General features: G+C 45.9%; 5 protein-coding genes across 16 annotated transcripts in view; 1 reads left to right on the top strand and 4 right to left on the bottom strand.

The window, feature by feature from the left end:
- Positions 1 to 1,786: 1,786 nt before the first annotated feature.
- slc52a3-2a (solute carrier family 52 member 3-2a) lies at positions 1,787 to 3,799 on the bottom strand (the record flags this gene model as incomplete). The annotated part of the gene is made up of 3 exons (XM_079749106.1): positions 1,787 to 1,996; positions 2,580 to 2,703; positions 2,784 to 3,799. 3 exons carry the CDS (start codon positions 3,797 to 3,799, stop codon positions 1,787 to 1,789), a joined length of 1,350 nt encoding a protein of 449 aa, XP_079605232.1.
- Positions 3,800 to 6,101: 2,302 nt separating this feature from the next.
- slc52a2 (solute carrier family 52 member 2) lies at positions 6,102 to 10,981 on the bottom strand. The gene is made up of 4 exons (XM_079749000.1): positions 10,755 to 10,981; positions 9,088 to 10,003; positions 8,614 to 8,737; positions 6,102 to 8,004 (listed from the first exon to the last, which is right to left on the bottom strand). The coding sequence occupies exons 1-4, from the start codon at positions 10,882 to 10,884 to the stop codon at positions 7,768 to 7,770; spliced, it is 1,407 nt and encodes a 468-aa protein (XP_079605126.1). The 5' UTR covers positions 10,885 to 10,981; the 3' UTR covers positions 6,102 to 7,767.
- Positions 10,982 to 14,770: 3,789 nt separating this feature from the next.
- Positions 14,771 to 22,386, top strand: fbxl6 (F-box and leucine-rich repeat protein 6). Of its 4 annotated transcripts, none has more exons than XM_079748851.1 (10): positions 14,771 to 14,829; positions 15,840 to 16,488; positions 16,784 to 16,942; positions 17,054 to 17,117; positions 17,380 to 17,511; positions 19,195 to 19,302; positions 19,651 to 19,767; positions 19,962 to 20,193; positions 20,886 to 21,135; positions 21,757 to 22,386. In XM_079748851.1, exons 2-10 carry the CDS (start codon positions 15,866 to 15,868, stop codon positions 21,884 to 21,886), a joined length of 1,815 nt encoding a protein of 604 aa, XP_079604977.1. In that variant the 5' UTR covers positions 14,771 to 14,829; positions 15,840 to 15,865; the 3' UTR covers positions 21,887 to 22,386. The 4 variants fall into 4 exon arrangements, with proteins under 4 accessions (XP_079604977.1, XP_079604975.1, XP_079604978.1 ...); XM_079748849.1 differs by lacking the exon at positions 14,771 to 14,829 and adding an exon at positions 15,175 to 15,261; XM_079748850.1 differs by lacking the exon at positions 14,771 to 14,829 and adding an exon at positions 15,185 to 15,261 and having other exon boundaries at positions 15,765 to 16,488.
- Positions 22,387 to 22,751: 365 nt separating this feature from the next.
- On the bottom strand, positions 22,752 to 41,973 carry eppk1 (epiplakin 1). Its single transcript, XM_079749053.1, has 2 exons — positions 41,844 to 41,973; positions 22,752 to 36,865 (listed from the first exon to the last, which is right to left on the bottom strand). The coding sequence occupies exon 2, from the start codon at positions 36,855 to 36,857 to the stop codon at positions 22,968 to 22,970; it is 13,890 nt and encodes a 4,629-aa protein (XP_079605179.1). The 5' UTR covers positions 36,858 to 36,865; positions 41,844 to 41,973; the 3' UTR covers positions 22,752 to 22,967.
- Positions 41,974 to 57,113: 15,140 nt separating this feature from the next.
- Positions 57,114 to 70,608, bottom strand: part of pleca (plectin a) — a 92,481-nt gene continuing 78,986 nt past the window's right edge. For all 9 annotated transcript variants that reach the window (XM_079749059.1, XM_079749060.1, XM_079749061.1 and 6 more), the window contains 3 exons: positions 65,444 to 68,794; positions 58,241 to 65,171; positions 57,114 to 58,118 (listed from right to left, as the gene is read on the bottom strand). In XM_079749059.1, coding sequence (XP_079605185.1) covers positions 58,959 to 65,171; positions 65,444 to 68,794 — 9,564 coding nt within the window. In that variant the 3' untranslated portion in view covers positions 57,114 to 58,118; positions 58,241 to 58,958. The remainder of the gene's footprint in view (positions 58,119 to 58,240; positions 65,172 to 65,443; positions 68,795 to 70,608) is intronic.

Here is a 70,608-nt window from a genome sequence, read left to right on the forward strand (position 1 = left end):
TAAATGAGCTGTGATCCACTTGCTATAAAATCATAGGACTCACTGGAACCTTCAGGAAACTTAGTCCCAACCACCGTGACCTGGTAAGCAAAACAGTATTTTATCAATATAGTCATTATGTTAGTTATGACCATGAATCGTCTCTCAACTGTTTTGGCCTATCCCTAACTTGTGTGTGGTTTCTAATATGTTTTAGCCCTACAATCTCGAGTTTGGAGGATATGGAAGACTTATTTTACAACAACACAATTAAAAATAATGAAACTGACCTTTGTAAGAGCTACCACTTCACGATTGTTATCACAACGCTTGACATTTCTACTGTTCTCATTGGACTACCGGTGATTGCAAAGCTGCTGTGGAAGACCTTCCACTCAAAGAAGACCGATGTCCTCAATATCAATTTGGCATGTTTTCACACCCTTCAAAACCTGCTTTACCTGTTACAAATTCTTTTAATTTTGATTAACATCGATGAACATACCAAAATTACTAGGTTTTTATTTGTGTATGTTCTCATAGGAGGGCCAATGATTCTATCCTTCATCTGTTTGGAGCGGTACATTGCTGTGATCCATCCCACCTTCTACCCACTGTTGAAGAAGTACAGATGCAGGGAGGGTTGTTCGGTGTTGGTGTGGCTTTTGGCTGTGCCTCCTGGCCTAATGAAAGCCCTTTCTGAGGACCTGCATACTTCAATGGAACAGGGGTCAATTGACATTGCAGCATACACCATTTTGTGCCTTGTGATGATTATAATGTTATGGTCCAACATCGCCATACTCAACGCTCTCAAAAACTCGCTGTCCTCCACTGATAAACTACATCCTGTCAAAAAGAGAGCTTTTCAAACAGTCCGAGCGATATTCATCGCGTCGTTTCTGTGTTACATCCCAGCGGGTATAATGGTAAAGTATAAGACTGTAGCAAGAAGCTCCTCTTGTATAATTGCTCCTTTCTGTATATTCCTCGTCTCTGTCGCTAGTGTGGTCCATCCCATGTTTTACCTGTCAGCTACAGGCCAGCTGTTACCATGTTTAACACCGACAAAGTGAGATAGGCCTATTTATCTTTATATCTGAAATGGAGGTTATTCCTCCTCCATCCTTTTTAGTTTTAGTCAATCTTTTATTTTATCTTTTCAGAATACATTGTGTTGTTTATTCACGTTTTCTTGCCAACATCGCCCGGTTCCTCCTTTGAGGGTGATTGATCGCCCACTGTAACCATCCAGTTGAAACAGTTTAGATTTGATTTACTTTGATTTGCCCGTTGTAGGAGTAAGCCAAATGTCAGATATTCCCTTTAATATATTATTTTTCCTCCCAATTCCTTCTGCGAGGACATGTATAACGAAGGCCATGTGAGGGTTATTTTCACCCAAAATTAGCGCATTATAAAAAATACACAAAAGAGTATGTTGTGTACACAATATTTATACATGTTCGATGCCTTTGGAATAAAGTCTATGGTGTTCAAAAGTTTAAAGTCATTTATTTACATTCACTTACATTTCTATTTACAAATTTCTTGTCAATTGACATTGACACTGACAGGTAAACCTTTTGGAAGCTGACTTTTTTGCTAGTAGGCTCGTACTCTCCTGTGCAACCAGAGCCTATGATCAATTGTACTGTTTCATTTAGCCACTGATATGCCCCTCTCTTCCTGTGGTCAAATATTAGTCTGCTAACCAGACCGAAGCTTAGTAGGCCAATGGCCATTCATTCCAACATGTGTGGTTTCCATTGCTGTTGGCTGGGTTTTCCACAATAAATACCTTTATTCACGGGCATTTTGAATTGCATGGGTCCCCAGAAGAAAATAAGCTATACACGCTGACTAAAGGAAACATTGTGACGGCCCCTAACAAGGAGCCCAGCTGCACTACAGCGCCGCACCACACCAGGGCGCTGTGTCCTTCGTCGCGCAGGATCACCCCAATGATCACTTTTACATAAGACAGAGTGAGAACAAAAACAATCCAGGCAGACACCTGTTGAGCAGAAGATAAGATGGGTGAGTCTCATTGCATGCCTTCATTCAAATGAGATGGAAATAATGGCTCTCAATTGAAATGCTGTAATAGCAGGTTATGCCATATTTTCCATCAACAATATACGGTAACGTGAAGGTAATTAAATACTGGTGATTCTGGTTAACCGGCATATTTGATTAAAGAAAACGGCACAGAAATCACAGCTTTACACTGCTAAAGCATTAATCAGAAAATAATTAACTTCTCCTTAACTTTGAAATAAAAAATATATAAAACCCTTGTACAGAATTTGTGACCCCTATTTCACTATTTCACCACCAGGTATGAGGTTGATTAGGTATTAGATAAAGCCTCTCCTATCTGGGAGCGTCCACCCAGATGTAGGATGAAGCGATTCAGCCTCCCAGTTGGTACAGTCCATCAGGGAGGTCATCTATCCATCCTACACCTGAGTGGACACTCCCACTTATGATGTCCCCAGGTGATAGCTGACCCATCAGCCTCACACCTGGTGGTAACGTAGTGGCGCTTTATAGCAGAGCAACAGAGTACGAGAGGCCTGAAACAAAGTTAGACTCACGATGAGGACCACTCCCGAGGTGTCGTGGACTAACAGCGGACAGGGACTCAGTGCAGCCATGCCCACGATGTACGCTGCAACACCGGTGCCCACACACGTTAGCACTCCCATCAACAGCAGCGACCTACGCGTGCAGAAACAAACATCTCATTTGCTGTTTGCGTTCTCTTGGATTGATTCATTACACACGGTAATCTACTCTACCTTATCGAGATGAAAACGGCGATGAAACAGGCCAGCGGGTTGGCCACGGCGGCCATGGTGGCGGACAGGTGATAGGCTTTGTTCCCGTAGGGCAGGCACGAGTAGGACTGCACGGACGGTACCACCACGTTGGTCAGGGCGTTGACCCACGCAAGGATGCCAAAGATGTACAGCACCTCCCTCGTGCTGTAGGCCCCCGTGCCGAAGCCGCTCCTGGGCTTAGCGTTGACCGCTCGGAACGGATCTGTCCTCAAGGCGCCCTTCTCGGAAGCCTGTGACTTGCCTCCGCGGCTGTGGGTTGCCTTGACGCCATTTGTGTACTCGCTGTTGCGGCGCTCCCGTGCCACGGCCGGGTGGTGGTTGAGGAGCAGGAACGCCGTCAGGCACACCAGCATCATGGCGCTCAGGAAGTAGAAGAAAACCTCCGGCGAGAAGTTGGCCGGCTGATACCGGGCCTCCAGCTCGTAGGCGGCGGCGGCGGTCCGGTTGGGCGCCCACGCGGCCCCGGTGACGTTGACGCAGTCCACAATCCCGACCCCCTGCACCAGGGCCACCAGTGCCGGCAGCAAGCCGCTCAGGCCCTCCCCGATGTAGTACGTGGTGAGATACTGCGGCTTGAGGCGCATCATGAAGGGCAGGAAGGTGACGGAGGAGGTGCAGTCCACGGTGGACAGGAAGAAGGTGAGCACCAGCAGAGCCACGCTGCGCGGGGCGCCCGCCACCACCGTGGTCTCCTTCCAGAAGAAGGCCAGCAGGAGGGAGGCCACGGTGCCCAGGCCGGTGATGAAGTAGATGACGGCCGTCTCGTTGAGCTTCCCCGGCTGGAAGCGGTGCATGAGGGTGACGAAGAGGGGCCCGACGTTGGCCATCTGGATGAGCACCGACAGGTAGGAGGGCAGGTACCAGCCCTCGGGGATCTGGGGCACCAGCAGGGGCAGCTCCACCCACAGACCGTTGATGGACACCCAGGAGCCCATGCCCAGCAGGCAGGCCAGTAGGTGGGTGAACAGGGACATGCTGAAGGAAAAGGTCACTTCGAGTGAAGTACAACTTTCCTAAAAGATGGGAGGAAAGACATTTTGTTTGTTGGAGGTGAGGGCATCTTGCCAAAGGATGCATAAGGGTACACCTGCGGACACTGGGGATTGAATCTAGTACCTCTTTGCTGGGAGTAGGGGACCGGAACCATCAGGCGTTTCCTGCATAATACAATGCATGTGTCCATGTTACCACAGGCTGCACAAGGATTGTGTTGAGGAAAGGCCGGTTCTCAGTAGTGTGTCTACTTGCGGATTTGCCAGCTTACAGGTCTTATTCTCCAAAGGCCGAACTCCCAAGATTGGACTTTGTATTCAGAAACGGCTTTCATGTTCTTTCATTGACCTGCTGTTACATTAGCCTAAAAGTGGAACTGCTTATTTTCAGTAATTGGCAATTATTGTTATAAGCTTGAGTAAAAAAACAGTGGTTGGGGCGCCCTGGTGGCTAACCGGCTAGAGAATTACCCGGATTAATGGTATGCATTAAGCGCACGTCTAACTCACTTTATCTTGAATGATTAAAGCGTGAAGAAATGCAAAAAGAGAAAGAGAAAATGACTAATGAATACCCTGACTTGAAAGTGCTTAATAAACAATATACACATGTCTGATAACCTAAAGGAAAGTAAAGTAAACATTATCAAAATGTGACCCATCGCCAAACTGAAGTTAATATGTAAGCCAACAATTGTATAAAAGGGTGTATCCTCTTTCTTTAAATGATTAATTTGCATGAGCAGTTGAATTAAGATGTCCTACAGCACGTGAATGAGGCTTTACAGAAGAGGCGGAGACGTCATGATCCAACAACTCTTCTAACTGAATAATACCATAGGGATTCGTGTTGGTTTATGTGTGATGCTAAGTCCGAAAAGTCTTGGCAAATGGCAAACCATATATTTGAACAGAGGACTTGAAAACTTTTGAAAAGTTTATAGCCATCTGCTATGCCGGGGTAATGTTCAGCAGTGTTATACAACCTAAGAACACATCTGAGAAGGCATTGTTTGTGGAAAATGAAGGAAATCATGCTGTGAGAGCCTTTGAAAACACTATTATGTCACAGCTCGGAAATCATAGCATGCACATCTGGCAATGGAACGTGAAAAATATATAAAATCTTATAGAAAGGGTTTTTAAAAAGGTGCACAAAATCGTCCGTTTAAAATTTTCTATTTAAAGCTTACATTTATGTCTCACTAAGAATAGTATCGTGAATTTCTAAAAATCTTCTTCTTGTCAAAGGATTAGCAGGTTGTAACACAGCATCTATCAACTTCCATATTAACATTTATAGCATGTAATAGCTGGGGTGCGCTTCTGTGACGTTATAATCACAGAAACGTCAAGTTAAAAAAACCAAGACAGTATCTCATCGGGCAAACACTCACCGTGGCTCGACAGAAGGAAGCTCAGTAAACCGGCATCTAAAATCACCGTCCCCTGGACTCTGAGCCAAGGGTTTATAACGGCAAGGGAGGGGGGGGGGGACTATGATCAACCAACCATGACACAGGTCTGCAATATGACCCCCCCCCCCCCCTCTGTTGACAAACAGAGAGACACACATCACATGTTGTGATTCGTAACCAGCTTCTTTGTTTTGATTAGTCAGACCCATCTTTGACTAGTCAAAGGGTTTATAAGATCTGGAGGTTTTCTTGACCACCCCCAGGCCGGTCATGGGAGCAGAGGCTTAAAGTTTTCAGTTTCCCTTTCCTATTACGTACTTATCGGATATAAACAAAACTAGTTGTTTCTGTTATTGTGGTGTGGGCTTTTGGAAAGAGTATACATTTGTATTATTTATGTGATTCCTGCAAGAGGGATATATGGCCTCCATCTTTTATGTAGCATTTCTTTCTTTATTTTATTAAAAACTAGAATGTAGTTAACAGAGTGGATTAATACTGAAATTCTTTTTCTGTCCATTCTCAGAAGAAAATGACAAATTTATAAGAAGCCAAGAGTTTAATGTGGGCTAATGACAAGAAACCAAAATGGGGAGGTGGATACCCGTCGATTGGATTTAGCCTAAACGTCATGAAAATATTCATAATCAAATCACATTGGAAAATAGTTAACAGAAATGGACTTGGATTGGTATCAATAAAAAAGTCACAGTTTCATCTTTGAAAGTTACTTGGTTTAATCAGTTGCACTATTTAGATTTAGTGAACAGAATCTTAAACAAACCACATGATGGCAGTAGCATACATCAGTCAGGACATAAAATACAAATTGTAATGGCCATCCATGATTGGTTTAATTTCGACAGCAAAGGAGACGGAGGGGGCTAGAGACATTTGAAAGACATGACAATGTATTCTTCCTGATACATCGTTATCCTAAGTTCCCTGCCAGGGGCTCTCAAGAATGTAAAAACATTGTACAGTTTAATACATTTGCCATATTGTTGCAATAAATCAACCCTAATTGTATACTAGAAGATGAGGCGTGCCATTTGTTCTCAAATAACATTTTCTTTCTTTTAAAAAATTAGCCTTTCCTCAGATGACTAGCAATGGAAGGAGTGTTGATAGCTATGTAGTAGCTAACCAATACCTTTAGGCACATTGAGATTCTTATCTTCACAAACATGGGCTAGGTAAAGGTTCATTATTTACTCAGGGAAATCATGATCCCTTCAAAACTCATTAGGACTTTCATGATGGTGTCAATGTTGAACTGAATTTTTTACAACCAACTTAACTTTTTTGCAGATGATTTCACTTATGACAACAATAATAATAATCCGCTACAGTTCATAAAAAATATTCCAACTAAGAACAAAATAAATGGCTGACAATTTCATCTACAATCAATGGGTTACATGGTAAATCAAACAATCAAGCCTTTACCAAACAAAACATGAACATTCCTTGTAGTAAAGTAACCATGACAATCTGTTCAGGTTTATCAACGGTAGCAGCATATTGATGATAATCAGAAAAGTACAATTTGAATATCAAAATATATAGCCTTGGTGGTGGTCCGCTATTAACTAAAACATTTCCTCGTTTACCATAGTTGGTTATTCACACTACATTTGGTAGGCCTTGAATTTACCAGTAAATACATTCTTCAAAATATTACAATAATGTATTAACTATTTGCCACTGATCAATTACTGTCCTTTGGCTGGTAATAAACCCGTGTTGTCACTTTGTTATGTAGAAAGAACTGATGTACAATAATAACAACATTTTATTACACACATAGTAATTAGCTTATCCCAGTTCATCCTAGGGTAAAGTTGAACTTTAAAATAGGTTGTTACATTTATTGTCAATTGTCAATTACATTTTAATAATAATTACCAAGTGACTACTAGCAAGTTAAAAAAGGTATTAAAAGGCTAAAGAATCTCCCTGTATTGTTTGAAAGACCTGGACGCATAGGGATTGCAATGAACAGAAAATATGGTCTGTGCATGGAATGGTTGCTTAGTGTAGAGGTAGGAAACTCCTTCAATGTAGTTATCGATAACCCTTTCCATTGCATTTCTTTCCCCTCGCATAAGAAAAGGAAGAATGTTTTTCTTTCTCTCGGTGTGAATAAGTAGCTGATTGTGTTCCTGAGGTCATCAACTGTTTCACATGATCCTTCCAAAGCTTAGGACAGCTGTAAAAAGTATTCATAAAACACACCACACATAGCCTCTTGCGGTATCATCTCCTTCAAAGGCCCCTTTCTCTCTCCCAACCCCTTGGTCGACAGTAACTCAATGCTCCCATTATCCAGGAAACTTGCCGCTTCCAGCGACCTCCATGTTCCCCAAAACAACAACAGAGCATCTCATCACGAGCGGCACTTATCAGCGGGAATCAAAAAGGCTTGTGGCATTTTAATTGTAGAGCTTGCACCAAAAAAACCACGATCCCCTCGGAGAGAATACGGAGAACGACGTCTCGAAAATCCTGAAAATCAAAACGGTTCCGACGTTAGCTCGGAGGGGACGCCGTGGGGCGCAGGCTGCAGTTGTCCACACACTCCCGGGCTCTGGAGAAGACGTGGTAGACGCTCACCAGGGGGAACATGGAGAGCGCCCCCACCAGGGAGCCGGCCTGGATGGAGATGCCGCACCACAGCAGGGCGGAGTGGCCGGCCTCGTGGAGCAGGGTGCCGATGGCCACCTTCAGGTAGGAGAAGAGCCCCGTGAAGACGATCCAGGACGTGACCTGCATGGTGGAGGCGCCACAGACAGAGAGACACACACACACACACACACACGTTTCAACACATGATGGCCAGAACGCTAGAACTTTATAACGCCACTGGATTCAGGGGTAGGTTAGTGTAGAGGGCGAGGGTACGAGTCCCAGCTGCCCAAAGGTACCCGGGTTTGATCCCCTCTAGGGTCCATGTGCTATGACCATTGGCAGTCACACAGGGCCTGTAGGCATCCCAGAGCAAGAGAGGGGAACAGCCCACCTGTTCCTGAAGTCACTTTAGGTGACATGGATAAAAGGAGCCAAAATCTAAAAATAGTATAAAAAGATTATATGTGCCTGTTAATTCTTATTTTCCTCAATTCGTTAAATACAATGTAAACAACATCTGGATAAAGATGGTTTTGTCCGTTTATAATTTGCCATTTCAGCCCACGTTGGACCAATCGCTGTAAACACCCATGAAATCCATGACGTTTACTACTAGAGTATAACCTTTTTGTTTTGGTTTCTCTTGAAGCCCCTCGTGTTGATATGACTTACAGGCGATGCCTAGAACCAGCCTTAACACTGGTGGGTGTGTCTCATGGTTATACGTTTCGGGCCCGAGGGACTCACCACTAGTCCCACGCCCACCGGGTGCCCCAGGAGAGGGGGGCACGGGCTGAGGGCCGCCAACGCCATGAGGTACGCTGCAAACACCCCTCCTGCCAAGGACATGACGCCCAGACACGAAGAGGACCTGGGAGGGGAGAGCACGGAACAAACTGGAGTTTGAGTATTGTCTTTCAAACAGAATATACAGTATTATAAAATGACAAAAGCGGTACGTTATTTTCTCTTACGTATGTACTTTATTTTATTACTTTATTTCATTGTGCACTTTCTACAATGCAAACTTTCTACTTTGCCTTTGTTTTCTTTTACTTATCTATTTTCTTTATTTCATGAAAATGTTTCTATGTGAAGCACTTTGAGCCTCCCTCGTGTATGAAAAGCGACATAAATAAAGTGACCATGTCTTGCCTACCATCAGACAACCTCTACACGGGAAGCACTGACTCAGACCCTCAGAGCGCCCCCAGCCCTCACCTGAAGAGGACGAACATGGCCACGAAGCACGCCAGCGGGTTGGCGATGTTGCCCAGGACGACCGACAGGTGATAGGTCATGGTGCCGTAGGGCAGGCAGGAGTAGCTCTGGACGGACGGCAGCACGCCGTTGGTGAGCGCGTTGGACACGGCCAGCAGCGCCAGCAGGTACACATTGCGCAGCGTCCAGAAGGTGTGCGCCGCCAGCTGCTCCTCCATCGCCGGCCGCTCGTCCGTCACCAGCGGCCCGCCGTTGTGGAGCGGGTGTGTCTCCTCCCCGTCGCCCTTCTCCCCCGGCCCCTTCCCCGCCGCCGCCGACGACCCTGCCTCCGCCTCCGCCTCGTCGGCGGCGGCGACCGGCTCGTTGCGCGGTTGCCACGACGACGAGGCCTTCTGCCGCTGCACCAGCGCCAAGAAGGCAAGCGCCGACACACAGAGCATGGCGCACAGGAACCAGAAGAAGCTCCGCGCGGGGAAGCTCTCGGGCTGGTAGACGGCGTGCCCTGCCGTGCCGTTGACGGACTCGGTGCACTCCATCTTGCCGATGCCCTGTGCCAGGGCAACCACGCAGGGGAAGAGTGCGCTCAGGCCCTGGCCGATGAAAAAGGTGCGGATGTACTGCGGCGGGTAGCTGTAGGTGAAGGGCAGGAAGGTGACGTTGGACGTGCAGCACACCAGCGCCAGGAGGAAGGTGAGCAGCAGGAAGGCCAGCGAGCGCTCCTGGCCGCCCACGCTGGCCGTGTGCGACCAGAACATGGCCAGGAAGGCGGAGGCGGCCACCGCCAGCACCTGGATGCCGTGGATGACCAGCCGCTCGTTCAAGCGGCCCGGGGCGCAGTGGTGGGTCACGGTGACCGCGATGGGCCCCAGGTTACCCAGAGCTATCAGCACGGAGAGGTAGGCGGGAAGGTTCCATCCTACGAGCAGAGGGGGCGGTGGGAGGGGATCAAACCATTTTACAACTGCCAGCTGAATTGCACAATTACGAGTTGACCGCATTCCATGCAATGTTTCATACAATGACTACAGCGGTCAGTACTGTGCAGAGCCATAAAGTAGGACTTGTCTAACACGTCGTTGTGTATGTGGGAGCGGTATATATATATATCTTGGATGGACACACACGGCCCAGCTGCTTGAGCCCTGAGCCCCATTCAAACCTCTTCATGACTAACCAAGGAACTTGGCAGTTAACTAAACAACCCATTTCCAAGGTAAATAGTACTTGGAAAAGTGTTTAATATATAAAGAAAAACATGCCTTGCCGTTGGTCAAACAAAGAAACAAAATAGACATCCTCTTGTAACTACTAGAATAAGAAGTAATAGCGCCGTTATTACATTATGTATAGTATATTAGTAAGTAAAGGGGTAGCAATACAAAGCATATATTTATTCGCTTTTTGGGGGGCGGATTTTACCATAGACTTCCTATTTCCCATTACCAGGACGTATGCCTATATACGGACAATGGCTAAATTGAACATGCTTCCGTAGAGTCGCTTGGGCAAAAGGCGCCAGTCTCCACGGAGACGCGCGAAGGAAACAATTCTTTCACTGAAATATGCTGAGTGGAAAACAATCCTCCATCGCCCCTAATTATTCTACAACAATAATTTGTTTTGCGTAATAGACGTTGTAAAATACGAGTTAACTCTGGCACACTGACCTTCGGGCAATACTTGGACAATCACCGGCAGCTCGACCCAGAGACCGTTTACGGAAATCCAGGAGCCCATGGCAAAGAGCGCCATCAAAACGTGTGTCACCGCGGCACTGTGCCACCATGTGCCGGACATTGCACCGAAAAATAGGTTTGGTTGGCCACTGGTAAATGAAGTGTAGGTTGAGTTAACAAAGACTCCTATGTTACGGTTACCAAACGACCTAGAGGTTGCCAAAGCGGAAGGCTGGATGGAACATAGACGCATGATGTTGAGCTACGCAAAACTACCACACGCCCCCTTGAGAAAATGAGCCAATCAGACAGCAAAGGGGAGAAAGGGGTGCGTTGGTTCGTTATATAATAATAGACCTATATATATATATATATATATATATGTTTATATATATATATATATATATGTTTATACATATACATATGTTTATACATATATATATGTTTATATATATATGTTTATATATATATATATATGTTTATATATATATATATATATATATATATATATATATATATATATATATGTTTGTACATATATATGCATATGTATATATAGATTTATATAAGCATATATACACTTACAAAAATCGAAACTATCTGTTTTTCTGCACTTTTCGAAATTTCCAAATATGTTCAAACAAGGTATTTATTTTGCCTGGGCCTTTTGCCAACAATAGGCTATTAAAGGAGTTCAGAAGCAACACATTTTTGAGGTTTTAATGACATTTGCATATGATATTGCACAGTAATTTCACAGGCGTACAAATTGACACACATACAAAGTCAATACATTGAAAATTGAAGTTAGAAAATGGTAACAGTAATGGTTTGATTTGATTTGATTTGATTTATTTGGAATAAAGACATATCCAAGGGATATAAGAAAAAACATGACAAAGTGCAAGCACTTATTTCCATCATGGTCACTCTATGCTAGCTCAATGATTGCTATCTTTTAGGGGGACCGCCTCATTTCAATGCAGTTGAAACATGATTGACTAACATGCCAAGTCACTGTAAGTAACATGATTTTCCTAATTATGTGGACATTCCCCACATAAAACCAAACATTTTTCTTTTTAAACACAAAATACTGAACATATTATTTTCCCATTATTGTTTAACATCGAATAAGTTCCCTTTGCTCTTCAGCACTCAAATTCCAACTGTTAGCCATTGACCCTGCGTTCGTCTGGGAACGTCAGTTGGCCTGGCTGGGGGGGCTCAAGACAAAACTGTAACCAGGTTTCACCCGAGGTAGAGCCAGTTTGAGTTTTGGAGATATGCTCGAGGCGTACACAGAACCGTCAAAAGAGATATCCAAGTTGGGGTCGTTATTGTCCAGAACCATCTTCTGGTACAGAACTTCACAGCGCAGGGCCTCAACTTTCTCGGCGCCAGACTTAGACTCGAAGCGCAAGAGCAGCTTGTCGACGTCCTGCTGGGTCTTGCACGGCCCCCCGTTTCTATTCACCACGGCCATTACGTATTTTCTATTCGTATTCAAGGGTCGTCTTGGTTCAGCGATCTCAGGGTCGGGTTTGGGCGTCACCCCTCCGACCTTCTCCTCCCAATTGGTTTTCTTCAGAACACGGGCCCGTTTAGCACCAGGCGAGCCGTTCCGAATCGGCTCGTTATCCTCCTCCACCCCGGACGAATCCGAGGAATCGTCGTCCTCCGAAGAGCTTTCCGACGACAATGGAGCGGTCAGCTGTTGCCTTCTGGGGCTCTTTTTTTGGTACGGATTGCTAAAGGGGTATTCCCTACACAAGGCCGAAAACGGGCAGCCGGTGATCTGAATGCCCACATCGTCCTGTGGGGGTGGAGAGTACTTCCCCCCGGGCAGGAAATCCAACAAGTGTTCATCCAAAACCATGGCGAGCCGCTTCAAGATGTTCTTCAGACAGTTCCTGATTAGGTCTTGGTTTGCATGCCACCTGCCGCAGTATTGGAAAACCCGGTGGAAGGTTCTCTCTTGCAGCGGATCCTGCAGAAACATGTTCACTTCCACCTCCGGCTCCATGAGCATCGAGGGTTTCTTGGTCCACTCAAGGAGCTTCTGGTAGAGGCAGAGTATGTAGTGGCAGAAGAGGCCGTACTCACCGCCACTCCTTAGTAGTTGGTAGTAAGGGCCAAGTATTTTGCAGTGGACGACCGCCAGCACACACACAAGACTCTGTATGACGTCGTCGGTGGCGTCGCTGTTGACACTCTCCAGGACGACGTTGGGACAGTCGTCGTCGTTCAACAGAAGCAGATCTGAGAAGAAGAAGGGGATTTCCTCGTGGTGGTGGACAAGGCCTGCGGCGGCTTCAAAGTAGCTGTGGGAGTCGAGTATCTCCCATGGGTTACCTTTGAGTTTCGAAGGATTCCCCTTCTCCTCGCAGAACGCAACCCAGTGGTTCATGTAGCAGCTCTGACCGGAATCATCCGGGCTCAATACTTCGCAGGCCATGTGGACGTAACGTGAAGTGGCACTTTCAGGGAAGTCCACAAATCTCTCGAACTTGGGGTTACCGTCTCTGCCCAACTTTTTCCCACTGGTCTTTGCCGTTGCGTCCTCCACCCTCATCAGCTCCTGTTCGATCACCTCGTGAAAGTCCACAAGAAAATGTGCGTTGTGATGTAGAAACTCCAGAGGGGACGCCAAAGGGATGGCTTTCGCAAGCACAGTGACTTTGCTCTCAAACTCTTTCAGGTCTGGGAGTTCTTTGCATAAGCTGTATTGGTTTTTTAAAAGATCCAGCGAGAGCTGCTTGAAAGCATTGGTTTCCCCACGATACACAGATGCCAGTTTTTGAATATCTAACATAGCAATGTCCAGCAGAGTTATTGTTTTTTGCTCATCATCTGTAGGATTACGATCGATACTGAGAGGTATCTCCTCGACTTTAACTTGTAGGTGTCCTACGTCGGAATTGAGGCCAAAGAAAGATCTCTCTTCGTCTTGCGTTTTTGAAAATGTTTCACAATTAACATGCTCTTTCTTGATTCTGGGTTTTTCCATAACCAGTGAAATATCCTTTTTGACCCGTTTCTTTGTGTTGAGTTTGCGCACTTCACGCACCAGCTCAAACGGACTTTGAATCAGTGTCTCCATTGCTGTATTTCTCCTATAACTCCTTGTCTTGTAATTGCGGTAATTCAGCCTCAACTGTCTTATTTTAGGCCTCAGGACTTTGTATGCCTTCTGAATATCTCCATCCTTGCAAAACAGTGGATGGAAGTTTCTAAGCCAGAATGTTAAATTCCTCAGCTCAAGTTTTTCCCTGGCAGCAAAATTGCACAGCTCAAGAATCAACCCGTTAGTGACTTCAATAGACTGGGCCTGCTCCGAAAAATCTGCCTTCTCCAAAAGAGCCGTTCTTTCAACACCGATGATATCACACAGTGGGCCAACAAAGTTAAAGTTGACCTCTGATTCCAGGAAGGTGCGTCGCGCGTCAGTTCCTAAACTCAAGGTAGTGGCGATGCCTGTTTCAATCAGGCCTTGAAAGAAGGCGGATTGGTGTTCCGGAAAGATCTTCTTCAGCCACTCCACCACCGCATCCCAGGTCAGATGGTTGTCCTCTCGCATGAGTCCCACTTGAACCAAAAGTCTGTTTTTGCAGCGCTGCGTGTAGAGGTCCAACTCCAAGCCAGCTTGGGAGCCATAGAAGTCAGCCACAAGCTTCCAGAAAGTTTCATCTCCTGAAAATAAAATAAAAACACATACATATTGCAAATAATTTTATCCAGACACACAAATGCTTTCTTGTGGAACTACATGCCCAAGTTGTGTTTTTATGAATAAAAGCCTCAGAGTCGACTTAACAAAAGCCCCTACAGTGAGAGCCAGCGTGGCCCTCCCACCGACACACACTTACGTAGGTTCGCCTGAGATATGACCGTTTTTCCAGATATCGAAAAGTTGAGGTCTTCTTCCATCGCTGATGGAAAACTGATGAATGGGTTAATCTGGGGAAGAAAGAGTAAACATTCGTCAGCAAAACATTTAAGGTCAAAGAGCATTTGCGTTGGATCATGGAAAATGTTTACCATTAATTACAGCGACCCAAGGAAGGTAAATACATGCACGCTATTGTTGAGGCTTATACCTAAGCCCTGTAGAATTGTTATAAACTATATATTGTATACGCATTTGAGTGCTACCTGTATTATTATGGTCTTAATGTTTACTTGCAGTGTTTCACATATATTTAGGGTTAGATTCTTACCGAAGATGTGATCTTTTACATCTAAAGCGTGAATGGGTAAAGCTTTCCCGTCCGGGGCCCCTAGTTCTATTCTGGCATCTGATTGGCTGTGTTTAGAAGAGGCGGTGCGTATGTTGGCCCCTCTGCCAATGAGCTTAAGACGGAAAGTGCGTCATGGACATTGACCACGGAAGCTGCGCCATTCCAATGCGCGGGGAGAATCAGGGACCATAGTAAACAATGCACGCCTGAAATCAGAAGAAATTAAGAGAAAGTCCCATTCACGGACTCGTTCAGTGGTGGGTTAAATCTGTTGGTTGATTTTAGTACTAGGCATAGTTACACGGTTATAATAGAAGCATAGGAATGTATCTTGGCATGGCAGTCATGTATCAATATAGCAAGGCAGCAATCTTAATTTAGGCTAAACATTAAGTTTAACGCTTACGTTACATCAGGACCCTTCTTTGTTTGTTTGTTTTCCAGTATTTGTAGAAATGTAAATGAGTAACTTATTTGTGCACATTATACACTGGATTTGATGTTAACATGGCCTTTATGAGTGACAATATATTTATAATATAAGGACACGATAGCAAAATGGCGGAGAGCAATATTCTACCTGCTCCCCATGATTTTATAGATAAAGTGTTTTTAGTCTTTCTTGAAACGGTACGGTAAAAGTTTGCATTGTACAACACAGTTTTATGCACTACATTCACAAAAATGTATGGGGGTGTTTCTAGTATTTTTTTGTGGTTGCAGACTCTTTTTGATCTCCCTTTCCTGTTTCTCTCAAAAGACTCAACCGTTATTGTCAGATAGCCTTGGCATGTTCTCTGTCTGAAGTAGTGCGTGGCTATTCCATCTGTCCAAGGTGAAAGACGACGGACCACACCCAAGATGGATCAGGTGGTCTTTGGCGGAGATGACAGTAAACCCATGGAGGAGGGTGTCCGCAGCGCTACATCCAGCGCTACATCCGGCGCTACATCCAGCACATCGGGGCCGTCAAGGGGTGGGAAAGGTGGACTGACGAAGCCGGCGGCGGCGAAAAGAAAGTCAAGCACGGGGGTGAAAAGGAAGTCAGGCACACCGGCGGCCGCCAAGCCAAAGAAGGCCAGGAAGAAGGCCAGGTTCGGAGCAGGGCCTGGTTACACCGTCCAGGAGGGAGAGGACATGCTACTGTTGATCTCCAACACAGGCAGTCAGGATCACCTGGACTGGCGGCCCTTGAAGAAGAAGAAGAAGAAGACTGCGGCCAAGAAGAAGACGATCTCCTCCGGCAAGGGGAACTTGAAAAACAATGCCCAGAGCAAGAAGAAAAAGCCAGCGGTCGCCAAACCCAGAGTAAACCTAGGAGCGGCGACCCTCCGAGAACATTACAACGGAGAGGCAGAGGAGAATCCTCTTCGCACACCAAAGGACTTGGACCACAGATGGGGTCAGAGTCTGCCCGAGGAGGTGCTGGTCAGCATCTTTCAGATGATCGTGGTCCAGGACGGTGCAATACCATTTCTGTGCAGGTAATAGGACGTCATCCGCATCTCACTACAGGCATGAATCTAAACCGACGTTAGATTGAAATCCACAACGTGGTAAAAAAGAAAAGTGTGTGTGTGTGTGTGTGTGTGTGTGTGTGTGTGTGTGTGTGTGTGTGTGTGTGTGTGTCCCTCTGTCGGCACCTCAACCTTCATGTGTACATGTGCTAATGAATCTTGTTTTCACAAATATGCTTCACATTGTGATAGCAACTCATTCTGAGAGGCAGTGTGCAATCATAACAGGTGTGTGTGTTTGTGTGTGTTCCTCTGTCTCCAGGGTGTCCAGAGTGTGTCGGCTCTGGAACACGGCGGCCGCCAGCCCCGGCCTGTGGCGCAGTGTGTCCGTGGGGTTCTGTTGGATGACGCCCAGCAAGACGCAGACGCCCAGAACAGAGGAAAAGATCCAGAATACCATCGGATGGCTGGCCTCAGAGAGGTCAGGATGAACAGCTTGAGCGGCTGTTCTGTTTGTATTTAACATTGGGGAGTTTCCCGGATACAATCACGATGGAGATCAAAACAATGAAGTGTGTCTGTGGTTTTCTAGATTCACCCAACTTAGAGAATTCACTCTTAACCACTGGAAGAAGAATGTTGACTACGCTGTAAAAGTAAGTGCTTTTCAAACTACGTCTTAAAGCATACAAGCATCCAAACACACCCCACACACAGACGTATAGGCGTACTGGTCTTCATAATACAGTGAGCCCTTTACTCTCATAGTTTGATTTCCTATTGATTTTTACTTTATTTTTTAATATATGCTTTATCTTTTTAAATGTATGCATTCAATATTGAAATGTGTGCAGTCTTTTGAAATTTACTTTGAAATTTGTGATTCAATCCCATCTTTTGAATGTTCCACCCCTGCAGGTTGTGTCCCAGTCGTGCCCTCAGCTGGCCTCCCTCAATCTGTCCTACTGCACGGGCGTGACTGGAAAGGCCTTCCTGAGCCTGGCAGAGAACAGCCCCTCTCTACAGAGCATCAACATGCAGTACTCTGAGGTAGCAAAAGCCGAAAGAAACGTTGTGTGTTAACAGAGCTAACCCTGTGCATAACAGAGTGATTCATCTCCTTGACCTCTGCAAAACTTTTTGCGACAAATGTGGTGCAAAACTTGCACTTGTAGCCGTGGGAATGAGAGAGCAGGTGTGGTAAAGCTCAGCCCCTTTGGCTCTGTAGTGAGCACCCTTTGGAAAGGCGAGACAGCAGTGCGAAAAGAGCACTTTGTCTTCTGATTTCTCATTGGTACTGTGGTGGGAATTTCCGGGCCCACGTCAATCATAACTGTCTAAACTGACCAAACTGGGTAGAATAAAGAATCATCCGAACTTATAACATCTATTGTTAGGGCTGGGTATCGTGGCCAATTTCCTAAATCGATTCGATTTTGATTCATAAGGTTCTGAATCGATTAATCACGATTAGATTCGATTTAGATTCGATTCGATCTGCTCTTAAATAATGAAAATGGCTCAACTGTGTGTTTTCTCTTCATCTTTAACAACAGGTTTTAAGTGCAAACTTGTAAATTGGACAGTTGGGCTGTAAACTTGAGCTGTAAACAAAACGGTCTCAAGTCACAAAAGTGCAATTTTGAAATGAGAAAGGAATTGCAAGTGAAAGTGTACTTGAACTTTATTAAAGTGCAAAAATAATAATAATGGTAACAAAACAAAACAAAACAAATCAAAAAAAAATATCGACCTCATGCCCTATGAATCGATATTACAAAATTTTAATGAAATCGATCATTTTTTTTACCCAGCCCTAGTTATTGTCATATATTTGGGTAATAATGGTACAATAAAATACAGCAATCATACAACAAACAATAAAACATACCATACAATGATCCAATGGATGGGAAATCAGCCTGCATCACTACTGAGAGGTCCACTAGCTGAAGTCTGACGCAGTGTCTAATGCGAGGACTTCTTATACCGTGGCACAGGTCTCAGAAATGCTGAGATCAACTCTGCTCCACGTATGATGTGTGATGGTAAAATTGATCATGTTGATTCCCCTTCATCCTGTAAGCTCTGTCTCCTATTCCTTGCATTGTCTAGCCACTCTACTTGTTCCTAGCGTTATCTATAGCGTTATCTAAGTTACCTTTGCGCCTGCGGTATACCGGTCACGAGGGAGCAGAGATCCCCTTACGCATTCATCTCCTTGATGAGAATACAGGAAACTCTGTCCGTAACATCCCCTAAACATTATTTGATTTGATCATTGGTAATGGTAATGTGGGGTCTCATAGAGGTGACTCCTCAGTTGGACCCTTTGACCCCTGAGCACCCCAAGGGTGTCAGCGAAAAGGCCAACCAACAAATGGCAGTTACAGAAACAGAATGTGAAGATATAATTTTCCCATAACAGCACCCCCCACTCCCTCCCTGCCCTGCTCTCTCACTCCAATTGCTACAAGTCCAAATGTTGCAACACATGCATCACAAAATGTTGCAAAAGTCAAGGGCCTGCAGATTCCGTGCAAGGGGGGGGCACACACATTTGTCAATATTTTCTCTCTGACCTCACATCCAGGAACCCGAGTTTGTAAATGGGTAGAATGCAGATTGTAATTTCTATGAGTGAAAAATATAGACCCTTGAGTTATTTTCCCTTCATACAGGTCCTGGAGGTTTTAACACCCATTTGACCTGCTGTGCTCTGCTTGTTTCCAGTACCAGGTGGAGGGTCTCGCTCAGCTGCTGAAGACCAACGGCGGCAAGTTCAGGAAGTTCCTCTTCACGCACGGGTCCAGGAACGAAATGCTGCTGGCCGCTCTCTCCGTGTGTACTAATCACACTGTGTGTGTGTGTGTGTGTGTGTGTGTGTGTGTGTGTGTGTGTGTGTGTGTGTGTGTGTGTGTGTAGTGTTCCAACTTTGCGGTAGCCTAAAAAAAAGTCTTCCCTTCAGTCCCCTCAAGAGGTTTTTCCCCATTGTATGCTAATCTCTCTTCACCTATCACTAATGGACACATTGGCAGACTGATGGCATCATGGAAATGCAGCCTTTTCACACATTGGCCAAATACTATATAATACTATAATAGCCGAATACCGGATATTCGGTGCGTCCCTATTTTAAAGACATGTGCAGTAGCACACGCTCTACGTATTGTATATTATTTTTCATAGAGAGGATGCTGCCCAGATCTAGAGTTCCTGGAGATCAACTGGAACGTCCTGGAAGGCGGGTTTTGCAAGCTTCCTATCCACATCCAAGCATTGCAACATGGCTGCCCCAAGCTGAAGGTGAGCTTACGTTGACCTAACCCTGCCATGTTTCGGCAACATGACAACTCAAACACAATCAATCCATGGATTGTGTGTTCACCTTCCTGCCCCATGGGCCTATTTGCTTATAGACTGAATCTTCAACCCATCCACCGAACATAGACTTAGACTTATAGACCCATCACTCCCATTTTCCCCGGCGAACCCACCAGACTTTCCGGTTGCTGAACGTCGTCCTGGGGCGTAAGACGTTCAGGAACGCAGACGTCTCTGCGCTGGGCTTCCCCCTGCTGGAGGAGCTGTGCATGCCCACTTCCTCCAGCTGCCCGACTAGCGACCGCGACCTGTGGGACCTGCTGCTGGCCTCCCCAAAGCTGCGTGTGCTGGACCTGCGAGGCTGCTTTAATATCAGTGCACCCGGGCTGGCGGCCCTGCCCTGTGAAGGTAGGCCGTAGACCGCTTTAAAGGTGACATATCACACCACCAGGTGTGAGTGTGATTAGCCCTTACAAGCCGTTTGGAAAATCTGCCTCTCCTGACATCACACGTGGGCGTGTCCACCTAGATGGGCGCTGGATGGATTAGTGTACCAACAAAACGTAACAAAAACGTATCCGTCATACATCTAGGTGGACACGCCCACTTGTGATGTCAGAAGAGGCCGATTTACAAACGGCTTGTAACGCTTGTCATTCTCATACCGTGTGCTATAATATGGGACATTTTAAACAGACATTTTAAAGCCAATTAAACAAAGGGTCTTTCAGTACAGCGATAGATGTTGTGTAGCAGTCAAACTTCCATGCTCTTCCCAACTAACACAAGTGCACTTGTTTTCAATCAAACATTTGACTTGAGTGTGCACCAATGTCTCCCCCTTGTGAGACAAATAGGGTGTTTTAAAGAAGAGAGGATCAACGTGTGCTAAGCCCATTGCTGAATGTAAATAGTTGAACACTGAGACAGGCAAATCAGAGTATAATCGTCAATAGCCCTAAAATTTAATCCCTTAAATCTCACCCACAGCACCATTTAAATAACCTAATATGAAGTTTTATATTATGTATTGTGTCCTAATACTTCCAGTCCCTTGTTGTGTTTGTTCCCTGCCCCCTGCCCCCCCCCCCCCCCCCCAGAGTTGGAGTGTCTGTTCTGGGGTCAGTACTTTAACTCTACGTGTAACTCCTGGCCCCCCCCGGCCAGGAAGGACCTCCACAAGCTGATGGAGAAGTGGAGCCGCAGCATGAGGGAGCTAGACCTGGCCAACCAGCTGTTCAGCCAGGAGGACCTGGAGCTGGCCCTGGGACACCTGGCGCGGGCCCCGGACCCCAGCACCCTGCGTTCCCTCAACCTCAGTGGGACCCGGATCAGCCCCCCCGCCCTCAGGTCTGGTACTCGGGGCTCTTGGAACAGATGATTGGCTATGATAATTATAATTATTAGGATTAACATTATTGCGTTGATGAATATTATTATTAATTATGTTATTATTAAGCATTATCAATCATCATTACTATTATTGTGAAAATATTGTCGTCGTTATTATTGTTGTTATTATTAAATGAATGTTGTTATGAATATCAATATGTGTATGATTATTATTAAGATTATAATTATCATGAATTATGAACTATTATATCTGTAGCTCAACCGTTAGAGCATGGCATTATGGGTTAGTGGTTCATTTCCGACCAGAGCCACTTAGGCTAAGTATATACTATTTAGTGCTGTAAGAAGTGTTGGTCCAACATAATTAAAATGTCATGGTATTGAGTTTGGATTTAGCCCACAAGCTATTTGTTAGCCATTCTTTACACAAATGTTGTATCAAATGTTTCATTTAATGCCAATGATCTGACGCACACTTTCATTCAGTGTTTAATACATGGGTTCATCAAGGAAAACCAAATACTAAGAGAAAAAACATACACTGGTGTGTTTAAACAATTGTGTGTTTAACTTACAGAATCACTAATGTGTGTCTTTCCTTATCATTTTTTTTTACAGGTTGATAATTCGGCATTCGACAGCGCTCAACTACCTCAATGTAACGTCGTGTCGCAATCTTCCTCGTGGCCAGAAGAGGGTGCACCGCGGCCGTGAGGAAATCACTCAGCTGCTGGTGGCGCTGCAGTAGCTCAGGGCCTGACACATGGACACCTTCTGAGACATGATCTTTGATGGATTGTTTGCATACCAGGTTGCAGGCCCGCCGGCGAGAGACATCTACATTCCGATTGGCTGACGGTCAATTACAGCCTAAACACTACTAGCTCATTTGCATAGAATTGAGCTGTTTTCAACTCTCATGTACAGCTGTACAGCTTTAAAGCTATCGCTTAAGCGTTTTATCGCTCATGTATAATAGAAAGTGAATGTGCGTTTATCGCTCAAAACGCTTTACAGCTTTTGGTGTGAACACAGACTCGGTGCATCCCTACTTGAAATGTTTACCATTGTTACCCTTTTAATTATAATTGTTTTGATATTCATAAAGCCTATCTTTGTATATAAATGTGTCAGGTCTCTTTTAATATTAAAACATTTGAATCTGTTTAAAGTGATCAGTATCCATTATTTTATAATTTCTTTCTTGCATGCATGTGTAAGCACAAGATTAAAATACTGTGTATATTAGAGCTTGTCTAAGGCGCTTGTCTTAGACGTCTACAAAGAGGATAAGTTCTGTTTGCTTATGGCAAGTATTTTAAAAGACATAGTAAGACACACATGGGAGAATTTGAAAGTTGTTTAATTAGCTACTATTTAAATTGTAATTATATTTTTATTTTATGGCTAATTTTGAACCCCTAACAACAATCTGCTATTGAAAGTTCTTGAAAGTATTGGACTTAAACATGTGTGCAAACTTAACATGACTAAAAAAAATCTAGAAGTTCTGGGATTTAGTTAATAAAACCCATTAGATCTGACATAAAGGTTTCTTAAAGTGTTGCATCTAGGCAACATACCATACCACATGAATAGACAAACAAAAAGGGTCTTACAACAAAAAGGGTTTTATTTTCAACATAATTGTGTTGATAAAGGTTTACATTTATTTCCCAGAATGCATTTTATAAAATACACCAAGCATTATCAATGTAGGATAAAATATATATATATATATATGTTTGCCAGAAATCATTTGCATATTTAATTAATATTAATCATCAAAAGCAAGATTGAAAAGAAGGTCAAAGGGGATGATTAGGTCATTACTTGTTCAAGGGCAGCAGACTCAACCCTGTTCTTGGATCTCTGATGCATCTTTCCACCAGCTGGAGATAGGTGAGGTTCTCATGTGTGTTTGGGTCGAAAAAGCCCTTGGTGTCATCGTCAGGATCAGACAGGATCTGGTTCATTTCCACATCAAAGTACCCTCTTTGGTAGGCAACCTCTACTGGCACTCTGTGGCTGTACACTGGGTCGATGATGCCCCCTGTAGCAATTTGTGCTTCAAGGAGACGAATTCCATGGTCCTTTACAATGAGGTCCTTCTGCAAGGCCTGGAACAAAGAAATGGTCTTATCAGTGTGAGGATCTGTGTATCCAGTCACTGCTCTTTCAGCTGAAAGCAGTTTCTTTTTCCAGTCATGGCCAATAACACCTTGAGCTGCAGCTTCTTCCACTGAGAGTTTCTTGTTATTCACTGGGTCTATGATGAAGCCAGTGGCTGCCTGCGCCTCAAGCAGGACCAGGGAGGTTCCATGGGTGAGCAGACCCTTGGACTTGGCCTGGTGGATGCTCATGGTTTCCTGGGTGGACTGAAGGTACACTCCTGCAATACTGTTGGTTCCCACCAAGTACTGGCGCACAGAGTCCATCTCGCTGACCTCTGCCACAGTGACCTTTCCTGTGTTGAGATCTTCAAAGAGCTTCTTGTCAATGATTTTAGATTCCAGGAGCTCAGTGGCACTGACGTCTTTTCTGATTCCATGGAAGGTGTTACTGTGAGTGGTATTGGTAGCTGTGGTTGTGGTGATGGTGGTTTTGGTGATGCTGGCATTTGAGTCAATTTCTGGAAGTGTGGAATACACCATTGAGGATGTTGTGGTTGTTGTGGTCTGCTGCTGAATGGTGGTGAGAATGATCTCCATGAAGCGTTCAATGTTGATGGCTCCAGACTTGTACTGCTGGACCAGGTCTCTCCTTTCCTCTTCAGTAATGTATTTGGAGTAAAGAAGGTCCCACAGAGAAACTGTCTTTCTTTGGTATTTTCCTCCAGCTCGGGTCGTTGTCGTCGATTTCAGAATGAGTTTTGTAGCCTCATCAACAAAAAAGTAAAACTCTCCCTTCTTTGCAATGACCAGCAGACTCAACCCTGTTTTTGGATCTCTGATGCATCTTTCCACCAGCTGGAGATAGGTGAGGTTCTCATGTGTGTTTGGGTCGAAAAAGCCCTTGGTGTCATCATCAGGATCAGACAGGATCTGGTTCATTTCCACATCAAAGTACCCTCTTTGGTAGGCAACCTCTACTGGCACTCTGTGGCTGTACACTGGGTCGATGATGCCCCCTGTAGCAATTTGTGCTTCAAGGAGACGAATTCCATGGTCCTTTACAATGAGGTCCTTCTGCAAGGCCTGGAACAAAGAAATGGTCTTATCAGTGTGAGGATCTGTGTATCCAGTCACTGCTCTTTCAGCTGAAAGCAGTTTCTTTTTCCAGTCATGGCCAATAACACCTTGAGCTGCAGCTTCTTCCACTGAGAGTTTCTTGTTATTCACTGGGTCTATGATGAAGCCAGTGGCTGCCTGCGCCTCAAGCAGGACCAGGGAGGTTCCATGGGTGAGCAGACCCTTGGACTTGGCCTGGTGGATGCTCATGGTTTCCTGGGTGGACTGAAGGTACACTCCTGCAATACTGTTGGTTCCCACCAAATACTGGCGCACAGAGTCCATCTCGCTGACCTCTGTCACAGTGACCTTTCCAGTGTTGAGATCTTCAAAGAGCTTCTTGTCAATGATTTTAGATTCCAGGAGCTCAGTGGCACTGACGTCCTTTCTGATTCCATGGAAGGTGTTACTGTGAGTGGTATTGGTAGCTGTGGTTGTGGTGATGGTGGTTTTGGTGATGCTGGCATTTGAGTCAATTTCTGGAGGTGTGGAATACACCATTGAGGATGTTGTGGTTGTTGTGGTCTGCTGCTGAATGGTGGTGAGAATGATCTCTAGGAAGCGTTCAATGTTGATGGCTCCAGACTTGTACTGCTGGACCAGGTCTCTCCTTTCCTCTTCAGTAATGTATTTGGAGTAAAGAAGGTCCCACAGAGAAACTGTCTTTCCTTGGTATTTTCCTCCAGCTCGGGTCGTTGTCGTCGATTTCAGAATGAGTTTTGTAGCCTCATCAACAAAAAAGTAAAACTCTCCCTTCTTTGCAATGACCAGCAGACTCAACCCTGTTTTTGGATCTCTGATGCATCTTTCCACCAGCTGGAGATAGGTGAGGTTCTCATGTGTGTTTGGGTCGAAAAAGCCCTTGGTGTCATCATCAGGATCAGACAGGATCTGGTTCATTTCCACATCAAAGTACCCTCTTTGGTAGGCAACCTCTACTGGCACTCTGTGGCTGTACACTGGGTCGATGATGCCCCCTGTAGCAATTTGTGCTTCAAGGAGACGAATTCCATGGTCCTTTAAAATGAGGTCCTTCTGCAAGGCCTGGAACAAAGAAATGGTCTTATCAGTGTGAGGATTTGTGTATCCAGTCACTGCTCTTTCAGCTGAAAGCAGTTTCCTTTTCCAGTCATGGCCAATAACACCTTGAGCTGCAGCTTCTTCCACTGAGAGTTTCTTATTATTCACTGGGTCTATGATGAAGCCAGTGGCTGCCTGCGCCTCAAGCAGGACCAGGGAGGTTCCAGGGGTGAGCAGACCCTTGGACTTGGCCTGGTGGATGCTCATGGTTTCCTGGGTGGACTGAAGGTACACTCCTGCAATACTGTTGGTTCCCACCAAGTACTGGCGCACAGAGTCCATCTCGCTGACCTCTGTCACAGTGACCTTTCCTGTGTTGAGATCTTCAAAGAGCTTCTTGTCAATGATTTTAGATTCCAGGAGCTCAGTGGCACTGACGTCTTTTCTGATTCCATGGAAGGTGTTACTGTGAGTGGTATTGGTAGCTGTGGTTGTGGTGATGGTGGTTTTGGTGATGCTGGCATTTGAGTCAATTTCTGGAAGTGTGGAATACACCATTGAGGATGTTGTGGTTGTTGTGGTCTGCTGCTGAATGGTGGTGAGAATGATCTCCATGAAGCGTTCAATGTTGATGGCTCCAGACTTGTACTGCTGGACCAGGTCTCTCCTTTCCTCTTCAGTAATGAATTTGGAGTAAAGAAGGTCCCACAGAGAAACAGTCTTTCCTTGGTATTTTCCTCCAGCTCGGGTTGTTGTTGTCGATTTCAGAATGAGTTTTGTAGCCTCATCAACAAAAAAGTAAAACTCTCCCTTCTTTGCAATGACCAGCAGACTCAACCCTGTTCTTGGATCTCTGATGCATCTTTCCACCAGCTGGAGATAGGTGAGGTTCTCATGTGTGTTTGGGTCGAAAAAGCCCTTGGTGTCATCGTCAGGATCAGACAGGATCTGGTTCATTTCCACATCAAAGTACCCTCTTTGGTAGGCAACCTCTACTGGCACTCTGTGGCTGTACACTGGGTCGATGATGCCCCCTGTAGCAATTTGTGCTTCAAGGAGACGAATTCCATGGTCCTTTACAATGAGGTCCTTCTGCAAGGCCTGGAACAAAGAAATGGTCTTATCAGTGTGAGGATCTGTGTATCCAGTCACTGCTCTTTCAGCTGAAAGCAGTTTCTTTTTCCAGTCATGGCCAATAACACCTTGAGCTGCAGCTTCTTCCACTGAGAGTTTCTTGTTATTCACTGGGTCAATGATGAAGCCAGTGGCTGCCTGCGCCTCAAGCAGGACCAGGGAGGTTCCAGGGGTGAGCAGACCCTTGGACTTGGCCTGGTGGATGCTCATGGTTTCCTGGGTGGACTGAAGGTACACTCCTGCAATACTGTTGGTTCCCACCAAGTACTGGCGCACAGAGTCCATCTCGCTGACCTCTGTCACAGTGACCTTTCCTGTGTTGAGATCTTCAAAGAGCTTCTTGTCAATGATTTTAGATTCCAGGAGCTCAGTGGCACTGACGTCTTTTCTGATTCCATGGAAGGTGTTACTGTGAGTGGTATTGGTAGCTGTGGTTGTGGTGATGGTGGTTTTGGTGATGCTGGCATTTGAGTCAATTTCTGGAAGTGTGGAATACACCATTGAGGATGTTGTGGTTGTTGTGGTCTGCTGCTGAATGGTGGTGAGAATGATCTCCATGAAGCGTTCAATGTTGATGGCTCCAGACTTGTACTGCTGGACCAGGTCTCTCCTTTCCTCTTCAGTAATGAATTTGGAGTAAAGAAGGTCCCACAGAGAAACTGTCTTTCCTTGGTATTTTCCTCCAGCTCGGGTTGTTGTTGTCGATTTCAGAATGAGTTTTGTAGCCTCATCAACAAAAAAGTAAAACTCTCCCTTCTTTGCAATGACCAGCAGACTCAACCCTGTTTTTGGATCTCTGATGCATCTTTCCACCAGCTGGAGATAGGTGAGGTTCTCATGTGTGTTTGGGTCGAAAAAGCCCTTGGTGTCATCGTCAGGATCAGACAGGATCTGGTTCATTTCCACATCAAAGTACCCTCTTTGGTAGGCAACCTCTACTGGCACTCTGTGGCTGTACACTGGGTCAATGATGCCCCCTGTAGCAATTTGTGCTTCAAGGAGACGAATTCCATGGTCCTTTACAATGAGGTCCTTCTGCAAGGCCTGGAACAAAGAAATGGTCTTATCAGTGTGAGGATCTGTGTATCCAGTCACTGCTCTTTCAGCTGAAAGCAGTTTCTTTTTCCAGTCATGGCCAATAACACCTTGAGCTGCAGCTTCTTCCACTGAGAGTTTCTTGTTATTCACTGGGTCTATGATGAAGCCAGTGGCTGCCTGCGCCTCAAGCAGGACCAGGGAGGTTCCAAGGGTGAGCAGACCCTTGGACTTGGCCTGGTGGATGCTCATGGTTTCCTGGGTGGACTGAAGGTACACTCCTGCAATACTGTTGGTTCCCACCAAATACTGGCGCACAGAGTCCATCTCACTGACCTCTGTCACAGTGACCTTTCCAGTGTTGAGATCTTCAAAGAGCTTCTTGTCAATGATTTTAGATTCCAGGAGCTCAGTGGCACTGACGTCCTTTCTGATTCCATGGAAGGCGTTACTGTGAGTGGTATTGGTAGTTGTGGTTGTGGTGATGGTGGTTTTGGTGATGCTGGCATTTGAGTCAATTTCTGGAGGTGTGGAATACACCATTGAGGATGTTGTGGTTGTTGTGGTCTGCTGCTGAATGGTGGTGAGAATGATCTCTAGGAAGCGTTCAATGTTGATGGCTCCAGACTTGTACTGCTGGACCAGGTTCCTCCTTTCCTCTTCAGTAATGTATTTGGAGTAAAGAAGGTCCCACAGAGAAACTGTCTTTCCTTGGTATTTTCCTCCAGCGCGGGTCGTCGTCGTCGATTTCAGAATGAGTTTTGTAGCCTCATCAACAAAAAAGTAAAACTCTCCCTTCTTTGCAATGACCAGCAGACTCAACCCTGTTTTTGGATCTCTGATGCATCTTTCCACCAGCTGGAGATAGGTGAGGTTCTCATGTGTGTTTGGGTCGAAAAATCCCTTGGTGTCATCGTCAGGATCAGACAGGATCTGGTTCATTTCCACATCAAAGTACCCTCTTTGGTAGGCAACCTCTACTGGCACTCTGTGGCTGTACACTGGGTCGATGATGCCCCCTGTAGCAATTTGTGCTTCAAGGAGACGAATTCCATGGTCCTTTACAATGAGGTCCTTCTGCAAGGCCTGGAACAAAGAAATGATTTTATCAGTGTGAGGATCTATATATCCAGTCACCGCTCTTTCAGCTGAAAGCAGTTTCTCTTTCCAGTCATGGCCAATCACACTTTGAGCTGCAGCTTCTTCTACTGAGAGTTTCTTGTTATTCACTGGGTCTATGATGAAGCCAGTGGCTGCCTGCGCCTCAAGCAGCACCAGCGAGGTTCCAGGGGTGAGCAGACCCTTGGATTTGGCCTGGTGGATGCTCATGGTTTCCTGGGTGGACTGAAGGTACACTCCTGCAATACTGTTGGTTCCCACCAAGTACTGGTACACAGAGTCCATCTCGCAGACCTCTGTCACAGTGACCTTTCCTGTGTTGAGATCTTCAAAGAGCTTCTTGTCAATGATTTTAGATTCCAGGAGCTCAGTGGCACTGACGTCCTTTCTGATTCCATGGAAGGTGTTACTGTGAGTGGTATTGGTAGCTGTGGTTGTGGTGATGGTGGTTTTGGTGATGCTGGCATTTGAGTCAATTTCTGGAGGTGTGGAATACACCATTGAGGATGTTGTGGTTGTTGTGGTCTGCTGCTGAATGGTGGTGAGAATGATCTCTAGGAAGCGTTCAATGTTGATGGCTCCAGACTTGTACTGCTGGACCAGGTCCCTCCTTTCCTCTTCAGTTATGTCTTTGGAGTAAAGAAGGTCCCACAGAGAAACTGTCTTTCCTTGGTATTTTCCTCCAGCTCGGGTCGTTGTCGTCGATTTCAGAATGAGTTTTGTAGCCTCATCAACGAAAAAGTAAAACTCTCCCTTCTTTGCAATGACCAGCAGACTCAACCCTGTTTTTGGATCTTTGATGCATCTTTCCACCAGCTGGAGATAGGTGAGGTTCTCATGTGTGTTTGGGTCGAAAAAGCCCTTGGTGTCATCATCAGGATCAGACAGGATCTGGTTCATTTCCACATCAAAGTACCCTCTTTGGTAGGCAACCTCTACTGGCACTCTGTGGCTGTACACTGGGTCGATGATGCCCCCTGTAGCAATTTGTGCTTCAAGGAGACGAATTCCATGGTCCTTTACAATGAGGTCCTTCTGCAAGGCCTGGAACAAAGAAATGGTCTTATCAGTGTGAGGATCTGTGTATCCAGTCACTGCTCTTTCAGCTGAAAGCAGTTTCCTTTTCCAGTCATGGCCAATAACACCTTGAGCTGCAGCTTCTTCCACTGAGAGTTTCTTGTTATTCACTGGGTCTATGATGAAGCCAGTGGCTGCCTGCGCCTCAAGCAGGACCAGGGAGGTTCCAGGGGTGAGCAGACCCTTGGACTTGGCCTGGTGGATGCTCATGGTTTCCTGGGTGGACTGAAGGTACACTCCTGCAATACTGTTGGTTCCCACCAAGTACTGGCGCACAGAGTCCATCTCGCTGACCTCTGTCACAGTGACCTTTCCAGTGTTGAGATCTTCAAAGAGCTTCTTGTCAATGATTTTAGATTCCAGGAGCTCAGTGGCACTGACGTCTTTTCTGATTCCATGGAAGGTGTTACTGTGAGTGGTATTGGTAGCTGTGGTTGTGGTGATGGTGGTTTTGGTGATGCTGGCATTTGAGTCAATTTCTGGAAGTGTGGAATACACCATTGAGGATGTTGTGGTTGTTGTGGTCTGCTGCTGAATGGTGGTGAGAATGATCTCAATGAAGCGTTCAATGTTGATGGCTCCAGACTTGTACTGCTGGACCAGGTCTCTCCTTTCCTCTTCAGTAATGAATTTGGAGTAAAGAAGGTCCCACAGAGAAACTGTCTTTCCTTGGTATTTTCCTCCAGCTCGGGTTGTTGTTGTCGATTTCAGAATGAGTTTTGTAGCCTCATCAACAAAAAAGTAAAACTCTCCCTTCTTTGCAATGACCAGCAGACTCAACCCTGTTTTTGGATCTCTGATGCATCTTTCCACCAGCTGGAGATAGGTGAGGTTCTCATGTGTGTTTGGGTCGAAAAAGCCCTTGGTGTCATCGTCAGGATCAGACAGGATCTGGTTCATTTCCACATCAAAGTACCCTCTTTGGTAGGCAACCTCTACTGGCACTCTGTGGCTGTACACTGGGTCAATGATGCCCCCTGTAGCAATTTGTGCTTCAAGGAGACGAATTCCATGGTCCTTTACAATGAGGTCCTTCTGCAAGGCCTGGAACAAAGAAATGGTCTTATCAGTGTGAGGATCTGTGTATCCAGTCACTGCTCTTTCAGCTGAAAGCAGTTTCTTTTTCCAGTCATGGCCAATAACACCTTGAGCTGCAGCTTCTTCCACTGAGAGTTTCTTGTTATTCACTGGGTCTATGATGAAGCCAGTGGCTGCCTGCGCCTCAAGCAGGACCAGGGAGGTTCCAGGGGTGAGCAGACCCTTGGACTTGGCCTGGTGGATGCTCATGGTTTCCTGGGTGGACTGAAGGTACACTCCTGCAATACTGTTGGTTCCCACCAAATACTGGCGCACAGAGTCCATCTCGCTGACCTCTGTCACAGTGACCTTTCCTGTGTTGAGCTCTTCAAAGAGCTTCTTGTCAATGATTTTAGATTCTAGGAGCTCAGTGGCACTGACGTCCTTTCTGATTCCATGGAAGGTGTTACTGTAAGTGGTATTGGTAGCTGTGGTTGTGGTGATGGTGGTTTTGGTGATGCTGACATTTGAGTCCATTTCTGGAGGGTTGCAATATACCATTGACGTTGTTGTGGTTGTTGTGGTCTGCTGCTGAATGGTGGTGAGAATGATCTCCATGAAGCGTTCAATGTTGATGGCTCCAGACTTGTACTGCTGGACCAGCTCCCTCCTTTCCTCTTCAGTGATGTACTTGGAGTAAAGAAGGTCCCACAGAGAAACAGTCTGTCCTTGGTATTTTCCTCCAACCGGGGTCGTTGTGGTCGATTTCAGAATGAGTTTTGTAGCCTCATCAACAAAAAAGTAAAACTGTCCCTTCTTTGTAATGACCAGCAGACTCAAATCTGTGCTGGGGTCTCTGAAGCATCTCTCGAGCAGCTGAAGATAGGTGAGGTTCTCATGTGTGTTTGGGTCAAAGAAGCCTTTGGTGTCATCGTCAGAATCCGACAGGATCTGGTTCATTTCCACATCAAAGTACCCTCTTTGGTAGGCAACCTCTACTGGCACTCTGTGGCTGTGCACTGGGTCGATGATGCCCCCTGTAGCGATTTGTGCTTCAAGGAGACGAATTCCATGGTCCTTTACAATGAGGTCCTTCTGCAAGGCCTGGAACAAAGAAATTATGTTTCCAGTGTAGGGGTCCTTGTATCCAGTCACTGCCCTTTCAGCTGAAAGCAGTTTCCTTTTCCATTCAGAGCCAACCACACCTTGAGCTACAGCTTCATCTACTGACATTTTCTTGTTGTTTAATGGGTCGATGACGAAGCCAGTGGCCGCTTGCGCTTCAAGGAGTACAAGAGATGTTCCCGGGGTCAGCAGTCCTTTAGACTTGGCCTCATATATGCTCATTACCTTTTTGGTTGATTCAACCCTGACACCAGCTATACAGTTGGTGGCCCCAAGGTACTTCTGAATGGATTCCATTTTATTGATTGTCTCTTCAGTGAGTTCTCCTTGTACAATTTGCGTGAAGAGGTCTTTTGAGATAATTTTTGATTCATAAAGTTCACTGGCAGAGACCCTCTTCCTTAGACCTTTGAACTTCTTTTCCTTGGACGTCACCTCAATTATGATTGTGGTGACAATTTCAATGATCTGCTCCATCTTCATGGCTCCTGACCTGTATTGCTGAAGTAACTGCTCCCTCTTTTGTTTCGAAATGTATTCCGAGTTCAACACCTCCCACAAAGTAGTACTCTTGCCTTGAAACTTTCCTGCATCTACGGTCATTGTACAGTTCTGGAATGCCAGCTCGGTCTGGTGGTCTGTTTGAAAATCACGGGACCCTTCTTCATGGATGGGTAGAAGAAGGAGCCCAGTCTCATGGTCTTTCTCACAGCGCTCTTTCAATTCGAGATAAGTGACCGCTGTCTTGGTGTTTGGGTCAAAGAAGGTCTTTGTGTTATCATTGAGGGCAGACAGCATTTGATTCATTTCCTCACTAAAGAATCCCTTTTTCATTGCAACATGAAGAGGTATCCGGTGACTTTGAATCGGGTCGATAATCCCGCCGGTTCCTATTTGCGCGTCCAGAAGTCGAATTCCCTGGCTTTTCGTGACCAGGTCTTTGCCCATTGCTTCAAAGAGAGAGATTTTAGCACCTGTGAAAGGGTCCGCATAGCCTGTCACAGCCCGCTCGGCTGAGAGCAATTGCTCATGTAGATCTGCACCAATACATTTCTCCCTTGCTGCTTCCTTAACAGTATAGCATTTAGCTTTGACCGGGTCAATGATGAACCCTGTTGCAGCCTGGGCTTCCAGCAAAATAAGGGCAGCAGCTGGTGTCAACAGCCCTTGTTCTCTTGCTTCATAGATGCTCAAGGTCTTCTTGGATGGGTGACTCACAATCCCAGCAATGTTTCCAGTTCCTTTCAGGTATTTCTGCACCAAATCACGGTTAGAGACCTCTTCGAAAGTAAGTGTGCCTTCCTCCAAACAACTAAATGTCTTTACATCAATGATGTCACATTCCAGAAGCTGTTTGGCAAATACCGGTTTTCTGAGGCCCATTACGGTCTTGTGAGTTTCGGCCTGTTCCAGTTTTGTAATGGTGCTAATCACTGTGGTGGTTATGCTCTGTGTGGTTGTTTTCTTTGTCCTATATTTTGCTATTAATTCCCGCCGCTGATCCTCTGTGAAATATCCAGAATGGATCAACTCCCAAAGCGAAATGTTTCTTCCTGAGTAAAGGCCCACTGATATGGTTACAAGGGTTTTTTCAAACACTTTCCTGATTTCTTCATCAGTATATGTTTCCACATTTGTTCCTGTAGAAGTGCCTTTTTCATTTAATGGCAGTAGAAACAGGCCTGTTTCTGTATCTTTGACACATTTGCCTAACATCTCCATGTATGTCAGATTTGCTTTGGTGTTCGGGTCAAAAAAGCCTTTAGTGTCATCAGTAGGGTCTGTCAGGATCTGGTTAAGTTCTGCATCGAAGTATCCCTCCCTGTAGGCAATGTTGAGGGGTAAGTGAAGGCACCTTATGGGATCAATGATGCCGCCTGTGGCTATCTGGGCCTCAAGCAAACGGATGCCATGTTCTTTCACAATCAGATCCTTTTTCAATGCCTGGAAAAGGGAGATTTTTTTGTCGGTGTATGGATCTTTGTACCCTGTCACAGCTCTTTCAGCAGATAGGAGCTTTTCATACATGTGTGGACTTATGAGCTTGTCTTGTAAAGCCTGCGCCACTGTACATTTCTGGTTATTTGTGGGATCTACTATGAATCCTGTGGCAGCTTGGGCCTCGAGAAGACACAGGGCAGTGCTGGGTGTTATGAAGCCCTTCTTTTGAGCTTCATAGATGCTTAGCTTCTGGTTAGATGGCTGTAGTATCATGCCAGCTACACAGCTTTTTCCTTGAAGGTAAGTTCTGACACTTTCCATCTTCCTTACGTCACTTCCTGTTAGTGTCCCCTCTAGCAGACCATTGTAAGTTGAATTATCCACAATATCTAATCCCAAGAGATCCAAAACAGAGACCTTTCCCCTGAGACAGTCAAAATTCAGATCTGCTTGCTGTTTCAATTCCCTGATCTCGACAATCTCCAAAATGGTGACAGTGATCTGTTCCAAAGTCATCTTTCGTGACTTGTAGAGTTTGAAAAGTTCCTGTCTTTTTTCCTCTGAGAGATATTCTGAATTGATGAGAACCCACAGTGTTGTTTGCTTGCCACGGAATCTGCCGTACTTTACAGTGACCATTGTGCTTCTGAAGACCTCCCGAAGGGTATCATCAATGTTGATCTTATGAACTTTTCCTTTGAGGGGCAGAAGGCACAATCCTGTGCTTGGATCGGTAACACATCTGTCCATGAGCTGAAGGTAGGTCAGATTTTCGTGGGTGTTTGGGTCAAAGAATCCTTTGGTGTCATCACTGGGGTCGTCTAGGACCTGGTTCATCACCTCGTCGAACAGACCTCTCTTATAGGCCACCTGGACAGGAATGCGATGACTGTTTATCGGGTCAATAATTCCACCTGTTGCAATCTGTGCCTCGAGCAGACGAATTCCGTGATCGCGGATGATGAGGTCCTTCTGCATTGCTTGAAACAAGGAGATTATTTTGCCATCAGAGGGATCTTTGTACCCTGTGACAGCCCTCTCAGCTGAGCATAACTTTTGGTAAACGTCTGCTCCGATAATTCCGGCCTTCACAGACTTCTCCACTGAGAACTTCCTGTTAGCAATGGGGTCGATGACAAACCCGGTTGCTGCCTGGGCCTCAAGCAGAATCAGAGCTGTGCCCGGCATAAGCAATGCCTTCTGTCGGGCTTGGTAGATGGTCATGATCTGAGAATTTGGAAGAAGGACACCGGCAATGCTACTTTTCCCTTGCAAATACATGCTGACGGTCTCATCTTCTTTAAGCTTGTTCACTGAGATCTTTCCCATTTCCAGCTCCTCTAGGTCCTTATCAGTGATGATATCTGCCTCGAGTAACTGCTTTCCGGTGACAGTTTCTCGGATTCCCTCAAAGATGACAGTAGTTGTTTTCACCGATTTCTCTATGATTTCCAGGACTGTCGTAGTGACCGTCTTGATCGTGAGTTTTCCCTGTTTGTACTTGTTGATGATTTCCTGCCTCTGGTTTTCATCAAAGTATTCTGACATCAGCAATTCCCACAGTGACACCGTCATTCCCATGTATTTTCCACATGTCACTTTCACCATTGTTTGCTTCAGTTCCATTTTAGTGTGATAGTCGATGAAGCTGATGTTCAACTTGTCTGATTTCCCAAAAAGAGGAAGCAGGCAGAGCCCCGTGGCTGGATCAATGACGCATCTCTCCATCAGCTGAAGATAGGTGAGATTGTCTTTGGTGTTTGGGTCAAAGAAGCCTTTGGTGTCATCTCCGGAGTCTTCCAGGATGGCATTCATGTCTTCCGTTAAAAAGCCCCTCTTGTAGGCCACTTCTACTGGAAGTCTGTGGCTGTTGACGGGGTCTATTATACCACCGGTGGCAATCTGAGCCTCAAGTAAGCGTATCCCGTGCTCCTTCACCATGAGATCCTTTGATAGTGCTTCGAACAGAGATATTATCTCACCAGTGTAAGGGTCTTTGTAACCCGTTACCGCCCGCTCGGCAGAGAGAAGCTTGGCATGGATTTCGGGGCCAACAACTTTGTTTTTGATGGCCTCATCCACGCTGTATTTTCTGTTCTTCACAGGGTCAAACATGAATCCAGTGGCGGCTTGGGCTTCCAAGAGGACCAGCGCGGTTCCAGGCATCAAGATGCCTTGCTTCATGGCTTTATAGATGCTCATCCGCTCATTGGTGGAGAACACTGCTACTCCAGAGATGCTCCCTTTCCCCTGCAGGAATTCCTTCACTGTCTCCATGAGCATGACGTCCTGAGTTGTGGTCCTGCCCATCTGCAAGTCATCATAGGTTTCTTTGTTGATGATGTTGGATGCCAGCAGCTCAGAGGAGGACACACCCCGACGCAGGCCTTTGAAGGTGATGAAGATCGGCAGAAGCACCATGTCGGTCTCAGGCTCGACAGTGCATTTCTTGAGGAGATGGCTGTAGTTGAGGTTTTCTTGTGAATTTGGATTGTAGAAAACTTTGAGTTCTTCCATCTTGTTATTGAGCAGACCTTTCTCATAGTAGCCCTTTTCAATGGCAGATTCCACCGCAATGCATTTCTTCTCAATCGGGTCGAAGAGACCATGTGTAGACATCTGTGCTTCCAGCAGCCTTAATCCATACTCCTTTGGTAGTAAATCCTTTTGTATCGCTTGGTATAAAGAGATTGTTTCATTGGTGTAAGAGTCAACATAACCATCGACGGCTCTCCCTGCTGCCAGCAGTTTCTCTTTCATCTCAGGTCCAACTATTTGAGCTTTGATGGCCTCCTCCACAGTAAGTGTGCGATTGTTGACTGGGTCAAGAATCCCGCCAGTAGCAGCTTGAGCCTCGAGCAGGGCTAGTGCAGTTCCAGGCTTGAGAAGACGTTTCTTCATGGCCTCATAGATAGTCTTCTTCTCCTTTGTCTTCTCCAGGAATATTCCCGCCACAGGGCGGTATTTGTGTTCTCCAGAACCATTTTGCTTCCCATTAGTAGCTTCACTTATGGGCGCCATTTTGACACCTGAGACAATAAAATCAAAAGAGAAAGAAAGAAGTTAGAGATGTATGGCCAAACCAACACACATTTACATGTACCTTACCCTAAATGATCAGCTAATTCTACTACGAATACAACTACAAAATAATTTATTTGTAATATCTCTATACATATAAATACGTTTAAACCAACCCAACACATTTTACTTTGCATATCCTCAACAATGTAGCGCAAAAAGATATGGGAGGAATTAAAAAAATAGTCTGTTGAAAGTAAATTAGGGGATGCATACAGTAATCTAAATGAACTATCTAGTAATGAACTAAATTCATGAAATAAGGTACTCGCAATGAGCATTCAAATTGTTTAGAAATGTTTATACAAACATAGGTCAAAGATTCAAACTAGTGCTGTCAGTTTAACGCGTTATTAACGGCGTTAACGCAAACCAATTTTTTTTTTTTTTAATCACGCGATTAACGCTCTTTTGGTTTGGCAAACATTGTAGTTTTTTTACTTGCTGTCTAGCAACAACTAGTCACATTAGAAAAACTACAACACCATACCGGATCTAGCTACACCGAAAACAAAACAACAAGCACGCCGCAAAAACTTGTTTGGGCAAGCAAGGATACGGAGCGGGTGAAAAACTCCTTAAAAGTGTGTGTGTGTTTGTGTGTCACTCTGTTCGAGCCTGCACGAGAGTTCAATGTTGTCATTAGCTGTTATGCCTTCTGACCAATCGCAGTTCAAGGCCCACCTGGGCTGTACCACTTCGGGAGGGGCCGCTCAGTTACTCCCCTCTAGACCAAATCGACTTGGTTGCAACGTGGACAGTTTTTGAGTGTTGCGGCTGTTGAGTGAGTGAGAGGTTGCGGGCACACAGCTCAGGCTGCCGGATGGTGCTGCAAGGAACTTTTATAAACGCAATATTGTCATCCCGCAGTATTCAGCCTGACAGCCCCGAAACGTTAACGGCCCACTGGGAATTCTCCCGACTACCACTCAGCCACCGTGTGTGTGTGTGTGTGTGTGTGTGTGTGTGTGTGTGTATGTGTGTGTGTGTGTGTGTGTGTGTGTGTGTGTGTGTGTGTGTTTGTGTAGGCCATATTCGATAGCCTGGTAATGTGTATAGGCCTTCGTACGGTAGGAATGTTCATACTGGTGTAAATAATAAATGTTATAGTATTTCCCATCTTTGCTGAGCAAGAGTTTTGTTCGAAAGTTCAGTGATTGAAACAAATAAAAGCCTGGGCTATTGAAGTTTTACGGTAGGCCTACCACTGTCATGCACCTACCCGATGTCAAGTGGACCGGGTTGAATTCACTGCGGGTCTCTCTTCTTATATCCATCTTACCAAATATATTTTATTACTGTCCTTCTCAACACTCTCTGATCTCACTAAAAGACTAGCAGCACGAAATCAAGGGATATTTAGAATAGAAAGAAATGTGTGATTAATCGCGATTAATCGCAAGTTAACTATGATATTGATGCGATTAATCGCGATTAAATATTTGAATCGCTTGACAGCACTAATTCAAACATTAATAAAAAGTTGTGTGTGTGTGTGTGTGTGTGTGTGTGTGTGTGTGTGTGTGTGTGTGTGTGTGTGTGTGTGTGTGTGTGTGTGTGTGTGTGTGTGTGTGTGTGTGTGTGTGTTGTGGCATCCCGCCCCTTAAACCTCGGCCCGGGTGGGTCCGAGGATCAGTGGTGGACGGGGTATGCCGCCGCCACCCACCAGCCTTGTGACAGAGAGCACCACGTCTCTCCCCCCAATCAGCGAGATGGGGAACACCTGGCCGCAGGGAGGAGAAAGCCCCGGAGCCGGCTTAAAAAGGACCACAGAGCGGGGGACGGGAGGAGAGCGACACAAAGGGATTACCCGACACGCCCGCGGACTAGAGGCTCACGGAGACCCTAGATCGAGTACCTGTATTTGTGACTCTTGTTGAATAAATGCAGAGTGCGGCTTAACCCTTGTTCAACGCGTGATTCGTTCCTGAAACCTGGCACATTGGGAAGCAGGCTACCACAGTGTGTGTTGTGTGATGTAGGTACATGTTCAGTGTACTGCAATTAAGAATTGGCACATAGCTGTGAATAAATATTAATTTAGCACGCGCCAATAGCTCCTGGCAAATTAAATATAGGCCTTCAGCCTTTTACTTGTGCTATCATAACATAACAGGGATTGTGTGAATTAATTAATTAACAAAATTGCTTCTGCTATGACATGAGCAGACTACACAGGAGCGATTTTGAAGATTAAACATGCAGAAACCCTGACATGCAATATCTGCCAGGTTTTGTACTTTCACCTTGTCTACTAAGCTTCATGGATTAATCCACAACTTAATCTTAGCCAAGTGTTTTCAGTTTTTCTCCGCTGTTCAATGTCTGCTGCTGAATGTGCGTGATTCCCCTTTCGATCAGAACAAATGACTGAGTAATCATATTTGCAGTGAAGAAGCATCATTCCAATGAATCAAATTCCAACAAACTAGTAACTAATACAAACATCCTTTCCCCCGACAAGGCTTTTTCTGAATAAACTAAATGTGTTTATCTCAATGTTATAACATCCAACCACTGATCTATCTGATCACACATGAAGCAGATAAACGTCGGTCGATTTCACCAAGTAGCCTCTTAAGCAGGACCTGTCTTGTTTTCTAAATAGGGCTTATGGAAGAAATTAATGACTATATTCTAAGGCAAACCTTGATTATAATTAGGCCTATATATCTAATGGTAGAAAGCATCTAAAAACGTCTCCGGACTCTTATCTAGGACTTGGCACATTGTCAGGGAGTCTGGGGTCAGAGTGTGAGTTAGAAGCCAACACGTCACCAGAGGCTATGGGGTCAATGCGTGCTGACGTCAGCCCGGTGTTTTAGATTAGTGTTGCCAGCCACTCGCTTAAAGAAATTTATGACTGATCGGCCATGGGTGACCTTGGGCGGACACCTCAAACAAGAAACAACCTTGTATGTGAGGATAAAAAAGAGGCCGGGATCGGTTGACCGGCAGTGCTTTGCAAACTACTCGGCTTTGTTGTTGTCTTTGTAACGATAAAGTATTTTTGTCATACTTGCTCCGGACCCCTTTCTTTTGCTCTCTTAATTAGTTGAAGTGATAGAATGCAGTTATTTTCTACCACAGGCTCTGTTGAGTTCAGTCGGGCATACATCAGCATTATTTATATACCGCAGGAAATAAGTATTTGTAACCACATGTTGTGCATGAGTGCAAATTAAATGAATTGGTACTGCAATGAGGAGTGCCACACCGGGAAGGAGGGCTTCCATCGTTGCAGGGAAGCATGAATGTCAACAACCCGTATTCTCTCCCCCTCCTCCCCCCCTCCTCCCCTCACCACCCCCGGCCCCTCCCCACCGATACCACCGACCTGACCGGATCACCCACCCAACCGGGACGTGGGAGTTGGAGCGAAACTATCCACCTGGACATGAGAAGGGGTGCGACATCAGCCATCATCTCTCTGAACATACCATTGGGAGAGAGTTTTGTTTGCGTTGGAGAGACTTTGTTTTGTTTAGTCGTTCCCTCATGTCGAATCCAATCTCGTCAACTCTTCAACCAGGTTTTCGTGTTTTGCAAAATCGTGTTGTTTGCCGCAGGCTAAGATCACATTGGACCGACGTATCTTTTGAGATCTGCCGATGACCTCTTTCTAATGAGGTGTTAAGGAAGGGAGGTATGTTGTTTTGATGAAAGATTTACATCCGGAAGAACAGACAGATAATTACAGTCATTAACAGAACATCACCATCACATCAGAACATCAAAGAACATTCCAAAATGAAAAAGATTTCATCAGAATAATCAGTTGCGGTGTAAGCGCATACTGTCATTTCGTCAAAGTTGTGCAATAGCATTCTTTGCTTAGTTTCACATTAAATACCAGCCTGGTAGTAGACAGTGCAGTGTGTTACCTGTTATTTACTCCTATTTACACTCGCATGTTCACATTGTGGTTCATTCAGTAATGGTAGTTATTAAGAAGTCGACGAGAGAAGTTTCACAAGAACTGCATAAGCATGCACACAATGCACTATTTTAAACCAACCCTGGTGTTTACTGAACAACAAACAAACAGGAGCAAACGACAGGAACGGTTTCAAACTTTTTTTGTGTGATATTGATGTTTTAGAGTCCGGGTTGTGATCAATATGAAAACATAAAAATGCCAGTTGGGTGATGGACATGCACAGTTGGTTTCTGAACATGCACAAGCATCATAAAGCGTTATCCTGCCAAGGCTGAGCTCATTGTCGGTGAGCAGGCAAATAGGAAAGCATATCGTGTTATGGTGGACCATAACCCATGTGTCTATCTCTCAAAGAGGACGTCGTAAATGTAACATATTTTACGCCTGCTCTCCCAGTAAAGCCCCAGGTTCAAGAGTTACTCAGCAGTGCAAAAAAAAAACTAGTTTGAGGCGGAACGCAACCTCCCGTTATAAAGTGAAACTATCCAATAAATTAATGTGGGAGTCAAGTTACACAGGAAAGTTACATAAATCAGGTCCCGGTATTCGTTCCTTGTTTCTTAATTCAACAAAAGCCCCATGTTATTTGAGATCTGTTGTTAGTAGTGACAGAGAACTTGCTAGTGGACTTATTGCGTCCTCCCCGCCCGAGCGTTCACTCCTCGTGCAGGACACTATCAAGACCTGAGCGCTACCACGACCTAATCGCACAGAAATGTTTACTTTCCCTTTTTTATGGCAAGGGAGTTGGCACTCTAGGATTTAATCTAGGATACACACAATACCTACTACACATGCTGGGCTTTTCTCCCTCGTGGAGTTCATTTCGAGATCTCTATCCAACCTAATCTTGCCATTAAAACCAATCAAAAAAGAATAAAATACATTTAAAATGATGACATTTCATGAGATAACACAATAATGTGTTTCACCACAGAGAAAAATAAAGTTGGTTAGAAACCACAGTCACTGAATGACACACTTACGTGTAGGTGGGAAGATGCAGAAACCGGTGCGTAAAGGAGATGGCTGAAGTGGTGGTGGTGGTGGTGGTGGTGGTGGTGGTGGTGGTGTTAAATGCCAGGGAGCAGTGGCGTCTCTCGGAGCTGGGCTGACAGACAGCTCTTATAGAAAGTGTCAGAGGGGCTGTCCACCACTGGATCGAGTCAAACTGCTTTCCACGGAAACCGCGCCCACCTTCCAAATGCAGTAAAGACACAAGACAAGGTGGAGAGAAATCCTGTCAGCCTATTGGTCGCAGATTGCCAGGAATTCCGTTGGATCTCAGTACATCCCCTCGCCATTGTTTTGCCCAAGAATAACATTTTGTGCTGCAGAGTCATGTCCTTACTCTGAGTTAACATATAAAGTCATGAGTGGTGGGATTTTTGCTTGTTTTATACATTTTTGTGTTTTTCCTGTTACGCTGAAACACTTTTTCACTTGTACTGAAAAGTGGTATATCAATAAAGGTATTGGTTTTCTTCTTTGTATAATTCAAATAATAAAGTTAAAGGTCTCACAGGAAGAAGTTCTTATTAAGTGTGTGGCGGTTAATCATATTAAACCTCATGAATCCCTGAATCTCTTCTACACCTCTGTAGTCAAGAGCCCTGCGAATGGCACTATGTGTGTTTATGTATGTGCTTCTGCTCACACATGTCGACGGCTCCCTAGTTGTCATTTACTCTGTTTAAGAGGCTCTTGGTGTGACCCCTTATCTCTCCTCACAGAGTAAGCCAAGCACTGACATGAATACCTTTATCGAATTCAGAGAGAAAGGGTGAGGCTGTTAAACAAGCTTGTCCCGTGGCCGACGGGTTCTCAGGGGATAGTCAGACATTCCAAGAGAGAAGGGCGGGCGGGGGGGGGGGGGGGTGACATCATAAATGTGGGACGATCGGCGTGTCACAACTGTGACACCCGTCTGTTAGGACGGTAAGGTCGTAACAGACTCAAGCAGATGCCGAGATATGATTCAGCCAATGGAGTAGACTAAAAACAGATGCAGAGAGATTAATCACCCAACAAAGTGCATTAAGAGACATGACACCTCACACTGTTCTGTGACCAACCCCTGGAGCTAAATCTGGAGTTCTGCAGTATTTCACACCAGTAGACCTTATCACTGATGTCCTAAACAGACAGCCTTATTCAAATAGTTCATTGATTACTGTCTATGACAATCCCATTAAATAACATTCAATAATTGCTTTATTGGATCACAACTAACAGGCTTATATAGAACAAGTAAACATTTATGATCAGGCAACTGAAGTTTGGCCCCCATCCAGTCAGAAGATAATCAGTCAGCCAGTACAAATTCTGTGAAGTTCCCGAATCAGTGAGCTACTAGAATCAGTCAGCTACCAGAATCGGTGAGACTGCACCAGTCAGTCAGCTAACAGAATCAGTAATCAAGCCCCAGAATCAGTCCGCCAGTACCTGAAACAGTCTTAAGAAATCAGTCAAACTGTTCCAAAATCAGTCACCCAGAATTTGTCAACTGGAATTAATTCAGCCAGCCCCTAAATCAGTCAGCTACCAGAATTATTCTGCTTACAGGATCCATCAGCCAGCACCAGATTCAGTCCAATAGAATCAAGATGCTTTGTTTGATCTTCACAGAACTGGCACATTTTTTACCTCAGCTTTAACCCCTTCCATTCTTCCCTGGTTATATAAAAGGCTTGGATACATCTGCTGTTTACCCCTGGGCCAAATCCAACACAAACCCATAGGAAAAAACCTATTGGGAGACGTATTTCTGTGTTGGGTGTGGAAAATTGCATTAGTAGGCACCAGGTGAGGTAATGTCATGATGAATTGAATAAACAGGTGTGGATTGATTGATAGATGGGTGCAGGGAACAGAACACAATTGGAGATTGAGCAATCACATACACGAACGAACGCACTGAAAGATGACATCATCCACAGTTACTTTAATAATTTTCTTGTATGTCCATGTTTCATGCCAAAAACTGGCAAAAGAAAAAGGTAAGCATTGTGCACACACAATGTAATGCTTATAACTTATGTTCTGCTGTACTAATATGAGCTTCCATAACAATATTAAACAATCTACAAACCTGTGTTCTGAAACCTATACTGAACAAGCTCTCTCTTTGTAAGAAAGTTGGTGTATTCATTTTTTTTGTGTTATCTTCTTCTTGTGTTGTTTCACTTATTAACCAGTAAGCACACACAAGCACACACACACACACACACACACACACACACACACACACATTGTTGCTTTGCACGAAACTGCTGTATAAATAAAGTTTGTGTTGAATGTAGACTGAATGCTTCGATTGTTCACAGTAAATCTACTTGAAATGATTAGGCATAAATGTAATTATTGTAGGTGTTCATAATATAAAATGAAATTAAAATGTTGTGTAGAGAGTCGTGCAAATGTAGTGCAAATACAGCGCTTGCCAAGACCTTTAAATCTATAAACTCTTCTTATACTTGGTTGCAAGGGCGTAGGAACCGGGGGGGACGGCGGGGACATGTCCCCTCCAATATTGGAGACAGGCGCATTTGTCCCACCTAAAAATTATACCGGGGGGAGAAAAATATTTTATTTTATTTTGAAAGCGCAACACAGCGTCTTGTCACCGCTTCTTATTCTAAAAAACTGGATGATTGAGCAATTAAAGAATTTATTTGATATTTATCAGTTCATTACTGCCATTCAAAATGTGTTTTCCTTAAATTTACAAATGTATCTTTTTAGTAGAATCAAATATATTTGTGAATTTTTTCAGTGTAGTTAATTTATGACATATTTCTGTTCAAACCATTAACGGATCTGTCAGGTTTCCGATATGTGTCCCCCCCAATGTTAAACTCATTCCTACGCCCCTGCTTGGTTGCCTCTGGAAGTGCAGAGTTTCAGAGACAGGCATGGGGCCTTTGGGCATTTTAACTTTTCAGATCACAGCAGTAATTATTAGTAATTAAGTAATAATAGTTGAGCTATTCCCAATTTTACCTCCAGGCCTTGATCACCTTCACTGTAGTCATAGACCTATTTTCCCTGTAAAGCACAACACCAAAATCATCTTCGGTGGAATGTGCAATATAGTATAAAACAGGAACAAAAAGCATTGAAGTCATTATAAGTCATTGAACTTAAGTTGTATTTTAGCCATTCTTCTTCTTCGCTAAGAAGTGTGTTAAAGGGCTGACCAGTGCTCTAAATATCATTCTATTGGATTGTGAACTTAAGATCTGTCTCACATATGGAACGATCTGCACCGTTTTCCAGCAGAAGGATGTAGTATTTCAGAAAGTATTACAAAGGAACCATTGACGTATAAATACTACACCAATAGAGAGGTACTCGAGAAGGCCTCACTTTTTCCACTTTAAAAATAAAACCTGGTGGAAATATAATTGCAAACCACATCCACTCAGCCTGCCCTCATTGCTTCCCTCCCTCTCTCTCTCTCTCTCTCTCTCTCTCTCTCTCTCTCTCTCTCTCTCTCTCTCTCTCTTCTTTCTGGTCGCTATGTTCAGACCCTGGAATGTTCTCCTATTGTCCAGCCAGACAATCCCCCTCCACACCCACACTCTGACCTGTGGAGACAGGGGGAGGACCCTCCCGCTCAGGCAAGCATCTGGAGCTCTGATTAAAGCAAGACGGATGTGTGTGTCCGTCACCTGCGGGAAAACAACAGCAGCTGCAGCAACTTCCGTGGAAATAAAGAAGGGTAGAAGGGTACATTGATTCTGTTTGAATTGACATTTTGATATTTTCATCATGCATTCTAGTAGTCCCTTACCCAACTATGTTTTTTTAAATATGAACGTGATTTAAACATGCGCGCACACACGCACGCACACGCAAACACGCGCGCGCTTGCGCACACACACACACGCACGCACGCACGCACGCACACACACACACTCACTCACTCACTCACTCATTCACTCACTCACACACACACACACACGCACACACACACACACACACACACACACACACACACACACACACACACACACACACAGCTCCCTGGTTTCACATTGACATGTCATTAAACACACAGCAATATTTCAAATCTTGGCAGTTCCTCTCTTGTAAAATATCGAACTCACACCTTTATTCATTTATTCATCATGGTTAACCCTTCACTGAAGTCAGTTGCGTAATCAGGTTTATGTAGCTACACGCATCAATCCGATTAACGCTCTTCCCACCATACGGGCTCGTGTCCGCCGTGCCGCAGGTTCCTCTTTATCAGCCCGTGTTATCTCGGCCACTCCCGCCCGTCGACGGGGAATAGTTTGTACAGGCATACCTTTGAGGGCGGCTGAGCCTGCTCGTTGCTGTTAATCGAGCAGGGTTACTACATGTTTGTGACACGATTAGGCTTGATCACCCTGTTCCAATTCCGAGGAATAATGCTTTGTCACGAGTGTCATTTTTTGGTCTCGGGTGTGACTGATAATGGCAAGTCATTCAAAACAACCACAATTAAACAATTATTTATGGACAACAATGCAGAGCCGCATCAGTGGGATGGCAGCCAATCTTACTCTAATTTATAAATGCTGATATTATCTGAGAAGATGGTTTGAAATCTATAGGATTTCCTGTCCTCTGGGAAGAATGCTGAGAGGCATATGTGAGATACAATTCTGTCTCTTCTTTAGTCAGGCTTTTTTTGTGTGTGTTGAGTAACTATGCACAATATTTACCTACTGATGTTCAATATTGACTGTACAGACATTTACACAACCTTATTACAGATGCAGGGCGAATTGTGCCACGGAAAGAAATAACAAACATTAAATAATGTTTTCTTTTAAAGTATAATATTTATGAGACATACTTTCTTATTAGTCAGGTTCACTATGTAATGTCACCAGATTTTTGATGGCATCGATAGCATCTATACTGCAAGCATATAGCAGAAAGTGATCAGCTACCTCCTACCCTTGGAGCTCTGAGACAACATGTCCTGAGAGTCCATATCCAAGCCAGGGTGTGGGGACAGGCCAGCATTGCTCTGCAAGATTCTCAGATGGATCCCCTGCAGAATGTCTACCACAAGGAGTCTGATAGCCAGCTGAAACCAACCATGACAGATGCCAGCTCCAAAGGCCATCATTGAGATGGTTAGCTGTCAATGCAAAAGAGACTGTTCTTCTGCCAGATGTTCTTGCAGAAAAAATAACTTATCCTGCATCGATCTTTGTTAGTGCGGCAGTGCGTGTCAGAATGATGAGGACACACAGAACAAGTATGAAAGTGATGATGACGATGATATGTAAAGACTCCTTGATTGCCTTAAACATTAAACACATTTCTGTCATAAGGAGCATGTTGGCTCTTACAGTTTTTGCCAATTAATTGAACACTATAGACACATGCTTGGACCAAAGTAGCACAACTTGAAGTGTTTGTTACTATACCTTAAACACATGTAACCATACCTTAAACAAAAGCGCTGCTTTGCACTTTAGTTGCAATTGTGCAACACACTTGCTCCTTTCTGCAACACACTTGCTCCTGCACACTACACACTATTTCATGCATAAGACACTTAATTCAAAAATTAAATCTCATTTGACCATTGGGAAAACACATCTATTTAAAATACAAAACACATTAGTTAATTGAAAATAAAATACACACCTGAAAACACTTCCTCACAAAACTGAACACCTATCAGTCAGCTACAAAAAGCCCAAAGGGCAATTGTGCACGTCCCGGGGCAGCGCGGGGGAAACATTTCATTGTTTGCCGCCATAAGCCTTTGAGGGTAACTGCACCATCATGCAAAAATAGGTCCTTACAATACCCAACATATCATCACATTTCTAGATGCACTTCATCATGCTACTGAACAGGACAGATCAGAGCAGCCCAGGTTTGTTGTTGTCTGGGATAATGTTTGTTTCCATCGGGCTGTTTTGGTCCGGAAGTGGTACACCAACCATGAACTATTTGAAGTCGTATACTCGCCATTTCTAAATCATATAGAATTTCTTTTTTCGGCTTGAAGATGGCTTGTATATGCCACCGCCAACCACATGCCCTCATTCCTCTTCTGCAGGCAATGGAACAGGCCTACGGAGACATTGAGGTAAGGTCAATCCATGGATGGATTCGGCACACAAGTCGAGGAACCATAAGCCAACCCATGCACAATTGCCGTGTTTTTCTGTGTTTACAGTACAGTTGTGTATTTTTGGTTTATTTTTGATTAAACTGAATTTACTGCACTGTAAAGTACTGCAATGTACAGTATTGAGTATTTGATTTTTTTGGTTGTTGTGAAAACGTGCCTTCTGTGGAACTGAATAAAAACAGTGAATATGGAAGACTGCAGGGTTTTATATAAAGTAGACTAGTGTGTTGCTGCTGATCTGAAAGTGTATTCATATGATACAAGTGTGTATCATTTTGGCATCAGAGTGACATTTTGACAAGGGATTATTAGGTTTCGTAAGAAGAGTTTCAATTTGACATTGATGTAAATGGTATATTTCTCAGTGTTGTGTCTTATTTGCTTGTGTGTTGAGTTTTGACACAGTGAGCCAAGTTTTGCAAAATGTGTTCAAGCGATTGAAAATAACTGTAATGGACATTAACTTAGTGGAACGTTCATGATTGATCACTTGTAAAACATTCAATTATAACTAGAAATTTCAGTCAATTAAGGCTACGTTTACATGATGACGGTCTGAACAGAAGACGCAAAAGTGGCGTCGCGTCTTCACTTTTTATTTCGCTTTTAGACAAGCATTTTCGGGAGGTCATCTGCGTGCATACGGTGACGCAAAAGTGTGGAATTCGATTGGGTATGCATGTCAGGTGGCTAGGTGGTGCTGTCACACAACACCGCCATGTCTGAGCGCATGCGTAGAATCTTCCTTCTTCTCTTATCTGCGCCGCGAAAACCAAAACATAATTACAGGTCCTTCTCTGTCCAGTAATACTATCTGTACATATCCTGTACATTTCGTGTAAAGACTCCTGTAAGTTTGTTAGAGCTGCCAGAGCAGCTTGACGGTCCGATGCATGGAAATAATCCAACATGTTTGTTTATTTCCCTGTACTGGGGCATGTATGTGACGTAAACACGTACGCGACGTGAGCAGATCTGAGCAGAGTTTTGCGTCTTGGCAATGTAGACGGAAACGCTACGGCGGAGCATATTCAAGTTTTCCACTCTGGAGGGTGGTTCAGATTTTTGCCCCAAAAACGCTGTCACCGTCCAAACGAAAGGCACTTCCGATAAAATATTTTGTTGTTTTTACCCGCAAGCGTCCTCGTGTTAACGGGGACTAAGTTTTAGGTTGAATCTAGCTTATTTATTTTGTTACCATTGGATTCATTGGCCCTGAAAATGGTAGTTTAGCTGTAAAAATAAAAGCTCTGGGTTATTTAGAAGATCTACGAATTTCTTTTCACGGCAGCCATTTTGTAAAATCCACGATGGCGGCCATATAGGACTCGAGGCAAATGGAAACATTGTTTTTCTGATTGCTTATACTCTAAGGTTTCCAAAAATGTATAGTTTTCATACTCTCCACAAAAAGCCAACGGAAGTTCAAATCCAACCATAATGAACCTGACTATATGGAGCCTTAACTAAAACAGTTGAGGGAAAAAAATATAAATCGACAATCAAAGGACTTGTTCAAATTTAGGGTTGGATTTACAAAAACATTATTAAATTGCTTTTAAGAGACATTTTAAAAATGGTTAACAAAATTTAATGACAATTAAATGAGTCCATTCCGAATGGCGTTTTAAATAATTATGTGACATACTTAATTATGTCTCATAAGTTGTTTTCCGCATTAATCTCCTTATTGCTTTTTCATAATATAATTCAGTTCCCACGCTACTGAAACAATGACAAGCCTTTTATGTAAAGTTCAACAAACAAACCGCCACTGCAAAGGGATATCCGATCTAGCGAGATGTAGCAGGAGCTCTCATTGGCTGTAGGTTGGCGTCAACGTGGTGTTCAGCCAGGGGATGGCGATATGGTTTTCTTTCAATATTCGCTCGGTATCTCACTATGGGACACGCCCCTCGCGCTTGTCCCCCAGAAGCAATTTTACATTACACCAGTCGTGACTGGCCAACAGATGTGACGTCTGCCTGCAGGGGAGGGACTCCCTCCTACTACATAAGTCCCGTCGTCACGTCATCTCTTCAGTCTTTAACCTCTTCTCGCTCCTAGAAGCACCTCTCGGACAGAAGTTGTGGACGGCTTAACATACTGTTCCCAGAGCGAGCTAACCCCTCGGTCACCGAACACTAGCCTACATCGCTGCAACTGACCTCTGTGAGGCAAAACAAAGCTAGACTGTCACCAAACAGTAGCTGCTACTATCCGTACTAGCTGCTAGTACCCACACTAGCTGCAATCCACGTGCCCAAGCTGACCTGTCACCAAACAGCGGCTGGGCATAAGCGGAAAGCGGAGACCATGCAGTTCGAGGTTGAACCTACCCTAACCAAGGGCTCGGGGAAGCCTCCGACAAAGTCCTGCGTGTGCGGGAACAAGTGTCGGGAGCGGATAGCCACACCGCCTGCATTCGCTGCCTTGGGCTGGAACATGCCAAGGCTGCCCTTGAATTCCCGGCCACCTGCGAGCATTGCGCGCGGTTTACTAATAAAACCCGCAAACGCCGGCTGAATAAGCAGGCGAAGCTCTTCGCAGAAGATCCGGTAATGGGGGTAACCGACCCACCACTACCGGAGCTAGCGGGAGGTTCCCTGGGGCTCGTCGCCCCCCATGGGCGCCAGCTGGGGATCGGAGGTGGACCTCACCGAAGCTTCCCACCCGCTGGAGTTGACTCAACCCGACGCTATCGAGGCTAGCCTGCTGGCAGGGCCTGACGAGGCCGAGGGCGGTTACTCCGAGTCGGGGGAGGAATCTATTAGCCTCGGCTCTGACGAGGATGATGATTCTTTTTCCCCCCGCACCGCGTCGCCTATGGTGGTCGGCGGCGCGTGCACCAGCTCCCTGAACCCGGCCGTCAGCATGGACCTCCACGAGGCCTGCAAGAGGGCGGCTGCGAGGCTGAACATCGAGTGGCCTGAGCCCCCGGTGGAGACCGCCACATTTGCTACGAGGGCAAGCGACTCCCAAAGGCGAAGGCCTCGACCAGCCTGCTACTTCCGGCCTTTCCCGAGTGCCTGGATGAAGCGACTCGGTCTTGGAGCAAGCCTCTCTCAGCCAAGATCCCTGTCCAGGGTGGCTCAGGGTTGGATTGGGCCGGTATGGAGGAAAAGGGGTTCTCCCACCTGCCTCCGGTTGAACCACTGCTGGCGTCGCACCTCCACCCCACGCAGAAGTCCGCCATGACTTCGGCGAGCCCTACACTGCCGTCCAGAGCCGACTCCTTCCAGTCGTCAATGACCGAGAAGGGCTACAAGGCGATGGCCACGACGGTGAGGGCCCTCAACGCATCGTCGTTGCTGCTGGCCTACCAGGCTGAGCTGGAGGTCGACATGTCATCGTCACCAACCCCAGCCCTCTGGGATGAATTGTGCGTGGTGACGGACCTGTGCCTACGCCTTCACAGGGGCGCTGTCCAAGCGTCCGGAAGGGCCATGGCGCTGATGGTCGCGCAGGAGAGAGCAAGGTGGCTGAACCTGTCCAGTCTCTCTCAGCGGGAAAAAACCCAACTCCTCGACGTGCCTGTGGACCCGAAGGGCCTGTTTGGCCCAGCGTATGACGTCATGCTAAAACGCTGGGAGGAGAAAAAGAGGGAGGGTGAGGCGCTGCGTCTGTGTCTTCCCAGAAGAGCGCCTTTCCCCGCCAACGCACCCGGCCAGGTGTTCACCCAGCCCCGCGCTCCTCCGCCGGCTTACCGCATCCAGAAGCGTCAGCCCCACTCAACCCACGGTGCCGGCCGGGGCCAGAACAAGCCGCCGGAGCACAGTGGCGCGTGGGCGAGGAAACCACCCGCGCCCGGGGCGGCGCCAGGTGGCCGTGCGGCCCCTTCGGCTACTCAGGGAGCCGTGAAGAAACGGCGCGCTACCTGAGGCGCTGTGGCCAGGGGGGTATGGCGGGCCCGGCCAGACGCCGTCGCCTGCCCCCCTAGATGTTCTGTTCCAAACCCGGTTCCAGAAAGGGTTACAGAGGGCGTGTTCCAAGCCCTGCAAAAGGCGTGCAGAAGGCCATTCAGCCTTCACAGTTCACGGCGCGAAGGAGAGAAGGGTCGGACCTGCAGAGAGCTCGGTGGAGCGGCAGCAGTGTCTCGCAGACGCATGCGTATGTATAAGCACACGCCAGTGCCCAACATCACACATGTGTCCCCCTTCCCCAAATCATTGTTCATTGAAAATGTTCTGTGCCAGCGCGCATCCAGGCTCCGAGCCGAGGGCGCAGCTGATTGTGAAAACAGAAAAAATGAAAAAAATGATAAACATAAAAAAGGAACAGAATGTAATAAAACGGTGCCTGGTGGGCACAAGCGCCGGTGCGCAGCCCACCATGCCCGTTCTGCCCGGCACGACAGCGGGACCAGCGACGCTGGGGCCGCTGTCTGGTCGGGCTCAACAGTGGCGTGCATGTGGTGCGTCAGATTGGGTTATAAAAACTGTAACCACTGGCTACAGGCTCCAATTTGCGTCCACTCCTCCCTGTTTCAACGGGATACTGCAGTCGCAGGCCCGTGGAGAGAAAGCTCGTGTTTTACAGGAGGAAATCACCTCTCTAAAAAACAAACGGGCTATTCAGATCGTGCCACCGGAGAAAAACCAAAGCGTTTTTTACTCGAGGTACTTTCTAGTCCCAAAGAAGGGACGATATTAGATTTACGCGCTCTCAACAGATACATGAGACAGTACAGTTTCAGGATGCTGACACACGCCGCTCTCATACGCTTCGTGCGCCCGGGAGGCTGGTTCACGAGCATAGATCTGAGGGACGCTTATTTTCATATCCCCATTTATCCTCCTCACAGGAAATATCTCAGGTTTGCCTTCCAGGGCGTAACATACGAGTATTTGGTTCTCCCGTTCGGCCTTTCGTTAAGTCCACGGGTGTTTGTGAACACCCGTGGTGTTCACAAACAGCACGGAGGCTGCTATCGCGCCCCTCCGGTTGAAGGGAATGCGTTTAGCAACGTACATAGACGACTGGCTTCTAGCCACACAGTCATCCCAGGAGGCTCAGGCGCAAACCAGCGTGCTCATATCGCACCTAATGTCCCTGGGTTTCACAATAAACGTGAAAAAGAGTGTTTTGGTCCCCACTCAAAGCATAACGTTCATAGGCCTGTGCCTCAATTCAGTGACGTTCAAAGCACGTCTATCCGCGGAGAGAGTGGAAGCCTTTCAGGCTTGTCTGGCGCTTTTTCGCAGGGGGACGATGTTGAAGTTCAGAACGTGCCTCAGACTTTTGGGTCTGATGGCGTCGGCGCTGGTAGTAGTCCCACTTGGCCGCCTCCATATGAGGCCGGTCCAGCGATGGGTTGCATCACTCGGATTGAACCCAACGTGCCATGGCCATCGCCGAGTTTTGATCTCCATGGCGTGCGTCTTGGCGCTGCGCCCTTGGGGACGCGCGTCCTTTCTGACTACAGGCGTTACCATGGGAACTATCCTGGCAAGGAAGGTCCTTTCGACCGATGCCTCCCGGGCGGGCTGGGGAGCTGTCTACGAGGGCAGAACAGTGAATGGCACGTGGAGCTCACATATGCAGTTTGTCCACATAAACTGCCTGGAGCTTCAGGCGGTGTCACTGGCGCTGACACATTTTCTTCCCTTTCTGAGAGGGCAACATGTTCTAGTCAGGACGGACAACACCACGGTGGTGGCGTATATAAACCGTCAGGGGGGGCTACGCTCCCCTCAAATGCACACGTTGGCACACAGACTGACCATGTGGGGCCACGCCCACCTGTCGTCGCTGAGAGCAACGCACGTACCGGGCGCGCGGAACTGGGGAGCAGATTTGATGTCCAGGGGCGACCCTCGCTACAAGGACTGGAAACTCCACAACGTGGTCGTGAACCAGATATGGGAGAGATACGGTCGAGCAGAGGTCGATCTCTTTGCATCAGAGGAGAACACTCAGTGCCCTCTGTTCTATTCCCTGACCGGTCGGAGCGCCCCGATGGGGCTGGATGCTTTGGCATACGAGTGGCCACGCGTCCTCCTGTACGCTTTTCCCCCATTAGAACTGATCATTCCTACTCTCGCCAGAGTGCGAGAGAAGGGTCATGCGCTGATCCTTATAGCCCCCCGTTGGCCGGGAAAATATTGGTTGGCGGAAATAGTCCAGTTGCTGTGCAGCCAGCCTTGGCCTCTGCCTTTACGCAGGGATCTCCTGACGCAAGCGCATGGGGAAATCTTCCATCCTCATCCGGAACGCATGGCTCTGTGGGCCTGGCCCGTGAAAGGATGAACCTAACGACGGATGGACTCCCTTGGAATGTCATTACGACTATCCAGGGCGCCAGGGCTTCCTCTACGCGTTACGCATATGACGGAAAATGGCGTGCGTTCGAGGAGTGGTGCGCGAAAGCTGGGGAAATAGCTTTCCAGAGTTCCGTGCCTGTTATTCTGACATTTCTACAGGACTTGCTGGATAAAGGCAGGGCTTTCTCCACGGTCAAAGTGTACTTAGCCGCAATATCGGCTTGTCACATAGGTTTTGGGGACAGAACGGCAGGTCAGCACCCGATCGTTTGCCGGTTTATGAAAGGTGCACGCCGTCTTCGGCCGGTGTCGCGGAGCTTGGCTGCTCCGTGGGATTTATCTACGGTGCTTGATGCACTGTCACGCCCACTGTTTGAGCCCTTACAACAGGTAGAGCTTAAGACGCTCTCATTTAAAACGGCTTTGTTGCTCGCGTTGGCCTCGGCTAAGCGCATGAGTGAAATCCATGCGCTGCCGGTTAGTCCGACATGTATGCAGTTTTTGAGGGGGAACTCAAAGGTTCTATTAAAGCCGAATCCTGCGTTTGTTCCCAAGGTCTTTGACTCGGCGGTGTCATACCGCCCTATTGAGCTGTTGGCTTTCCATTCTCCTCCTTTCTCCTCCCAGGAGCAGGAGCGGCTGAATGCGCTCTGCCCGGTGCGGGCTTTACGCGTCTATGTTGATAGGACGGCTGGATTCAGGAAATCGGAGCAGCTGTTTGTATCATGTGCTACGTCACACCTGGGGAAGCCTCTCTCGAAGCAGCGTTTATCACACTGGATCGTAGAGGCTATAGCCATGGCTTATAATAGCGTGGGTTTGGAACCCCCTATCGGCCTGCGCGCACATTCGACTCGCCGCATGTCCGCATCCTGGGCACTGTTTCAGGGGGTCTCAGTGGAAGAGATATGTGCGGCTGCCAGCTGGGCGACGCCTCACACTTTCGCTAGATTCTACAGGTTGGATGTTACTGCGCCTAATCTGTCTCACACAGTCTTGAGCGTTGGATCAGTGAACATGCCTGTTTGATGGGTTTGCACTGGTACTTCTTTGGCAATACGGGAGTTACTATATCCCATAGTGAGATACCGAGCGAATATTGAAAGAAAACTTAAGGTTAAGAAATTAACCAAGGTTTTCTGATATATGAGTGAGGTATCTCACCAGACCACCCTCCTTGCCCGGAGCGATGAAGAGGTGTTTTTGCCTATAGACTGAAGAGATGACGTGACGACGGGACTTATGTAGTAGGAGGGAGTCCCTCCCCTGCAGGCAGACGTCACATCTGTTGGCCAGTCACGACTGGCGTAATGTAAAATTGCTTCTGGGGGACAAGCGCGAGGGGCGTGTCCCATAGTGAGATACCTCACTCATATATCAGAAAACCTTGGTTAATTTCTTAACCTTAAGTTATCAATTATGGGTGTGACCAGAAGCCACTTAACAGACGCAAATAAAAAGATTTGCTTCCCGGCCATACATAGTAACCTTCCGGAATCTTTGCGGCTCTTCACTTGCACTATTTTGCTAATTCACAAACCTTTTCGATAATATAACTTAGTATATAATCACACGACTCGCATTAGAACCGTTCAAAGCTCTTTGAAATCTGACCGCGACCCACCGCAGACAGAGCAGAGCGCAGTGAGGTCACCGACGGTCCATAGACACACCGTAGTAACTGCTTTCATGCCATCTACATTTTAAAAAAGTGACTGCGCATCTACATTGCTCGGTACGGTAAAAAACACTTTTGCACCGACAGTGACTTCATGGTGCAATCAAGTGCACCTCTTACACTCAGCCATATGTACTCGAATGTCCACGTAAGTTGTTTAAAAGGGGAAAGATTGTTTTACCCTGTTGAATACACACTTGTTTTACCAAATATGCATGCATTGCTATGCAGGAAAATATAGGAAATTCATAAAATAATTAAATCATATAGTTTGTTAACATGTCCCTAGGTACCTCTGGAGGATTTTCTGTACAGTTTTTTTTTACTGTATGAAGTTTTAGTGATTTAATGATAATACTCATTACCCAATTCGTAGTAATGTATATTAAATGTATATATGCAGTAATATATTACTATATAGGCAGATATAACTCTCTCTCCCATCCTCCCTTCAACACTCACTCAATTACAACAGAGCATATCAACAAACTAAAGGAGGTCAGAGTTAAAATACCCTAAACGTATGAAAACAAAACATTTCTCAATAATCTCTCCTTTCCACGCCTGTCCTACCCCTCCCTACCACCTACAAACATTTTTGTAACACAAACACACAAATACACAGACACACATACTTCTACACATATGTGGAATGCAGCATGAAGAATGTACTAAGACAGAATCTATGGTTTAAAATGTCTAAAGATAATGTATGATAATAGATATAGTTTATTGCATAGCTGCTATAACTAACTGCTCCTCCAACCTCTATCTTTTCAATCAGTTCAATTCAAGTAGCTTGGCATTGGAAAAAACTATCTCCAAATAAAAAATGACAGATTAGCACTTTGTACGTTCAGAAGGGAGACACAGAAATCTCCCGACTCCCCAGAAAAGTGTCACAAAACAGCAGACTCAAATAATAGGCTACAGATAGGATATAGCAATTCATATTTTGTAAAAACCTACTATAAATTTACTCTTTTCATTGTCAATTACATTTTTAAAAATGCTCCCTCAACTGATGGAATGCTCTGTAAAAAAAACATTATTAAATATTTATTATTTCTTTCCGTAGAACAATTCCTCCTCCATAGACACATGCTGTTTGTCTAGCTGTCTAAGGATAATAAAGGATAATCATACAAATAAGACAAACATCCTGTAACTGGATATATCACTTTCAGTGTTTATTTACATTTCTTATCGCTGTTGAACTATAAATACTCCATTTTAAACAAGGCCTGATAACCAATTTTATTAAAATACATCCTTCAAACCTTTTTTATAACGTAAAAGAAAAAAATCTGGATAAAATAGTGTAGTTTCCGATTTTTCAGTTAATAAAACATGCAAAGGCAAAAAAATATAATATGTCAAGCAACGGTATATTCATAGAATGTGATGCTGTATGCAGGAAAATCGGACAAAAAAAAAGACATAAGCTGGTAAAAACAGATACGGAATCGGTTGCCATGGTGACTAAGCTTTGCAATCTTTCCCCAAATTACGCAAACCGACCCCATTCCAGCACTCTGTCTTCTTACTTCTTACAGCAATAAACAGTAAGTCAAACCATAAAACAATCAAGATATTTTCCTCGAAGAGGAAACACAAAAAAAACAACGCAAACACCGACGCAAAACTGTGATACGGATTAAAACACATCACATATAATATACACATTCAAACCATGTGAAGCCCTGTGCAAATCTGGATATTATTATTTTGACAGTGAATCTAGTTGCTATTGTGTTTAGATATGAACAGCCATGGCTGCAGGGAAGCGTAGCCGATTACACTGGTGGTGGTGGCGTGCTCATCTTTCAGTCATGCAACGAGCGGTTTACACCTCCGCCATCTCTTCTGACTTTCACCGTGTTAGTAAAGACTCTAGTTTATGAGGCACTTAGCAGGGCTACAGCCTACCGGAAGCAGTTCATTTTTGTACGTTAATGCATACAGATAAAAACACAGGATTAGATGTAACATTGAAAAATAATGACAAAACTCAGTAAGGATCTCGTTAAAAGTGAAAACGAAGGATGCTTTGCGGTGGAGGTGTCCCTGTGCAGTGTGGGGATTCAGTCTGGGCTTCGGTCCGAAACAAGGCCTCGGCAAACAGGGTTTAGTGGAAGACAGCGGAGAAGAAGAACTCTGGAGGAAGCATCTGAACAAAGAGAGGATGGGAGTAGACAGAACAGTAATGAATCACACCTAACACTCAAAAGGCAGAACATAACAGAACAGTATCGTGAAAAAAAAATCTTTGGTTATTCCTCTGCTACTTACATATTAAGGGTGTCGTGAAGTCAGGGATGTGGCATGTCTGTGGCAATCTTGATTTTCCTTATGGTTGTGATGGGAGTGGTTTCCTTGTAATCCAGCAGTTAATTGTTGTTTATGTCATCCGTTGGCTTTTTTGGTTCCAACTTGTTCTTGATGAGCAATTGAACACCCTCGGCATTTGTTCAAGTTGGTTGGGCAACGGTGTAGAGCTTCGGACTTTCTCTGCTCTGCAGATTGGCCTCCCATCTTTCTTTCTTTCACGATTTATACTCATTATAAATACACATATACATAGCTCTGCTGATTTTACACGCAGAATTCCATGATCAGCATTTCAAAGCAATAAATGGATAATGGAGGTTTTTGGTTATATAATATGGCTGAAGAGACCCCTCGTATGCTTGGAATTTTACGAAAACACAAAAAATGTAAAAGCAAACTTTAAAAAATAAATGGAAGCTTTGCAATAAGTGCTCGTAAATCAGGGAACAAATATCCCTACATCTTCTTTGAATGTAAGTCAACATAAGTTTTAAAAACTTGTCAGTTCTTGAAAGACTATTCCTCAAATAACTACAATAGCTCCTATCCCATTCCAGCCAAACACAGAGCAGAGTGAAGCCATTGTCCTTGTATGTAAAGTGAGGATTAAGATAAGCACTGTGGTTGTAATGTGGCTAACATATTCTCAACTGAGAACATTTCCATTCTGTGCCAGATATCAGTATCGGCGACCATAGCTCGGTGAGCTGTAGGAGGCGGAGGATGAGGAAAAGGTGGTGCTGAAACTGGACCCTGTTGCATCAAAACTGCCTCTTCTCGAGCCAGACCTGGAGCCTGTCCTTGAACCGGTCCGTGAACCTGAGGCTGACCCAGACCCGCTAACACTGTAGGGACTGTAAAGGCCTTTGCTTGACTGAGAAGATGCTTCCAGTAGTCGTAAACCAGAGCCTTCTTCTACCATGCTTCGATCCAATGCATCCTTGTAAGAGATCTTCAGCTTGGTTTTGGGGCATGTGAGATACTTGGAGTACGCGCTCACATCTCTGAGTTTCGTTGCAGTGCGCATGTCCAAGGTGCCCTTTTTCAGGGCATCATCTATGGAGACTCTGCCGGTTATTTCTGGCTCAATCAATCCACCAGTTAGATATTGAACTTCAAGGAATCGTTGACCAGCCTCGTAGTACAGCCAGCCTTTCTTCAGCGCTTGGGCTGCTGACATCCTGGTTTTGGTCCTGGGATCCTCAAAGCCATTGTAAGCCTTCTGAGCCAGATTGATGCGGTCCACCATGATCTTATCAACAAGGCCCTCATTCATTGCGTCTGTAACGGCATACTTCTCACCGGTGTTAGGGTCAATGATGCCTCCTGTGCAGGCCTGGGCTTCCAACAACCGTTGACCTGTGATATTGTCCACAAGGTTCCTGTGAATGGCCTCTGTGATGGACACCTTCTCCAGTGTGTCTGTGTCCAGGATACCAGCGACTGGGCCGGTCTCCTCTGTCGGGTCATTCCAGGTAACGGCTGGGGTTTTTATCACGGGCACTGGACTATTGGAGTAAGACGAGGTGGAGCCAAATGATGAAGAGCGAGACCTGGCACCACTCATGTTTCCAGAGAGCATGTCGGCAAACTCTGTGATGGACAGGCTTCCGGCGCGGTACTGATCCAGAGCCGACTTGTCGATGAGACCCTTCAGTATGGCGTCGTCAATATCATACTGTCGCCCTGACCTTCTGTCAATGATGACCGACTTGACCACTCCATCTGACTGGGTGTTTGTAATTTCCTCCCACTCACACTCCTGCTCTGCCAGCTCCTGGTAGGTCTGCTGGTCGATTAGTCCCTTCTGATACGCCTCGTACACCGTCATCTCCTTGCCCGTTTCAGGGTCGACGATGACCACCCTGCGTTTGCGCACGGATGACTTGGAGGACGTCTTCCTCTCGCGCTTCTTTTCTTTCATCAGCAGGAGGGCTAGGCCGGTCTCTGGGTCGGTCAAGCATCTCTCCATGAGTTGCAGGTAGGTGAGATTCTCCTCTGTGTTGGGGTCAAAGAAACCTTTGGTGTCATCTGACGGGTCGGTGAGAATTTCGTTCATCTCTTGGTCGAAGAGGCCGCGTTCATACGCCGCTTCAACAGGCAGGCGATGGCTCTGCTCTGGGTCGATGATTCCCCCGGTGGCAATCTGAGCCTCCAACAGGCGAATTCCATGATCCTTTAGGATGAGTCCCTTCTTCATGGCCTGGAATAGTGAGATGACCTTGCCGGAGTAGGGGTCCTTGTAGCCTGTTACTGCACGCTCAGCAGATAGTAGTTTGTCCTTAAACTCTTGGCCTACAACTCCCATTTTGACTGCATCTTGTACGTTGAGCTTCAGATTCTTAATTGGATCAATGACGTATCCCGTGGCGGCTTGAGCTTCTAGAAGCTCAAAGGCAGTTCCTGGTCTGATCATGTTCTTCTTCATCGCTTGGTAGATTGACAGGCGATCCTTGCTAGATTCCACGTAGACCCCAGCGATGCAACTGGTTCCCTCCAGGAACTTCTTCAGGGCTCGGCTGACCTCTTCCACCGAGATCAAACCCTCCATGAGGTCGTCGTACATCTTTTGGTCGATAATCTGAGAGCGAAGGAGCTCGTCGATGGTGATCTGCTTCCTGAGACCTTTGAAGAGAAGGTTCCTGTCTGCCAGGGACAGCAAACGCAAGCCACTCTCTTTATCGGGTTTGCATCTTTTCAACAGCTGGCCATAGGACTGTTTCTCATCGGTGGTGGGATCAGTGTAACCACGCACGTCGCCGTTATGGTCGGTTATCTTGTCGTGCGTCTCCTTGTTGATGTATCCACGTTGCATGGCAACATCTATAGGGAGGTGGAAGTAATATTCGGGATCCAACAACCCACCGGTCGCAATCTGTGCCTCCAAAAGCCTGAGGGCATACTCTTCAGGCACAAGATCCTTTTTCACAGCCTGGAAAAGAGAAATAACTTTCCCGCTGTATGGATCCTTGTAACCCGTCACTGCCCTCTCTGCAGAGAGAAGTTTGTCATGGATTTCAGGACCAACAAGTCCTTTGCGAACCGCCTCATCGACCGTGAGAAGTTCATCCTTCACTGGATCGACCATGAATCCTGTCGCTGCTTGGGCTTCGAGGAGGTTGAGGGCAATCTCAGGGCTTATGAGTCCTCTCTTCATTGCCTGGTAAATGCTAATTTTAGGAGGGTTGTCTGACATTATTCCAGCAATGCAGCCAGTACCGAAAAGATACTTTTTCACTGAGGGCGTCTCCATGACTTCACGTGGTGTCAGCTTCTCTTGCTTCAGCAGGTTGTAGGTTTGCAGGTCAATAATTCTAGCATTGTACAGGTCTTCGATAGTTACTCTTCTCCTTATAACATCGCATGACATGCTTTGCTCCGTCCTCAGAACTTCCCTTTGTTCGATGATTTCGATGATGATGATGAGCATCCTGTCCTTTGAGATTTTCCCTGAGCGATATTGTTCCAAAAGACGGCGCCTTTCCTCTTCGGGAAGCATATTAGAGCCCATGACATCCCACAACGTCATCGATTTTCCGGCCCCACCCTCCTGAGGAATATCAATTTCTGTGTTTGCTAGCTCAGCCTGGGCTTGCTCCTCCGTGTACTGATAAGACGTTTCAGTTGGTGCAGGAACTTCAGCCTTTGTCAGACGCAGGTAGCACAGGCCAGAATCAGGATCTTGTGTAGATTTCTCTAGCAGCTGCTTGTAGGTAACACTCTCGTTGGTGTTGGGATCAATAAAGCCTTTGACGTCACCTGAAGGCTCACTAAAGGATTTTGCCATCTGTTTGTTGAGACAACCACGCTGAATTGCCACGTCAGTGGGTACACGATGGCTGCTGACTGGATCAATGATACCACCCGTGGTCAACTGAGCTTCCAGAAGGGGAATGGCATGCTCTCGTAGGACTAGTTCCTTCTTCATGGCTTGGAACAGAGAGATCTTGTTGCCGGTGTATGGGTCTTTGTATCCGGTCACAGCCTTTTCGGCTGAGAGAAGCTTTTCATGAAGCTCTGGGCCAACAACTCCTTCCTTTACAGCGTCGTCAACGGTAAACTTCTGATTTTTGATAGCATCAATCATGGAACCTGTGGCAGCTTGGGCCTCCAGCAGTGAAAGCCCAGTGCTTTGTTGTAAAGTATTGTTTCTCATTGCTTGGTAAATGCTTAGTTTTTCTTTTGATTTCTCCATAAGGACACCAGCGATGCGGTCTGTTCCCTGCAAGTACTTCTTGACCTTGTCAGTGTCACTTACTTCTTTAGGTTGCTTCTTGCCCTCTTGGAGTTGATCAAATGTAGCCTTATCAATGATGTTGGCATCAAATAGTGAGCTCGCAGTGACAGATGAGCGAAGTCCCTTAAAGCAGGTCTTTTCTTTCGCTACCTCCTCTCGTTCCTCAACCATAGTAACAACAAGGGTAATCAGCCGTTCGATAGTCACGTATCCCGTTCTGTACTGTCGAATCAGCTCTATTCTTTGCACCTCGGTGATGTACTCAGAGTTGATGATCTCCCAAATTGTGACTTTTCTTCCCTTGAAGGGTCCATAATCTAGTTCCATGGTGGTATGGTCCAAAGCCTCCTGAGTTTTAGCTTCAGTCATTTGCTGAGAGCCCTCCTTTGACTTGATTGCTTTTTTGGAAGTAGAAGACAGTGGAAGTAAAGGAAGCCCAGTCTCTTTGTCCGTGATGCATTTCTTCAGCAGCTGAGCGTAGGATGCCTCTTCCTGTGAGTTGGGATCGTAGAACACTTTGGTTTCATCCGTGTTTTTGTTCAGGCTGTTGCTCATTTCATCGTTGAAATATCCCCGTTTGCAGGCAACCTCGTGAGGAATACGATAGCTTTTAACAGGGTCAATCACTCCTCCGGTGGAGATCTGTGCTTCAAGCAGACGGATGCCGTGGTCTTTCTTTATAAGGCCCTTGGTCATGGCTTCGAACAAAGATACAGTCTTCCCTGTGTATGGGTCTTTGTAGCCATTGACTGCCCTTTCAGCAGACAGAAGTTTTTCATGAAGCTCAGGACCAACAAGCCCTGACTTAACGGCTTCATCTACGGTGACTTTCTCATTTTTGACCGGGTCAATTATGAATCCAGTCGCTGCTTGGGCTTCAAGAAGATTCACTGCGGTGTCTGGTGACAGAAGCTCCTTCTTCATAGCTTCATAGAAAGGCATTTTCTTCTTGTTTGATTCGTTCATCACTCCTGCGATGCTGTGTGTTCCTTTAAGTGCCTTCTTGACTGAATCGCTTTCAGAAATTTCCTTGACCGTTATCTCTCCATTGCTTAACTTGTTGAACGCGTCTTTGGTGATGACCTTGGCTTCCAAAAGTTCACTGGCAGGCACTTGGTTCCTCAGACCTTCAAAGACATTTTCATTCTTCTTCTCTTTGTCTTCCACGACAGTAATGACAATTTTAATTATCTTTTCCACTGTGATTTTTCCAGTTTTGTACTGACGAATCAATTCCCTCCTTTGTTCAATAGTGAAATATTCAGAATTAATGACTTCCCAAATAGTGACTGTTTTACCTTTGAATCTCCCGAAAGGCACAGTGACATTTGCCCTGCTGAGTAAATCTTGAGTCTCTTGGTCTGTGTATGTGGACTCACTTTGAGCTGCTCTCTCTGTTACTGGAAGGACCAACAGGCCTGTTTCTGCATCCTTAGAACACTTATCAAGGAGCTGTTTGTAAGTGAGATGCTCCTGAGTGCTAGGATCAATGAATAACTTGCAGTCCTCACTTGGCTCAGTGAGTTTCTTATTAATCTCTTCATCAAACTGACCCTGGGTGTAGGCCAATTGAAGAGGAACTCTATGACTGTGGACAGGGTCAATAATTCCTCCAGTGGCTAGCTGTACATCCATTAGTTTTACGGCTTGGTCCCTTTCAATGAGTCCCTTCTTCATAGCCTCAAAGACAGAGATCTTGACCCCGGTGAAGGGATCTTTAAAGCCCGTGGCTGCTCTCTCTGCCGAGAGCATCTTGTTATGGAGTTCAGGGCCTATGAGCTCTTCCTTTACAGCCTCATCCACAGACAACACTTTGTTTTTGAGTGGATCCACTATGTAACCAGTAGCCGCCTGAGCTTCCAAGAGCATTTCGGCAATGTTGGTTTCAATCTTCTTCTCTTTCATGGCCTGATAGACACTCATTTTCTGTTTGGATGGGGTTAATATGGCCCCAAGACAGTTCTGGCCCTTAAGACATGATCTAACCTTATCTGTTTTCCCCAATTCTTGCGCAGTGACCTTGCCTTTCTTCAGTTTGTCAAACTCCTTTTTGGTGAGAACACCAATGTCATGGAGTCTTCCGGCTGGAACCTTCTCCCTGATTCCATCGAAGGCTAAATGTGAATCCACATCCTTCTTGGCGCTGTCCAAGTCGTCGGAGCCATTGAACACTTTCTTAGTGGTATCCACGGTTACAGCAACAATCTTCTCTTGGGGGACACCAGCTTGAACAGTGGTCACCTTGGCCTGCGATGGTGCTGGTTTTGGAGCGACCTCGAGCTCATGCAGTTTCTCCTTGAGCTTCTTGTTCTCCTCCGCCAGAGTCTTCTCTTGATCAAGACGCCTCTTCTCAAGCTCCTCCATCTCTTTCTGTTTCTTTTTCATCTCGTCCTCTGCATTCTTTTGCCTTTTCAAGGCGGCATCCATGGCGGCCTGAAGCTTCTTATTCTCCTCTTCCATTTGCTTCTGCTGACGTTCCTGCTCATCCTTCAGGGCCTTGGCCTTTGCCACCTCATCAGCAAACTGCTTCTCAAGCTTATTCTTCTCCTCTTCAATGCCCTTCTCTCTCTTGAGCAGCAGTGCCTTCTCCGTGAGGAACGACTGCTGGAGACTCGTCGTCTCTTGCTTGATTTGCTCCCGCTGGGCATCGACCATCTGTGTACAAAAATAAGAACAAAATACAACAGTGAGATATTAATAAAACATCTATTTGAATTTTATCTTATAAGGAAATGGCGATTGGAAATGCCAGAAGTAAACAAAATATTATGCATTTACATTGCATTAAAATGCATTTAGAATAAGCAAATATTTCTGTGTTAAAATATGTGAAAACTCCATGGTAAATACATTTATAAAGGGAATCGTGATTACCAAAGATACTTTCAAGTTTTTGTTACAACAGCATGTAAACCTATATTCCATACCTTTTTAGATTTGTTTTGAAGTTCCTCTGCCTCCCTTTTCAATTGCTCCCTCTCCTTTTCAAGGTCGGTGATGGCTTTCCGCAAGTCATCGGCCTCCTTGGTGCTCTGCAGTCTCTGCACTTCCAGCTTCTCCACCACAACCTTTTCCTGAGCGAGCGATTCTTTCTGCTGAAGTTGAACTCTTATTGTCTCGGCCTGAATCTTGAACTTCTTGGCCTCCTCCTCAGCCTTCGTCTGTGCTTGGCTGAGCTCCTTCACCCTCAGTTTCAGTTTCTCGGCCTCCGCTGAGACATCAAGCTGCCTCTTACGCTCCGCCTCGAGGGATTTCTGGAACCCTTCGGTCTCCTCGTCCAGGCGCCGCTGCATCAGTTTTTTGTCCTCCAGTAATTTCTGAGCGTTTTCCTGCGCCTCGTTCTTCTGTTTCTGGAGCTCCACGGCCTGTGCTTTCAGTTTGGTAGCCTCTTGAATTGCCTGCATCTTCTCCTTCAGCATCTTCTCCGCAAGGGCCCGCTGTTCGGCGAGGTCCGCCTCCGCGATCTGCCTCAGCCTCGCCGTTTCCTGAGCTTCCACGCTAAGCCTGGCGGCCTCCTCTGCGAGGCTCTTCATCTTCTCGGCTTCCTCCGCAAGGAACTTTTGCGTGCCGTCTTTGTCCTTCTTCATCAGACGCTTATTTTCCACCTCTATCTTCAGCTTGAGTTTCAACAGCTCCTCCATCTGGCTTTTGACCTTGGTGAGCTCCTCTTCCACCAGGGCTTTTTGTTTGACGGCATCGCTGACCTCGGCCTTGAGCCGCTGCAGCTCTTCATCCAGGACAGATTTCTGTTTGTCGGTCTCATCTAGTCGAAGTTTGACCTTCGTCAACTCCTGCTCAACGACAGACTTCTGCTTGAGTGTTTTCTCTGCATGTTTTTTGTGCTTGGCCATCTCGGCGTCTGCCTGCTTTTTCTGTTCCAGAGCTGCTGCCTCAGCCTCTGCCCGCTTGGCGGCCTCCTGTTCTGCCTCCTTCCTAAGTCTCTCTGCGTCCTTTTGAGCCTCAGCTTGTTTTGCAGCCTCAGCCTCTGCTGCCTTCTTCTGCTTTTCGGCCTCTTCGGCTTTCTGCCGAAGTAACGCAGCCTCCTTTTCAGCTTTCTTCTTTGCCTTTTCCGCAGCCAGGGCAAGTTTCTTGGCGTTTTCGTACTCCTCTTTCAGTTTATCCTGTGCCAGAGTGTCCTCTTTCTTCTGGTTGAGAACATCCTGTGCATTCAGTTCTGCAGCAGTGCATTTCTGTGCAGCCTCCTTTGCCAGGACGATCTGTTTCTCAGCCTCTTTGTCTGCCTGTTCCTTCTGCTTTTTCGCTTCGGCGGCCTTCGCCTTGAGGCGTTCGACTTCGTCCTGAGCCACTTTACGTTGTCGAGCTGCCTCTTGCTCTGCGGCAGAGATCCTCTTGACCTTCTCCTCTGCCTCTTTCCTCTTCTTCTCTTCCTCGGAAGCAAGCTTCTTCATTTTGTCCGCCTCTTCCTCGGCTTTGAGCTTGCTCTTTTGGCTCTCCTCCGCAATGGTCTTCAGCTTGTTTAACTCCTGCTCCAGGTCTAGCTTGCCCTTTGAGGCCTTCTCAAAGTTGATCTTAATGATGTGGATCTCCTCTTCGACCACTTTTCTCTGGCGAATGGTTTCTTCCACAATCTGCTTCTGCCTCACAAGTTCAGAATCAGAAGAGGTCTTCAGCAGTGTGATCTTCTCCTCTATGTCCTGCTTGTGTTGAGATGCCTGGTCTTCCAGCAACTTCCTCTGATAGGCCTCCTCCTCTGCTTTGCGTTTCAGCCTTTCATTCTCTGCTTCTTTGTCCTTCAGGGCGATCTCCGCTTCAGTCTTCAGACGAGTTGCCTCGTTTATAGCGGCCAGCTTCTCCTTGAGTATCTTCTCAGCCTCAGCCCTCTGGCGAGCGGCCTCTTCCTCCGCCACCTGCCTCTGCTTCTTGGCCTCTTCTGCCACGGACCTCAGCCGGGCCGCCTCTTCTGCCAGATGCTTCATCTTCGCCACCTCCGTCTCGAGCAGCTGCTTGCTTTTCTCGGTGCTGGACATCGACTCGGACACCGCCTTGTTCTTCAGCGTGAGGAGCTCGTCCATCTCGCCTCGGACCTTGGCCAGCTCGTCCTCCAGCTGTTTCCTCTGGTTCTGCGCAGAGTTCACCTCGTTCTTGAGACGCTGAAGCTCGTTGTCTAGAAGGGTCCTCTGTTGCTCAGCGTGCTCAGAGTCAGCCTTAAGTCGGATGCACTCCTGCTCCGCAGACAGTTTCTGTTGGGCAGTTTGTTCCGCCAACTTCCTCTGTTTCTCCAGCTCCTTCTCCGCGTTGTCCTTCTGCTTGAGCGCCGCCTCCTCGGCCTTGGCCTTCTTCTTGGCGTCCTTCTCGGCGTCCACCTTCTGCCGCTCCGCCTCCTCCTGGGCCTGGCTCTTCTTGAGGGCCTCCTCCTCGGCCTGGAGCCTCAGGCGCAGAGCCTCGTTGGCTTTCTGCCGCCACATCTCCAGCTCCTTCTCGGCATTCTCCCGAGCGTTGTTGGCCTCCTCCTGCTGCTTCTTGAGCAGCTCGGCCTCACCCTGCAGCTGAAGAACGGTGCCCTGCTCCCTCTTTAGAGACTCCGCCAGTCGGGTCGCCTGCTCATCGAACGCCATGCGCTTGCTCTGCAGCTCCGTGGCGGCGGTCTTCTGGGCCACCTCCTCGACCAGCATCACCTGCCTCTTCTTCTCCTCCTCCGCCTGTTTCATGCGCCTCTCCGCCTCCTCCGCTTGCATTTTGAACTTCTGCAGGTCGTCCATGGCCTTCTGCTTCTGCTTGGAAGCCTCTTTCTCCGCCTCGGATTTGCGCTTAAGCTCCTCCTCTGCATTCTTCTTCTTCTGCGTCTCCTCGGCCACCTGCTTCCTCAGCCTTTCGGCCTCGTCCTGCGCGGCTTTGCGTAGCTTCTCCGCCTCGTTGGCCATGTTCTTGAGTTGGCCCAGCTCCCCTTCGGCGGTGGTCTTCTGCCTTATGGTGGTCTCCAGCTGGAGCCGTATGATGTGGATCTCCTCTTCGATCTTGGTGCGACTCAGCAGGGCTTCCTCCACCTGCTGGTTCTTGGCCTTGATCTCCTGCTCTGAGAGGCTCTTGAGCTGGTGGAGCTCCACCTGGATGTTCTGCTTCTGCTTCTCCGCATCCACGGCCACGTCTTGCCTGCGGTTCACCTCATCGTTCATCTGTTGTTTCAGGGCTTGGGCCTCCTGCTGGGCTTTGGCTACGGCTTTGGCGTGGGCGTCGGCCAGCTGCTTCTGCTTCTCCAGCTCCGCCTCCATCTCGGCCAGCTTCCTCTTCTCCTCCTCCTTCAGTTTCTCAGTGGCTTTCTGCATTGGTACAAGCAAAGAGAGGGCACAGGGGGGAAAGACAATATTAGGAATTAGAGAACATAGAGATATTAGGGTTAGGGTTCCTTCGCAGTAAGCTGTCACGTACAAATGTCCAATATATGAAAATTATGTAAATGCCCAAAAAACAATAAACGGCTAAAAGTCTATACATATTAAGTTATACTTCATTTGATACACACAGGATGATCCTCACGTCACGACACAACACAAACCTGGAACCACAAATCACTTCATGCAAGAGATATTATATTAAATATTTTCATATATATAAGCATTTTTAATCACTTGACATCTCCATTATTTATCATGTATATATCTTCACTTGACAGTGCAAATATCTGATATATTAAACGCATTTATAATGCGTTTAATAAAAGAATGAACCTCTGGAACTTTACGATTCAAATAATTGTTGTAACTGTACGGTTGAAGAGTTTATACTTAAACAAGCTACTTTAAATATATGTATGAATCTTTTAATTGTTAAAAGGCACACTTCCCTTTGCCTCTGAACCTATGGTTTGGACATGAACGTGTTACTCTTCATCTATCCAACTTTACATCATCAGGTTGAGGATATGAAAAGTATTCGTAAACAGATAAGCAGGAAATAAGCTGCATGCAAAGAGGTCATGGCTGGGGTGACAGTGACAGTTGGAATGGCAAGGAAAGCCACTGCAGACAAGACCTTCTTTGATAAACCGTACTGTATCAGGTATATAACATAATACACATGACATGACTTCACAGATGCTTTAGTGGATTAGGTCAACTTTAAGAGATGCGAGTATGGATGGTTCAGTGTATTTTCAGTATATGGAATTCCTAAAGGGAAGATTTAGAATTCACCGGAACCTATCCTACTTTATACAAATAAAGTAGCAAGTAGGTAAATGGATGGTCGAATGGTCTTCTATCTAATGATAGAAGACAAGAAGTAAAAAAATGTCAGCCAATTGTTAAAGAACATGTTATTGCAGTAACCCTAAATATATACTGTATATATATTTATAAATATATATTTATTATTCAGATAGGCTCCTTTGAATCCCCAACCTTCTCTTCGAACAGGGACCGCAGGTCTGATGTAGAGAAAGATAGTAGAGGGCTTTTATTTTGTTAATACCTGCCGCTTAGGGGTTTACTCATGTCTTTAGCGCCCAAACATGACTAACATTCATCATGACAAAGCACTGGCAAGCAAGGGAAGCAAAGAAGATACCATGTTAGAAAGTAGAGGAAAGGGGGGTAACTGTAAGGCTCATCAGGAAGGTACAAGTACATTTGAAGAGAAGCCTCGACACCTATACTTTAAAGAGCAACCAAATACTGAAATTTCACAGAAGTTTGCTTTTTGTATTATTATTGGCTCAAATGAATGGCATAAATACCAATGACCACACAAGATGATGACTATGAACAATGAGGACTATCCATTCATTAGAGACAATGCTATTCATTTCATATCAATAATACAATCTCCCAGAGTTTGGTCACTCTTTAAAGGACTGTTGTGGACACAAAAGGGTTGAACAAAAACACAGCTAACGGCTATGGAGGACACACAGCAGAAGGGCTCAGTGGATGCACTGTGAATCTCAAAACCCCCCAACCAAGGAGTGTTGCAAACAATTCAAATGATAGGTCTTGTGGAATTGTATCATGCATCCATATTCATTCCTTACTTCCATATAACTTTATTTCACTTTGATCATTTTATCTTATCTCTTCTGTTTTTAATGGATGCACACATTTGAACATTTAGCTGCCAGTGTTCAGCGTGGCGGGAT

This window comes from Pollachius pollachius (assembly GCF_949987615.1).
Source record: "Pollachius pollachius genome assembly, chromosome: 13".
NCBI lineage: Eukaryota > Metazoa > Chordata > Actinopteri > Gadiformes > Gadidae > Pollachius > Pollachius pollachius.

Bases quoted from the DNA above. Each gene is read 5' to 3' on its own strand.
- fbxl6 (XM_079748851.1), top strand. From the start codon at position 15,866: ATGGATCAGGTGGTCTTTGGCGGAGATGACAGTAAACCCATGGAGGAG. The intron at 16,489-16,783 runs GTAATAGGACGT...CTCTGTCTCCAG, and splicing joins GCAATACCATTTCTGTGCAG to GGTGTCCAGAGTGTGTCGGC. The intron at 19,303-19,650 runs GTGTGTACTAAT...TATTTTTCATAG, and splicing joins TGCTGCTGGCCGCTCTCTCC to AGAGGATGCTGCCCAGATCT.
- slc52a2 (XM_079749000.1), bottom strand. From the start codon at position 10,884: ATGTCCGGCACATGGTGGCACAGTGCCGCGGTGACACACGTTTTGATG. The intron at 8,738-9,087 runs GTGAGGGCTGGG...CTCCCCTCCCAG, and splicing joins GCCATGTTCGTCCTCTTCAG to GTCCTCTTCGTGTCTGGGCG. The intron at 8,005-8,613 runs GTGAGTCCCTCG...TCCACCATGCAG, and splicing joins CGGTGGGCGTGGGACTAGTG to GTCACGTCCTGGATCGTCTT.
- eppk1 (XM_079749053.1), bottom strand. From the start codon at position 36,857: ATGGCGCCCATAAGTGAAGCTACTAATGGGAAGCAAAATGGTTCTGGA.